The sequence below is a fragment of the Apium graveolens genome, chromosome 2 (assembly GCF_009905375.1).
Source record: "Apium graveolens cultivar Ventura chromosome 2, ASM990537v1, whole genome shotgun sequence".
In the NCBI taxonomy this organism is placed as follows: Eukaryota; Viridiplantae; Streptophyta; class Magnoliopsida; order Apiales; family Apiaceae; genus Apium; species Apium graveolens.
This window is the reverse complement of record NC_133648.1, coordinates 301,633,047-301,705,135: the sequence shown is the minus strand read 5'-3', so window position 1 is coordinate 301,705,135 and position 72,089 is coordinate 301,633,047.

The window sequence follows — 72,089 nt, the reverse complement described above, 5'->3', positions numbered from 1 at the left end:
ATCATAATCATATTCACCTGATGATCATTATTCTCAGTTTTGTCATTGTGACTTGCTGAGCTAGTTAGCTCATTTGTGCGATGTTGTTTATATTCTTTCCAGTTAAAAAGGAACCAGTTGGTAGCAAGGATCCCCAGTCCAGCGCGAGAGCTACGGGTTCAGGTTGAGAAAGCTGAGCTAGTAGGCTTCTTTTGGGATAATTTAAATTTGTAAAAGTTTGTACTAATGTTTAATACTCAGTTTGAGTTTGTAATAGTTGGGATTTGAACGGTTTGTAATATATTAGTGTGTTTGGCTTGTGTGCATACTTTAACCTGTTGCGGTCCGTGGTGGTTGGTAAGTAGGGTCACTGCATATATTATTATTATCTTTATTATTGTTATAAACAGGTTATAATTAAGGTGTGTGTGTGGACCCCAAACTTCTGACCCGGGTTTGGAGGGCGCCACAGGTTTGGTATCAGAGCTACAGGTTATAAGTCACTGACACAAGCCTAGGTTGACGGGAATGGGTAGAGGGATAGGATTAGAAGTAAGGTATAGGATGATAGAACGTCGAGAGGTTGAGTGTTATGGTATAACCGGTATTAGTATAGTTTACGTCGTGGTACGAGATTCTTATATTACGATATGATTTCAGATAGCAGAGATGGCCGACTCTTTTATTCCCGTATCAGCTGATCACTCAGAGCCTTCAGTTGGAGCACCAGCATCGGATCCACGTCCTGTTATTCCACCCACATTGGCTATTCTACTTCCACCGGTGTTGCAGCCTGTACCATTACAGGCTATTCCACCTTCAGGCATGAGGCCACCTGTTAGAGGACCCCCGCCTGCTGATTCAGGCTTTACTAGTCATTCAGTCACAGGAGTACCTTTCCAGTTCTCTTCCTATCCTGTCCCATATCATCAGTTTGAGGCTTGCCTTATGGAGCAGCGATTCCTACAGGGTCAGATCCAGGAGTTATTGTATATCATGCGTACCAAAGAGATGGGGAGTGGTGAGAGGCGACTTAGGGAGAGGCTCCAGGCGTTTCGTAGAGCAGCTGCTGTGAGGATTGCTGAGGCTACACATGAAGACATCACCCCTGATTTCCTAGTGGAGTGGGCTAAGTGGGTTCTAGAGGAGCTTGAGGAGATAGGAGGTCTAGATTTGCCATGAGCCAGAGATTCTGAGATGGAGATGCTGAGCAGTGTTGTTATGATTATGTAGTATGGACAGTAGTGTGTAGTGTGTATCAGTAGACTTTTGAGTTGTATTTATAGACTAGCGATGTTGACTAGTGAGTAGGTTATTGTACCCTTTTTGCTTTTACTTTCGAAGCGTCTTTACGCTTGTACTACCTAAAACTTTTGATCTATATATCAATACCTTTTCTTTTCCAACACTGTCATTTACTTTATCGCACCTATTTTACTTTACCTTATTTATTGCACCAGTATACCCTGTGATACCATGTACCCTATTTTCCATAACTGTTTATATTCTGTAAAGAAGCATGCAATTTACTTAGTTACAACTGTTTTCAAAAAGAGATATTCCTGTTTTACAAAACTTTTCTTTTATACAAAGATTTGATTCAAAAGCTAAATAAATTGATTGATTCTTTACAGAAAATGCCTCCCAGAAGAAATACCCGCACCAACACCCGGAATGAAGAAACCAACAACAACAACAATAACAACCAAGATGATACAAACCAGAATGTGAACCCAGGACCCATGCACCCAACAATAGCCCAGATTCTTCAAATCTTGGCCCAACAAACAGTTCACCTGGCACAACAATAGCAGAGACAGACCAATCCCCAGGTAACTTTCAAAACTTTTCAGGCAATAAACCCACCAGAATTCAAGGGTTCCTTAGAGCCAATTGAAGCAAATGTGTGGTTAAAGGAAATAGAGAAGGCATATGCCTTGGTAAAAGTGAAAGAGGAGCAGAAGGTTGAATTTGCAAGTTACTATCTGAAGAATGAGGCCACCTATTGGTGGGAGATGGTGAAGACATTGGAAAGCACAGATGTTATTACTTGGGAAAGTTTTAAGGAATTGTTTTTAGAAAAGTATTTTCCTCAGTTTGTTCAGGATCAAATGGAGCTGAAGTTTTTAGAATTAAAGCAAGGGAACATGTCGGTAACAGATTATGAGGGGAAGTTTGAGGAATTGTCAAGGTATGTGCCGTCATATGTTGATACTGATAGAAAGAAAGCTAAGAGATTCCAGCAAGGCTTGAAGCCATGGATCAGAGGGAAGGTAGCTATTTTTGAATTGGATACCTATGCCGGGGTTGTAGAGAAAGCTATGATCGCAGAGACAGAGAGTGAGATGTTCCAGAAAGAAAAAGAAAGCAAGAAAAGGAAAGTTGAGGGAAGTGAGGGTCAGTCACAAACAGGGAAGTTTCCAAATTTTAAGAAAGGCAAGTTTCAGCCAGGGAGAAATTTTAATTTCAGGAGACAAAATGCAGGAGACGGAGGCCAGGGCAATCGTCCAGCTAATGTGAATCAGCCGAATCAGTTAAGATTAATTTTTCTAGATTGTCAAGTATGAGGAAAGAAGCATGGAGGAGTTTGTAACAAGTTGAATGTGGTATGTTTTAAATGCAACCAGAAAGGGCACTACTCGAGGGAGTGCCAAAATCAGCCAGCAAGAGAGCCAGCAAATAAGGATCAGCCTATCCGGAATCCAGCAGTGAAGGTTCCAGTCATTGGATTTACATGCTTTAAATGTGGGAAGCCAGGACATATGGCTAGGGATTGCAAGACACCAGCCCCAGTCAGTAATGCATTAAGGATTATGGGATATACCCCAACAGTGAATGAGACTCCGAGGGCTAGAGTTTTTGACATGTCGGTGAAGGATGCGATCCAGGATGCGGATGTCGTGGCAGGTACGCTTAATATGAATTCTTTATGTGCCAAAGTGTTAATAGATTCGGGAGCAACTCGATCGTTTGTTTCACAAGATTTTGTTAGTAAGTTAAATTGTCCAGTTGGGTATTTAAATGAAATAATGACTGTGGAATTAGCAAATCAAGAACGTGTAAATGTTAACCAAGTTTGTGGGAATTGTGAGATTGAGATCTCTGGTAGTAAATTTTGTGTAGATTTGATACCATTTAAGTTAGGAGAATTTGATGTTATATTAGGGATGGATTGGTTATCTAAGCATGATGCTCAGATAGATTGTCGAAATAAGAAAGTAATGGTGAAAACGCCAGACGAAAGAATAGTAACGTTCAAGGGACAGAAGCAGGTAAAGAAGTTCTTAACGATGATTCAAGCCAAGAAGTTACTACGACAAGGATGTGAGCTTTTCGTAGCATATGTGATCGACAGAAGTCAGGAGCCAGTAAAACTTGAAGATATTCCAGTTGTGAAGGAATTTCCAGACGTATTTCCCGATGAGTTACCAGGACTTCCTCCAGATAGAGAAATTGAATTTGCAATCGACTTAGCACCTGGAACCGAACCAGTATCCAAGGCCCTGTATAGAATGGCGCCCGTTGAGATGAAAGAGTTAGCAAACCAATTACAAGAGCTGTTAGAGAAAGGAGTAATCAGACCCAGCGTATCCCCGTGGGGTGCACCGATATTATTTGTCAAGAAGAAAGATGGAAGCATGAGACTGTGCATTGACTATAGAGAGCTCAATAAGTTGACAATCAAGAATAAGTATCCGTTACCCAGAATTGATGATTTGTTTGACCAATTGAAGGGAGCCAAGTATTTCTCCAAAATCGATTTAAGATCAGGATATCATCAACTGAAAATCAAACCAGAAGATATACCAAAGACAGCTTTCAGGACAAGGTATGGACATTATGAATTTCTAGTAATGTCTTTTGGATTGACCAACGCCTCAACAACGTTTATGGACCTGATGAACAGAATTTTCAAGGAATATTTGGACAAGTTCATTATAGTATTTATAGATGATATTTTGATCTATTCAAAGACGGAGGAGGATCATGCGGAACATTTAAGGACAACTTTGGAGATTTTAAGGAAAAAGAAGTTATATGCTAAATTGTCGAAGTGTGAGTTTTGGCTACACGAAGTTCAGTTCTTAGGACACATAATCAGTAATGAAGGGATCAAAGTGGACCCGGCAAAGATCGAGGCAATTACGAATTGGGAAAGACCGAGAACACCCACTGAGGTAAGAAGTTTCTTGGGATTGGAAGGATATTATCGACGATTCGTTCAGAATTTCTCAAGAATTGCAACACCATTGACAAAGCTTACATGAAAGAATGAAAAGTTTATATGGAATGACAAGTGCGAAGAAAGTTTTCAGGAATTGAAGCGGAGATTAATCACAGCACCTGTTTTGTCACTTCCAGATGATCAAGGGAATTTCGTAATTTATAGCGATGCTTCTTACAAAGGATTAGGATGTGTTCTTATGCAGCACGACAAGGTGATTGTGTATGCGTCAAGGCAATTGAAACCACACGAACAGAAGTACCCTACTCATGATTTGGAGTTAGAAGCTATAGTTTTCGCTTTGAAGATTTGGAGACATTATTTGTATGGAGAAAAGTGTGAGATTTTCACGGATCACAAAAGTTTGAAATATATATTTACCCAGAAGGAACTTAATATGAGACAAAGGAGATGGTTAGAATTGATCAAGGATTATGATTGCTCAATTAATTATCATCCCGGTAAGGCGAACATTGTAGCAGATGCGTTAAGTCGGAAGGAAAGGTTAAATGTGTTATCCGTACCTGAAGAGATATATAAAGAATTTTAAAAATTGGAATTGGAGATTAGAATTTGCAAGCCTGAGGAAGCAAAAGTGTACGGTATGATTTTCCAACCGGAGTTATTGGAGAAAATAAAGATATGCCAGAAAGAGGTAATGGATCAAGATATAAATAGTTTGGTAGGTGAGGAATTATGCACGCAACAAGATGATCAAGGTATTCTTAGGTTTTCTTCAAGAATTTGGATTCCACCAGTGACGGAGCTGAAAAATGAAATTTTACAAGAGGCACATAGTTCAAGATATTCCATCCATCCAGGGAGTACCAAAATGTACAAAGATTTAAAGAAGAATTATTGGTGGCCAGATATAAAGAGGGAAATTACGGAATGGGTTAGTAAATGTTATACATGTCAGAGAGTTAAAGCAGAGCATCAAAGACCAAGCGGATTGCTACAGCCATTGGAGATTCCAGAGTGGAAGTGGGAACATATTACCATGGATTTCGTAGTTGGATTACCAAGGACAAGGGCTAATCATGATGCCATTTGGGTTATAGTAGATAGACTTACCAAGTCAGCTCATTTTCTGCCTATAAATGAACAATTTTCGCTCGACAAGTTAGTTCATATGTACTTGAAAGAGATCGTAGTTTGTCATGGAGTTCCAGTGTCTATTGTATCTGATCGAGATCCAAGATTTAATTCAAGATTTTGGAAGAGTTTTCAAGAATGTTTGGGAACAAGATTGAATATGAGTACGGCCTATCACCCCCAAACGGATGGCCAAAGTGAAAGAACGATCCAGACAATCGAGGACATGCTATGTGTTTGTGCTATTGATTTCAAAGGAAGTTGGGACGAGCATTTACCCCTGGTAGAGTTTGCCTATAACAACAGTTATCACGCCAGCATTGGGATGCCACCTTATGAAGCCCTTTATGGACGCAAATGTAGATCTCCAGTATATTGGGACGAAGTAGGAGAACGCAAAATACTCGGACCCGAATTGGTGCAGCAGACAAAGGAAGTTGTTGAAATTATCCAGAAAAGATTAATAGCCGCACAAGATCGTCAAAGGAAATATGCAGACCAGTCAAGAAAAGACATGGAATTTGAAGAAGGAAGCTTGGTATTATTGAAAGTATCACCGTGGAAAGGACTAACAAGGTTTGGGAAGAAAGGGAAGCTAAACCCAAGATATGTCGGACCTTTTGAAATCCTAAAGCGTATTGGCAAAGTAGCTTACGAGTTGGCGTTACCTCCGCACATGGAGCACATTCACAATATTTTTCACATATCAATGCTTAAGAAATATAATCCAGACTCCAGGCATGTAATAGAATATGAGCCAATAGAACTTCAAGCAGATTTATCATATGTAGAGAGTCCGATAGAGATTCTAGAGGAAAGAGAGAAAGTATTGAGAAATAAAGTGGTAAAGTTAGTAAGAGTATTGTGGAGAAACTCAAAGGTTGAAGAGTCAACCTGAGAGTTAGAAAGTGATATGAGAGAAAAGTACCCTCATTTGTTTTCTTAGAGATTCTGAGGACAGAATCCTTTTAAGGGGGAAGGATGTAATATCCGGGATATATCGTGTAATTATTTTTGCTATTATATAATTATTATGTGTGTTCAGTATCTATTCTGTGAGCTAATTGTTAAGTGTTATTTGTACTTGAATATTCAAAAATAATATTAATTGAGTATTTTAATTTTTATATGTCCAAAATAAAATATAGATAATTGTCATATCTTCCTAATTATTTTTATGTTGGTTTATGGATTTATAAGAATCATATGAAATTTCTAAAATCTTTTTCCGGGTAATTAAAATCTATTTTATAAAAACGGGAACCAACCGACGTCAACCGTTGTTACGTTTTTGGAACCCGAAACTCTTTCGAGAACTCCTTCCTAACCTAATTGTAATATTCCGAGCATATTCCATGTTTCGACTTTTTCGATCCGGCGTACGGTTTGTCCTGCGCGGGTCCCGGCGCAACATTTTCGATACAATATTCGTTTCGATAAATCAATAAAACCCGTATTTTCGATAAACGAGAGCTTTTTATTAAACTATCACAATTATCACTTCGTAATACGTGTAACCAGGCGCTGAGACCAAGACCGCAGTATAAATTGTACTGATTTGGATAATTATCCCGAAAACCGATACCGTTTGGATCAGTTTTTACAAATAAACGTACCGTTTTATATCCGGAATGATCCAACGGGATCCTAATTTTCCGTAATTATAAATAGCCTTTTACCATATTTTATTTCGTATCAAAATCATTTGCAGACAGATAATTATATAATTTTCAGAGAAAAACCCTAATTTCCTAAAACTGTTCTAAGAATCAAACAAGCATTTGGAGGTGTTATTGAATTCGGTTTGGAAAGCTCGAGTAACCAATCTGAAGGTCTTGAAGAGCTCTACCAGATTCTGTAATCCATACACCTGCAGAAATCAAGGTTATTTTTCTAAAAATTTATTTATTTTCGAATTTATTTTATTAAAAATATGAATTTTTGTTCGGATGATTGTTTGTTTGATTTGATGATTGCATGTTGTAGAGCTTGTTTTCCTGATGATTTTCATATGTCATACGTCTGATTTGGAGTTCAATAACATGTTCAAATTTGAGTTTGATTTTCAAATTTTAAAATTAGGGTTTATAACCCGTATGAATGTTCTTAATTGAAATTTGGGGGTTTCTTATTCTGTGATAGATTGATGTTGTGTTATAGTGGGTTGTGTTCTCTGTGAAATTTGCAATCTAGTCGTATAAGTTTCATGAACCAACGAGGTCTGTAGAGAAGGGAGTTGTGTTTTGAAGTTTTCCGATGTTCGCCGGAAACTGGAAAATTTCACGGCCAAATTCCGGCCAACTCAGGGATTGTTAGGATGAATTGATTGCATGGTTGTGTTCCTGGTAACCTGTAGATGTGATCTGGAGGTGTTGGTGGGGTGAGGACGCCGGGAACGTGTTCTCCGGCCATCCCCGACTTTTTCCGGCGACTGGACTGCAAAATTGCAGTTTGGTCCCTGCAGTTTTGAAAACGATGCAGTTTGGTCCCAGTAGTTTCCAGACTTTGCAAAAATTGGATTTCTGTTTTAAAAATATTTAAAAATCATATTTCCTATTTATTTTTATTTTAAAAATTCATTTTTAATTTCTGAAAATTCTAAAAATTATTATTTTAATTCTGAAAATTATTTTTAATTCAAAAATAAATCTAAATTAATTAGTTAATTAATTCCAGTTAATTCCTAATTGATTAATTGGTCAGTTAATTCAAAAATTAATTGATTAATTGATTTAATTAATTATTAATTGATTTTAATTAATTTTTTAATTAGATTTAATTATTTAAAAATAATTTAAAAAATTCTGAAAAATAGTTTCGAGCTTTAAAATATTATTCTAAATTATTTCCAAGGCTCGATAATTATTCTAAAATTATTTCGGAGCCAGAATTGGCCAACCGAACCCTGTTTATTAACCCGAAATTGATCCAACGACCCGTTTTAATTCCGAAAAATGTTTTAAAAATCATCTTAAATACCAGAAAGCCTATTTATGACCCGAGACTTCTTTATAAATAATATATCATTGATTACGTGATGTATTATGTGCTATATGTGACTTGTTAATTAACTATCGGTCTATATATTCGGTGTTTACTTGATTATCGCATAACTTTCAATCCGTTAATCGGATTTGGGTAAAACGAAGGGTAGATAGAAGTATGTGTTGAATAGAATTCCATGAGTAAATTATTGATAGATACTTATGATATATGAGCAGAAGAGGCAAGACGTAGGAAAGGGAAACAGATAGTTGAGGAGTAAGACGCTTGTGATTGGAAGCGAGTGCAGTGTAGTAAGCTAATATCAGGCAAGTGTTCTGAAATTTCTCGAGATATTGTAGTATTTGATAGTCAGATTGATATTGCAAGTGCTTTGAAGCACTGAAACCTAAACTCTGATTCCAGTTATTGTTCTTGAGCCATAAACCTTATTCTTTCTAGACCATTGATTGTTGTATACCTAAACACAAATCTCAAGTATACGGTATTATTCCACAAATACATGTAAACAAAATCCCAAACACTGAACTGGATTACTTGTACATTCAATCATTGTATCATATGCTTTGAAAGCCCAAATCTTTGAAACCCTGAAATGTTGATTCTTTTGTTATCCAATTCTTTCATTACCCAACATCCAAGCTTTTAAATTGCCTTATTGATCCTTACAAGGATTGAAACCCTTTCATTGTTAAACATTTATTGTTGTTAATGATTTCGGTTATTGTTTATTATTGCATATTCTATTATTATGTTAGAATTGGATTGTTTTTATAAAATTGTGGACCGGATTCGTGGTCAGACCATATAATGGTCAAGTTAGGCCAATGTGTGCCTTGGATCCAGTAGTTAGAGCAATGCTGTGTGCCTTGCTCGGGGTTAGTGCGTGACTGATCAGCAGCCTAACCTTAGTTTTTAAATTAAAAGTATAGTATCCAATTCTAAATCATAATCCATTGTTCACTTGATATCATAATCATATTCACCTGATGATCATTATTCTCAGTTTTGTCATTGTGACTTGCTGAGCTAGTTAGCTCATTTGTGCGATGTTGTTTATATTCTTTCTAGTTAAAAAGGAACCAGTTGGTAGCAAGGATCCCCAGTCCAGCGCGAGAGCTAGGGGTTCAGGTTGAGAAAGCTGAGCTAGTAGGCTTCTTTTGGGATAATTTAAATTTGTCAAAGTTTGTACTAATGTTTAATACTCAGTTTGAGTTTGTAATAGTTGGGATTTGAACGGTTTGTAATATATTAGTGTGTTTGACTTGTGTGCATACTTTAACCTGTTGCGGTCCGTGGTGGTTGGTAAGTAGGGTCACTACATATATTATTATTATCTTTATTATTGTTATAAATAGGTTATAATTAAGGTGTGTGTGTGGACCCCAAACTTCTGACCCGGGTTTGGAGGGCGCCACAACCGCAACAACTCCAGCTAGCTCAATCTAACTCAATCTGGAATCCTAGCTTGTACATTGAACTGGGAAACCTCGCTATCAACCGTATCCTTCTTAACTGTAGAATACATAAAAAGATTCGCAAGAGTGAGCTAACTAGCTCAGCAAGTCACAATGACAATAATTGGGGTTAATCAATGATTAAACAAGATGATTCAGAGGAATCAAGTTTATTGCTAGACAATCATTAGAATTGGATATTCATTTTAAGTTTTAAAACCAAGGTTAGGCTGCTGATCAGTCACGCACTAACCCCGAGCAAAGCACACAACACTGCTCTAACTACTTGATCTAGGCATACATTGGCCTAATTGACCATAGATATGGTCTGACCACGAATCTGGTCCTCATATAAAAAAAACTATCCAATTCTAAAGCAGTTCAATATGATAAACAATATAATTCGATAAACAAGATCATAATCAATGATGGTTAAACACTTGAATAAAAATGTTAAGAAACTCATGGACATATCAAGGGTATATCAAGGTATGTATAAGAAACGGTTTTCATTTTGTAAAATGATCAGGTATTGGACGAATACTGATTTTTCAAGGTATAGTTCTTTGATGTTATAAAGAATGGTTGGAGTATAAAAGTTTATGTGTTTTCAAACAATTTTTGCTTCAGTGTTTGGTGTTTGGTAGTTATACATTTGGGGAGTGGTATCATATTTGTGTGATTTGGTATCTGAGGATCAACAAAGGATGGTTTACAAAGAACAAGGCTTACGGCTCAAGATCAAGAAAAATCAGGGTTCAAGGGTAAATAGTTTAAAGCACTAGCAATATAAACAAGAGTTATTTTGAATAAGAGCGACATGGTATGGAACAGTTCGAAAATAATTGCGATTTATCTTGAAGAAAAGTTTGGAAGTACTTGCCTTATATGGCTTTATTACTATTACCGATCAACTCTGAGCCGACTCTGTCACTCAGGTTTTAACGTCCCACTACTAGATCCCATTGGATTCGACTTTGACACTCAGGTTTTTCTATTGAAACTCTACTGAGCTCGCCGACTAACCACTAGGTTATCTTTAGTCCATCGATACCAATTTTACCCAACGATATTCAAACCCGACTCGTAATTATGTATATTATAATAACACAGGCAACAAGTAGGGTTCACAATCTCGAAAATCGGTTCGGTGTTCATTTTCGGAAAATACATATACTCTTTATTTTACGAAATTAGGGTTATCGATTTGGCAGAATATTTCATCACATCGTACAACCAAGTTTCGTATAAAACACACATATATATATAGTCCCTCGACGTCCCGATATTCATCGGATATGCTCCCGTATTTCCGTAATTCAGTTTCCCGGAAATCGGGCAGCGTCTCCTTTGTTTATCGAACTACCCGTCGAAACACAGCCCCACCAGCACACACCAACATACACACAAGACGCCCGTACACAGACACGATATAGACATATATGAACACAATCGAGCAAGAAGAACATGGTAGTGGAAAAGCCGAAGGAATCACCGAAAACAACCGGCCGAAACTCACCGGAATTTGTTGTGGAAATAAAAAGAAAGGAAGAAAGTTTAGGGAATTAGTTAAATGGAGATATGCTAGAGATTAAAGGAAGAAACAAAGTGGTCGAGAGACAGGGAGAGATCGAGCGAGATGAAGGAGAGGAGAGAGATTGAGATGTTTTATAGAAAAAATGAAGTTATAATTCTTTGATTTGCACACATATCAACTGGACCAAATAAAAGGAATACATGTCCCATTTGGTTGATTAGTTGCACGACACGTGCAGTGCTTCTCTGTATATCCACATTTTCGTAACGATTTATTTGATATAACGAAATAAACTGTGAATTAATAGTACCCAAAACAATTTCAAATTAATTTTAAAATGATAGAAATATCCCGAAGTTAATAAAAATGTAAATTTCGTAATTTTTAAATAAATTTGGAAACGTAACTTTTACCCGCATTTACAGTTAACGAACCGAGATACACTTCAAATAAATTCAGAAAATCACGGAAACAGTCTTAAAATATTAGAAATATCCCGGAATTTATAAAAACGTAAATTTTGAAATTTTTAAACAATTTCTAAAACGCAACTTGTACCCGCTTTTATCAATTAAACGAATCGACGCGCGAGTGAAAATAACTTCAAAAATTCCCAAAATAATTTTAAAATTCTCAAAATAATACGAACTTAAGAAAATATAAGTTTCATGATTTTTGAAGATTTCCATAATTGAACATGGATTTTACCACTGAACATACTCAGAAAATCATTTATAAATAAAGAATTAATGAAATATATTCAATTTTTTATAAAATCCTAAAAATAATTAATGTAATTATAAAATCATAAAAAAAAATTTAAAGACACTTCAAATATTTATACAAATAAATTTGCGTTAAATCCACTTTTAAAAGTGCCAACAATTCAATATACTCAATAATTAACTACACGAACCACCCTGTACACCATAAATCACACATAAATAATAATAAGATAACATCGAGCTAACAAAACCTATACACATACTTTATTTATTTAACACTTCCACAATTACATATTTAAATAATTCAAAAATACACGAGTCGTTATACCTGTACTTTTGAGAACGATACAGTTTAGTCCCTGAAGTTTACAGACTTTGCAAATTTAGGATTCATGTTTTAAAAATATTTAAAAATCATATTTCCTATTTATTTTAATTACAGAAATTCGTTTTAATTACCAAAAATTCTAAAAATTATTATTTTAATTCCAAAAATTATTTTTAATTCAAAAATAAATCTAAATTAATTAGTTAATTAATTTTAGTTAATAATTAATTAGTTAATTGGTAAATTAATTCAAAAATTAATTGATTAATTGATTTAATTTATTATCAATTGATTTTAATTAATTATTTAATTAGATTTAATTATTTATTTTGATTTAAAAATTCCGATAAATAGTTTTGAGCTTTAAAAGTTTATTTTAAATTGTTTTCAAGGCTCGATAATTATTGTAAAATTATTTAAAAGCCAGATTCGGGTAATCGAACACTGTTAATTGTTTCAAAATTATTCAACGGCCCGTTTAAATTCTGAAAAATGTTTAAAAATTCATATTAAATATTCGACAAATCATTTTAACTTCAGATCTTCTTTGAAAAAGTATTTTCATCAAACATCTTACGTGTTATGTGTTATATGTGCACTGATTGATGTGTTAAATGCATATGTGTATATTATATGACTGTTTTGATCGTATCTTTCAATTCGTAAATCGGATTTGGGTAAAATGAAGGGTAGATAGAAGCTTATATCGAATAGAATCATGCGAGATGAGTATTGATAGATACTTGTGATATGTAAGCAGAAGAGGCAAGGCATAGGAAATGGAAGCAGATAGTCGGAGAATAGGAGATTGTGATTGAAAGCTAGTGAAACGTTAGCGAATTAAGATGAGGCAAGTGTTCTGAACCTTCTTAAGACATATTATGAATAATTGATAGTTTTGTTTTCATACTGCAAGTACTTTGAAGCACTAAGCCTAAACCTTGATTCCATTTATTGATCTTGGAGCCAAAAGCCTTATTCTTTCTGAACCATTGGTTGTTGAATACCCAGATATGAACCACAAACATACGATACTACTCCACAAATACATACAAGCTAAATACCAATTACTGAACTTAAATTGCTTAACACTCAAACCCTTATACCTTAAACATTGAAAGACAAATCCTCATAACCACAAGACTTTTATTTATTTGTTATCCAATTCTTGTACCGGTTGATAGGCTATCTTTGTAACTGCCATGTTGTTCCCCTATGAAGATTGTAAACCATCTTACATTTGAAACCCACTGTTGTTTATGATTCTGTTTATTGCTTTACATTGTTTATTCTGTTATTATTATAGAATTGGATTGTTTTATAAAATTATGGACCAGATTCGTGGTCAGACCATATTGGTGGTCAAGTCAGGCCAATGTGTGCCTTGGATCCAGTAATTTGAGCAGAGTTGTGTGCCTTGCTCGGGGTTAGTGCGTGACTGATTAGCAGCTTAACCTTGGTTTTTTTAAAATGAAAACTTAACATCCAATTCTAAATCACTGCTCATCCATAAACTTGATACCTTAAATCATTTCACTTGATCATTATTTAATCTCAGTATTGTCAATGTGACTTGCTGTGCTAGTTAGGTCATTTGTGCGGTTCTGTTTATGTTCTTTTCCAGTTAAGAAGGAACCCATTGGTAGCGAGGATCCCTAATCCAGTGCGCGAGCTAAGATTCCAGATTAAGAGGAATAAGCTAGCTGAAGACTTTTGTATTAGTTTAAGAGTTTGTAAGAATGTTTAATATTCAGTTGTAAATTTGAATAGTTGGGATTTGGACGCTAGTAATATAAGAGTGTGTGTATGGCTTGTGTGCATACTTTAACCTGTTGTGATCCGTGGAAATTAGTAAGTAGGGTCACTTCATATTGTTGTCTTTATTATTGTTATAAGCAGGTTTATAAATAAGGTGTGTGTGTTTGGACCCCCAAACTTCTGACCAAGGTTTGAAGGGCGCCACAGTTCGCGAAAATCGGACACCAAACCCAAATTTCAGAGAATCTGCAACATCTGATTCATATTCCATATCTAATATGATTCTGATAATAATAAAAAACATAAATCATGTATATATCAGTATACATACAGATTATATAATCATCATATGATTATACAACTCACATAAATATCATATATTCAAACCATATATATACACATATATTGTATCAACATCAAAACATGGCAAATCATGTCATGCTTGTATATCAAAATGGTTAAACACATAAATGAATTAAACACTTTCGCAAGTAGCCCTGATGCCATTGAAGGGTTTCGAACACATAAACGCAACAGAAATGATGTAAAATTTAATTAAAACTAGAATAAAGTCGAAACCCTATGTAGGATCCATGCGAAAATAGATATTTAATTCGTATTAAGAATCTTTACCTTAAAGAAGCTTTAAGAGTTCATTAATGGAGGATTAATGGAGTTCAAAACCTTGTTGAATCACCACATATCCCGCTCTCGCGATCTACGCTCTACGATATCCACACGAACACCTTTTCTTGAAGGATTGATGTGTGCTAGCACCCGAAAACTCCATCTCTACCTCTCTTCCTCTTTCTCCTTGAACGGCTAGGGTTTTGTAAACCATGCATCATTCTATATAATCATCCCTCAAAGAGTTTATATAGAGAGAAGAATGAGTTTTCTAATTATAATCTAATTATAATTAATGCTAATTCGAAATTCCAATTTATTATTTAATTTAGTCACACTTAATTAATTAATAATTTGTTTTGGAATTAGTTTAAGTAATTTCTCTATTTTATTTATTTAATTATTTAAGTCATACTTAATTAACATCATAAATAAAATAAATTACTTATTTAATTTAAATTCATAAGTTAAATTATTTATCCTTCAAGCGTTCTTTGTGTGTGACCTTTTAGCTTATTATCACGTTGGTAATAATTTTAATATCTCATATTAGAATTACAAACAATGAGCGGTATATAGTAATACATCATTGCTACCTGAGCATGTGTAGTGTAGTTTAATGATGCATGCGTAATTAGATTAAGGATGTATGTATTAGATACGACACCCATGCCATGCTTGCTAAATAAGATAAAATTTGTAACGATTCAAGATTCTAAAATGAACAAATAATTATGAGATTCTCATGTTTATGAAACATGAAATTAAATACTAATCTTCTTTTTTTCCGACATGGGCGATTTTTTCAAAAGCGAGTTCATTGAACTTGTAAGTTTGTGGGTTTTAAGCGAGTCCGTTGTGACTCCCTCACTACCTGGAAATCAAACAATTAACGAATATTGATTTGAAGTATTGTATTCAAGGAAAAATTGGGAATCTCTTTATAATGGGATCATGATCATTTTAAATTAACAAAACCCTAAAGTTAATATTAAGTTGATCAGATGCCTTCCGGTGAGTCCAATGCGTTAATCCCTAGATCAATGAGGAGTGAGTTTGCCAAAGTAAAGTACTCATATCTATCGTGGGAGATCTGTTGAAGTATGTTGATACTTTTTGACCATTGGGTTTAACTTAACTAAGTTACCATAATAGGATTGTGAAGTTAGAGGCAGAGAGTGTGGCGAAATTTATTATATAAATATGAACAAATATTGTTCCACCAAGCTATCCAAGAGTTATATAGTTGATATATTTGACAAATGTTGTCTACCTAAATAATCATATTTTAGGAGAAAATCCAAAGCTGACCTAACGCATGGTGAAATATGGGTCTTGGCTCACTAGAAAGGATATATAAAATATTATTTCCAAATTAATAGTTAGGGCTATTGATTTGATAATATGAATAGTTAGGGCTATTATTTCCAAATTAATAGTTGGAGATATATATTGTGAATATATATGAATAATCACTAAACATAATTTAATTATCATCTGTAGACTAATTCATTTTATGTATTTTAATATTATTGATATCAAATGATAAATAACATAAAAAACTTATCTATGTAATAGTCCTTGAAAAGGACAAGCTGACATGAAATAATTTCCTCGACTGACATAGGAACATGAGGATTGTCCTCAGGTTCAAGGATGTCACTCAAACCCCTCTCTTATTTCTTATAGCTGAGAATGAAACATATGATGAACGAAATATTTACCAGAAGCAAATTGATTATGCAACTGATGTTTGATGTCTCATGCTTGCAATTAGAAGTGCTGAGATTTAGAAGCAACATGAGTATATTTATGCTTATGATGTGATTGAGCACCTTAAAAAGATGTTTGAAGGATAGGCTCATCAAGAAAAAATTGACAATAATAAGGCACTATAAATTTGAATAAAAGGGAGAGTGAAATCCGGTTGGACCACTTGTTCAAAAGATGATAGGTATATACATACCTTGATATTTTGGGTTTTAAGATTGGTTTAAAGATTCATCTTGATTTGATCATGCAATCTTTAACCGAATTATATTCTCAGTTTGTTATAAAAAATGCATGAGATAAACAAAACACCCACTAAGTTGTTAGGCATGTTTAGAACTCTAAAACTAACATGGTAAAGGCATGAACTACGTTCATATTGATGGTGTACACATGAAATACAAATGGGAATGGAAAGTGGACAGGAAAAGTGAATATTTGATCTTTATCTTTGTCAAACTAGAGTCCAGTCCCAAAGGGGCTTTTTAAACTTATTAGTGGTGTTGCTAAAGAAGATGATTATCTCTTCTGTGGAAATAATCGGATGATTGGAAGTTACACTGTCGAGCTTAATTGGAAGATTTTAATAAGAAGACCAGCAAGGGTCAAGCTTCAAGTATCGGGTTAGAATTGGAGAAAAAGTTGTTGCTTTAGTTGGAGGAATTTGATACATAATTTTGCCTATAAGGTGAAGTTGCGAAGTTGCGAAGTTGAGAACTTGGTAAATTGTTAATATGTGCCCACTTTTAGCGAAGACATTATATCATTTTCTTGTCCGGATAAGAAAAGCTTTTCATTTTATTTAAATAAATAATAGTTGTTTATTTTTATTTCAATGACAAGGCTTATAATGTTGCACAGTTAGTTAACAATTTATATGTTCTATGATGACTCAAATCAAACATTACCTATAACCTTATCGTTAAGCCATATTATGAGAAAAGCATTTCTGAGTTACATATAGATGGATAGTTGGATAAATTTGATTTTGAATCATATAAAAGATGTGAAGCTTGTCTCATTGACAAAATGACTAAAATTTCTTTTACCCATTAAGGTGAAAGGGCCACCGAACTATTAGCACTTATACATTATGATGTATGTGGTCGAATGCGTACGATGGTAAGTGGCGATTTTTACTACTTCATAACATTTACAGATTACTTAAGCAGATATGGATATGTATATCCTACGAAGAACAAATCTGATTTTTTTGAAATGTTCAAAGAATATAAGGCTAAAGTAGAAAAGCAAATAGGGGAAAGTACAAAAATTCTACGATCAGATCATGGAGGAGAATACTTACGCCTCAAATTCAGGAGTTTTTTGAAGGAGTGTGATATTGTATCATAACTTACTCCTTCTAGAACACCTTAATGGAATAGAGTTTCTGAGAGGAGAAATGATACCTTGTTGGTTATGTTGCGATCGATGACGAGTCAAGCGGATCTTCCAATCAGTTTATCGGGTTATGCTCTAGAAACGGCTATATATACACTTAACCAAGTTCTGACAGAAGCGGTTCAAAAGACTTCATATTAGATATGGACTGAGAAACGTCACATCATGTCATTTATAAAAATTTAGGGATGTGAAGCGTTTGTGAAATGTTTAGCCTCTGACAAGCTTATACCAAAGTTAGATAGATGCTATTTTGTGGGATACCAAAGTGAGACAAAAGGGTATAGTTCTTATAATCATTCCGAGAACAAAGTATTTGTTGCTCGGACCGCTGTATTTCTTGAGGGAGAACTACTTTCTGAGAAAATCAGTAGGAGAATAATACGTCTCGATGAAGATCAAGAACCACATGATAATATTGAACTAGAGTTGGAACGAGATCAGGATGTACATTAAAATGTTGAATGTAATCAAATTCAAGAAACATAGGTTGTTCGTAGATCTAGTAGGATTCACCATGAACCTGAGAGATATTATGAATTTATTTTGACTCAAGATGGTGTTGTGATGTGTACGGATAATGGATCTAATAAAGGTATAAAACCTTCTTCACAACTTTGAATAAGTTAGAGTTTTAATAAATTTATGGAATCATGATGTAGGATAGATTTTAGTACCTTGTTAATTGTTTGGAAGTATTTAATTGGGTATGATGTTGAGGATGGATTTGGTGAACCAAGTAAAGGTTTCTTGAGTTAATAAGGATGTTAAATTGTTGATGACTGTGTCTTGGGAAATTAAGGATGATTTATTATAAACAAAATTTATGGATCGTAATCATGACTTCATTATAATGCTAAATTTTAGATATCATAGTTTTCTACAGAGGCACCAAACTTTTAAACTGTAATTTTCTGAATATAATGAATTGTAAGTTATAGAGTTTATCAGGAGGTCCATTTAGGCACTTGATTCGCTTGATTCCAACTTATGGTTTGAAAGTTAGGTATGTTTTAGTGAACACAACTTATACATTAAAAACTGTTATAGATTACCAACTTTGAGAGTATAAATGATCGTGTTAAAAACATTCAAAACTTATGAAAATTTAACAGAGGCTGGGTTATACATTCATTTAGCCCCTATAAAATGTTTAGCTCAAATTATGGTTTTCCAGTTTTAAAAAAATATTAGAGTCGTGGTCGCCTGGAGTGAAAACACCAAATGCAGCCCACTGCATAAAACCTAGTGCTGCAGGGTGGCTCTACCCAGAAAACTCTTTTAAAGTACATTGTTCTAAAATATTTTATAGATCTTGCACACAAAACTGGTACATCGATTGAGTTAACGGTTTGCGAGAAAACAATGTTTTAGTGAAAGCGGTATGAATAGTAAAACTCCGTAATTGACCGAACTTTTAAAATGATTTCCACCTATTTAAATTCATTTTTTGAAGCCAAAAATTTTATGATAAATACTACTGATACTTAGAAAGATCCTTGATATGGTTGTGTATTAAAATATTAATTTTTTAATTTATTAAAAATGTTAGAGTGTGAGTCACATAATATTAACATTCGGAAATGTCAACTCGTGGAGACCACTTTGACCGTCCATTACGGCCAAGGGTGATAGTTATTTTGAGTCGGTTGAATAACGAAAACTGCAAAGTATTACACTTATTGGTAATATAAGTTGTTGATTAGATTAGGAATACTGATTAAGGTTGTGATATATATTGGTTAAAAAACCCGGGAAGAGTGGAAGTCGGGGAACGTATCTTGGACACAGGGAAATTTTACGAACCCTACCTTTAATTTTTGTACATAGGTATGATGTAATATTGTGTTGATTTTCAAGTTACGAAGTATTATGACTTGAGATGGATAATTGATTTCAATATAGTAAAGTAATGGATTTATTCTTGTTAACGCTAGTAAGTAGCCTGGTATAATATATTTTATACCGAAAGTCGGTCGGTATAGTTATTTTAAAACCCGGAAGAGTCATTTGTAAATATTATTTATCAATTTTAAATGATAAAGCAAATATTCGTAAGGACTTGATGTCCCTCTACAGTTTATCAGATACCTCAAATCTTTTATCAAACGATTTCCAAAATCATTAATTACGTATTATTAAATATTATTTAGTCGATGAATATAATCTGAAATATTCATTTAAATAGGAAAATTTATTCCAAGATTTATTATTTAATTATTAATTATTTAATATATATTAAAGGTAAATGATTTCATCTTATTTTAAATTAGATAATGAATATTATTTAAATATTCATATTGGGAAATATTCAAGGTCTAATTATTATTTAATTATTAAATATTCCTTAATGGTTTTATATGAGTTAAAAATCATAAACCCTAAAAAATATTTCAGACTTTTGGAAAATTTTCCTAGTACCTTCAAATATTCTAAAGGTATTATTTCAATTTATTTTGAATAATTTGACGATAATTTCAAAGGAAACTCCCCCATAGATATATATTTGTTGAGAACTGTTAACTCACATTTATTATAGTACTTCCCCAAAAATTTCTGCAAGTACATTTATACATATATAAGATGAGATGTACCTCTCAACAAGTAAAACGCTTGGGAAACTCCTATATTGTTCGAGTTTCAAGTATAGAATAAGATTCTTTAAAAAGGACTGGGAGGGGTAGACTCTAGTACTACGGGTACTAGGGAAACTATGAAGGATACCGCATGTAAAGGTACTATATGTACTCAGGAACTTGTGAAGTGTGTGTATGTAATGACTGAGAAATTATGACTGATTTGTAAGATATTAAGTGAGTATTGTGTGTTTTAGTATATCATAAGAAAGCGTTGATCATAAAATATTAGTTGTTATGTGCTGTATGTGTTACGTGTGGGTTGAGATATTTTTCAAGTATTTTATTACGTGTTAAATACTATTATATTAAAAGTTATACTATCCAGGTTTCATTTTAATATTTGTTATTTCATATAGAGTAATTGACCGTATTTTGCCTCATATGGTGTATACCATATTGATTTTCCGAACATCCAATTAATTTAGAAAATATCTCATTTCGTGAAAAATGATTTTTCCGGGGCCTTACGGCTACTCAAAACCCCACAAAAATCATATTTTTATTTTTATAAAATTATGGGACTTTCACATACTTCATATATTTGCATTTATGGATTATTTATAATTTTTAGGAAATTTTGGCATATATTTTGTAATTATTTGGAATTAAAAATTTAAAAATTATTCCCAGTAAATTATTAATTAAGGGCCAATTAATTTTATTAGGAGATATAATTAAGGCCTAAATTATAATTAGGGATATTTTTCTGTAATTATAAATAGGCTTATTTTATTAATTAATAATATAAAAATTATTAAAAAATAAAAAAATTACTAAAATTCTCTGAAAATCGGGTTAGGGTTCTTAAATTCGGGTCGAAAATCAGTCAGTGATTTTGAGTGATTCTGAGCATCAAATCCTATCATGTAAGTACTCAAATTGAAATTTTTGATCTATTCTGTCAGTTTATGGTATCATTTTCATGCTTAGATTCATTGATTTTCAATTTCGATTTCTAGGGTTCTTGACTGAAATTAGGGCTTTTTTATTCTAGGGTTATTTAATTGATTTGATTGTTTCTATAGCTTTATATGATCGTGTACAGTTGATTTATGCTATCAATTACAACAAATGAATCCTAGATAGTCTAATTCGATTACTAGGGTTTATGTCCAATTTTTGATTTAATCTTTTTTTTATTTTGATTAATCATTGGTTATTTAGGTGTTAGGGGTTTCATTATACAGTTAACAAGCTTTGATTTGAGATATTAAACGTGAAGTTTCATGTATAAATCTGCAAGAACGATGCTTGGCCGAAGTTCAACCAGATTTGGTCGGAGATGATTATTCCCGGATGATTATGGTCAGATATTTATTGGGTTGCGTTGCTGATGTTGTCTAGAATCGAAACCCTGTGAAATACAGACCAAACGAAGTCGATTTTTGCCTGAAATAGAGTGGACGAACTCCGTGAAACTCACCGAAATCTGGGAATTTTCCGGTGTATTATTTCGGACCCGACCTGTTCATCTTGACCCGGTTACAACCCGGTTTTGATCCAGAAAAACCAAATACAATTCTGAAAACCTGCTTTTGGCTTTTATCTATATTTTTATATTTATAAATTCAAAAATTAGTTTTATTTATTTAAATTAATTGATTAATTAATTCAACTAATTAATTATTTAATTTTATAAATAAATCTAAATTATTTTCTAACATTTGAAATTATTAATTTATTCCTAATTATTTATTTATTTATTTATTTATTATTTAAATTGATCAATTATTTTAATAATTAATCTGTTTATATAAATAATTTGTATTATCTTCAGTTAATTTCCAAAAAATATGGGAAAATCATTTTTATTTCTGATTTTTTCTGAATAATTATTTAAAAATATTTTTAATGATTTATTAAACTGAATAATCAATTATTTTGAATAATAATTGGTTTATTCATTTTAATTAATTATTTATTGAATCGTTATCCATTTTAAATGGTACGAACGCTCCTAAATTTAGAAAAATGATATGTTTTCTATAAAAATAGTTTTAAATCCTAATTTCTTTCAGAAAAGAATTAGATTTCGATATTTATTTATTTATAGACCCAGTTAATTAGAAATATGTGTTAAATAAATTCTAAAAATTAGGAAATAAGTCAGATATTGTGCAATAATTCGTAGAATGACTCGATTTCAATTCTAAAAATATTTTAATGACCTCAGTGACTATCTGACTTACGTGCTATGTTATTTATGTGGTTAATTGAGTCCACAATGCTAGTTTAAATTAATACGAGTTAGTTACTAACGTACGGGTAGACAATAAGGGTTGCGTGGATTCAAATTGATGTACAATCAAGGAACAAATCAATTGAATTGGTATATTTCCTTTATAGATACGAATCGAGCAAAGCAGTACAAGCCATTGCTAGATATCAGTTATAGATTGGGAATAGATCGCGTACCAGACAAGTTTTCACCCGTATTCTAAATTCAGAATAGTGAACTGAAATACTTATTCCTATATCTGATTACAAGTTCTTGATAGACTGAACATATAATCTTCATTTAAGTTCATTGTAAATTAATTACTGTTCTTTTGATAATTCCTTTACAATAATTCTGATTATCCTGGAATATTGAATACCTCAATTTATATTCCAATAGATTATACACTATTTATATCTATATACAACTCGTGATGTTGGGATAACATCAAAGCATACCGATTGTTTCAGATGCTTATCTTATGGACTGGATGGTGACGAATAGGGCCAGGATGGACTTGACCCTTTTTTATTAGGCCAGAATGAGTCTGGGTACCCGATATTATAGTGGGTCTATGCGGATGGGCATAGATCCGCACTGTATTATAACGACCGAGAAATTACGCTTGTATTATATCTTAATAAAGATGATTTATGTATATTATTATGTTGTTAAGTGTGTTGAGTCATAAAACCCTAGCTGTTATGTGCTATGTGTTATCTGTTTCGACCAGAACGTGTTTTGGGTAATTATCGAGTATTTTATTGTAAGTTAAATGCTTTTACATCAAAAGTTATGTTAGATATATTTGATAATGTCATGTGTAATATGATTTGTGTTTAGTTTTCAGATCTTACCTAACAAGACAAATCAGTACTTAACTGGAAATCAGCACTAATACTGAAGACAGAACTTAAGATATCAGAAGATATTTATCAGGAGATAATATCAGGACTTAAGATGACTTTCAGATAAGGCAGGCGGATGATTGAAAGGAAAGAAGATCAAGACTAAGACAGAAAGAAATATGCATGAAGAAGGAATTCTATGAAGAATAGAATACTTGGAAGAAAAGATAACTAGTTGATATATTTTAGGAAGAAGAATTTTATTTCATATCAATTAGAACATTATCTTGTAACTGTGTAGTATATAAACACAGGCATAGGGTTTACACTATAAGTGTTATCATTATCGAAGTTATTATTCTTTGTAACCCTAGCGGCTTTCGTGATAATTTGTTCATCACTGATAGAGGACAGTTCCATATTGTAACAGAGTTTATTGTGTTGAATAAAATCCGTGTTCAGTTACTTGTGTTCTTAATTTAGATTTGATTGTGCTAAACACTGTATTCAATGCCCTTCTACAGTGTGTGTGACCTAACAAGTGGTATTAGAGCAATATGTTAACACACAAACAGTTTAAGATCCAAAAACAATCATGTCTGAAGAAAAAACTCCAACCAAGCCCACCAAAACTGAAGAACCACCAAAAACCATAACCCATAGTCAATATGAGACTATAAGAGTTCCCATGTTGAAACCTTCTGCGTATTCCATATGAAAAGTGAAGATGGCTATGTTTCTGGAAGTTACAGATCCAGAATATCTCGACAGGATTAATGAAGGACCACATATGCCAACCAAACTCTCTGTGGAAATTGCTGGTCAGCCAACAAAGTCTGTACCAAAGGAGAAAAGTGATTACACTGCTGAAGATATCTCATCGATTGCGAAGGATGTAAAGGTAAGATACTTGGTGCATAGTGCCATTGATAATGACATGTCAAACAAGGTAATTCAATGCAAGACCGCAAAAGATATATGAGATGCTTTGGAAACAAGGTGTCAGGGAACTGATTCAATAAAGAAGAACATGAAGACTATACTCACTCAAGAGTATGAGCACTTTGACTCAAAGCCTGATGAGTCATTAACTGATTTAAATGATAGATTTGTCAAACTCTTGAATGATTTGTCATTAGTTGACAAAGAGTATGATATTGAAGATTCAAATCTTAAATTCCTGTTAGCTCTTCCTGAAAGATGGGATTTGAAGGCCACAATAATAAGAGACAACTATAATCTTGATGAAACAACTCTTGATGAAATTTATGGGATGCTCAAGACTTATGAACTTGAGATGGAACAAAGAAGCAAGAGGAATGGAAGAAAGTCAAAGACAGTTGTTTTTGTGGCTGAGGAGGAAAGTCCCAAAGTTGCTGCCTCAAAGAAAGGCAAGGGAAAGGCTCTCATCATAAAGTCTGATACTGAGTCATCAAGTTCTGATAGTGATGATGACTCAGAAACTGAAAGTATACCTGAGATGGACCCTGATGAGGAGATGATGAAGCAGTGTGCTCTTATGGTGAAAGGAATCACAAAGATTGCATACAGGAAATTCAGGAGAGGAAAGAAGTTTTCCAGGAAATGTGCAAGTTCTGATAAGAAAGGTTTCAGAAAATCTGAAGGCAAAGGAGGAAATTCTGACAGAGGAGATTACTCAAATGTTAAATGCTACAACTGTGGTGAGAAAGGCCACATATCTCCAGATTGCAGAAAAGGAAAAAGTGACAAAGGCAAGGCTCTTATCACAAAGAAGAAAAGCTGGTCAGATGCTTCATATTCTGAGGATGAGGAAAACTATGCCTTGATGGCAAATGCTGATAGCAGTTCTGATACTGCTGACTTAAAGGTACCTCAAACTACTTATCCCTTTCATACTGAAGATATTACTGAGTTGAGATGATATCTTAAGACCATGTTCATTAGTTATAAAGATCAAACTTTAACATGTGAAAGATTAACTTATGAAAATCTTACTTATAAGAAGAGGAATGATTATTTAGAAAAAGAATTAGTCATGTTCCATCAAACTCAGAAAGATAGAGATGATGCCTTTTATGTTAGGGATGAAGTACTAAAAATGAATGAATCTCTAAAAACTGAGTTAGAAAAGGAAAGAGAGATTATCAGGACTTGGACTAACTCTGGTAAAGCAACTCAGGATATTCTTAATAGTGGAAACTGGAAAGAGGGCTTAGGTTATAGAGATGATAAGAACAGTAAGGGAACTGTAGAAACTGAGCCTATAGTTGTTAAACAAAAACCAAAGGTAAATCCTGTTAAGTTTGCAACTGCAAAGTCTGATATTGAGAAATCAGAAGTTAAGGAGAAAGTAACTTCTGACAAACCTAAACAGGATAAGCCAACTGAAGTTAACATAGGCTTAATGACTAAGAAGCAGTTTACGCATAAGCTGAAAGATGTTAAGAATGTAAACAAGGTAAAGCCACCTAGGAAAAATAGGAATGGAAAGGAAGGTGTGAACAAAAGTAACAATTATAAGCCTGTTCCTAATGCTCCTAGAAAAACATGTCATAACTGTAGAAATTCTAACCATCTGGCTTCTTTTTGCAGGAAGAATAAGAATATAAACTCCTTACCTTCAAAATCAGGAGTTAAGAGTCACTATGTTAGATATAAGCCATAAAATCCTTGTTTTCATTGTGGTAGTTTATAGAATTCCATTTATACTTGTAAGGAATATCATAGTTTGTACTATGATTATTATCAAATAAAACCTTCTTTAAAGAAAGTTGGCATTATTCCTTCTAGTGTAAGTTCTGATGCAAAGTCTGATATTGCAAATTCTGATAAGAAAACTGTTAACATAAACTCTGATGCTAAATCCGCTGCAAATGTTAACAAACTTAATAAGGCCAAGGGATCCAAGCAAGTCTGGGTCCTTAAAACTAATCATTAGTGGTCTTTGTGATTGCAGGGCAATATGAATAATATCCCAGTTCTGGACAGTGGATATTCAGGACATATGACTGGAAATAAAGCCCTGTTATCAGACTTTGTGGAGAAAGCTGACCCGTGTATTTCTTATGGAGATGGAAACATTGGAAAAACTCCGGGATATGGCAATATCAATCTTGGGAATGTCATCATTGAAAAAGTAGCTCTGGTCTCAGGACTTAAACATAATCTGCTAAGTGTGAGTCAAATTTGTGATAGATGTTATCATGTGGATTTCTTTGAAGAACACTGTGAAGTTGTAAGCAAATCTACATGCAAAGTTGTTCTGAAAGGATACAGGCATGGTAACATTTATGAAGCCAAGCTTTCAACAAGTACTGATGGCTCTGCAATCTGTCTGTTAAGTAGAGCATCAATAGAAGAAAACTGGGATTGGCACAAGAAACTCTCTCATTTAAATTTTAAAAATATAAATGAACTAGTCAAGAAAGATCTTGTGAGAGGACTGCCAAAATCAGTATTTGCTCCTGATGGCCTTTGTGATTCATGTCAGAAGGCAAAACAAAGAAAATCTTCATTCAAGAGCAAGACTGAATCATCAATTCTTGAGCCTTATCACCTACTACATGTTGATCTATTTGGTCCAGTTAATGTCATGTCTATTGCAAAGAAGAAATATGCTATGGTCATAGTGGATGAGTTCACCAGGTACACATGGGTGTATTTCTTGCACACAAAAAGTGAAACTGCATCTATCTTGATTGATCATGTCAAGCAACTGGATAAATTGGTCAAAGATTCTGTGAAGATCATAAGAAGTGATAATGGCACTGAGTTCAAGAATTTGATCATGGAAGAGTTCTGCAAAGACCATGGAATAAAGCAGGAATTTTCTGCTCCTGGAACTCCACAACAAAATGGAGTTGTTGAAAGAAAGAATAGAACTCGTATTGAAGCTACATGAACTATGCTTGATGAAGCAAAGTTGCCAACCTACTTTTGGACTGAAGCTGTGTAGACTGCTTGTTTTACTCAGAATGCAACACTTATCAACAAGCATGGAAAAACACCATATGAGATGGTGAAGAAAAAGAAGCCAAATCTGAAATATTTTCATGTATTGGATGCAAGTGTTTTATTCTTAAGACTCATCCCGAAAAACTATCCAAATTTGATCTAAAAGATGATGAAGGAATTTTTGTTGGATATCCACTTTCTACAAAAGCCTTCAGAGTCTACAATTTAAGAACAAGGGTTGTCATGGAATCTATCAATGTCTCTTTTGATGATAAGAAGATTACTGGACTTGAAGATTTCAATGATCATGGTCAGCTGAGATTCGAAAATGAAGTTTTAAATTCTAATTTTGTAAATCCTGACAGTCTAAATCCTTATACTGCAACCTCTGATGAATTAAACTCTGATGTTATTGAAACTGTGGTGACTACGCCTAAAGAAAATGCACCTGTGCAGGGGGGGCATACTGAAGATCCAACCACATCTCAAGAAGCATCAGAACCTACAACAAGCTCTTCAAGTTCTAATGGGCCAAGTTCTAATAATTCTGGAAACTCATGTTCTGATATTTCTGGAAACGCAAATTCTGAAGGATCCAACTAAAAGAGCATAATTTCAGGGGGGCATCAGAAAAAGTTGATGGAGACAGCATGGATCATGGGGGAGCATCCAGTTCTAGAGATAACCTTCCATCTGCAGGGAAGTGGACTAAAGCACATACACCTGACTTAATTATTGGAAATCCTGATACAGGTGTCAGACATAGAACAGCTACATCAAATGAATGTCTCTATCATTCTTTTCTTTCTCAGACTGAACCAAAGAAAGTGGAAGAAGCTCTTCAAGATGCTGATTGAGTGTAAACAATGCAAGAAGAGTTAAATGAATTTGAAAGAAATAAAGTCTGGACCCTAGTGCCAAGACCAAAGAACAGGTCTGTTGTTGGTACAAAGTGGGTGTTCAGAAACAAAACTGACAGTGATGGCATAATTACAAGTAACAAAGCAAGGTTGGTTGCAAAAGGATACTCTCAACAGGAGGGAATTGATTATGATGAAACATTTGCACCAGTTGCTAGATTGGAAGCCATAATGATATTTTTGTCTTATGCTGCTCACAAGAAGTTTAAAGTCTTTCAAATGGATGTGAAAAGTGCTTTTTTTAATGGATAATTGGAAGAGGAAGTATATGTTGAACAACCTCCAGGCTTTGTAGATCCCAAATTTCCCAATCATGTCTACAGGCTTGATAAAGCACTTTATGGCCTTAAGCAAGCTCCAAGAGCATGGTATGAGACTTTAGCTCAGTTTCTTCTGGAAAGTGGATTTAACAGAGGGACTATTGACAAAACACTGTTTTACCTCAACCATGGAAAGGACTTACTTTTGGTGCAAATATATGTTGATGATATCATTTTTGGTTCTACAAATGACAGACTTTGTAAGAAATTTGCCAAGCTGATGCAGTCAAGATATCAAATGAGTATGATGGGAGAACTTAACTATTTTCTGGGCCTTCAAGTCAAGCAGAATGAAGAAGGAACTTTTATTTGTCAATCTAAGTACACCAGAAATTTGTTGAAGAAATTTGGAATGCAAGATTGTTCAAGTACATCCATTCCTATGGCCACTGCAACAAAGTTGGATAAGGATACTGGTAAAACAGTAGATATTACTGATTACAGAGGTATGATTGGTTCACTACTCTATCTAAATGCAAGTAGACCTGATATCATGTATGATACTTGTCTTTGTGCAAGATTTCAAGCTGATCCAAGAGAACCTCACTTAAAAGCTGTGAAAAGAATTTTCAAGTACCTTAAGGGTACAGCTGATATGGGATTGTGGTATCCTAGAGAATCAGACTTTAAGCTAATAGGTTACTCAGATGCAGATTTTGCAGGATCCAAAATTGACAGGAAAAGCACAAGTGGAAGCTGCCAATTTCTTGGAGGCAGATTAGTTTCTTGGTCTAGCAAGAAATAGAAGTCAATTTCCACATTGCTGCAGGAAGCTAATACATTGCTGCAGGAAGCTGTTGTGCACAGATTTTTTGGATGAAGAATCAGTTACTGGATTATTGGTTAGAATTTTCTAAAATCCCTATTTGTTGTGATAATCAAAGTGCTATTGCTATGAAAGGTAATCTAGTTCAACACTCAATGACAAAGCACGTCAGCATTAGGTACCACTTCATACGAGAACATGTGGATGAAGGTACAATGGAATTGCATTTTGTTCCAACAGATGAACAACTAGCAGATATCTTCACAAAACCATTGTGTGAAGCTACTTTTACAAGATTGTTAAATGAACTTGGAATGGTTTCAGGTTCTTTCTCTAAATCTGCTTAGCTTATGTTCTGATACATCAGATTTTATGATCAGTATCTACAGATATTACAATCTTTGTGTATTATGTGCTTAAATTGAAAATTACTTAAGTGCTGATTGTTGTCTGATGTGAATTTCTAAACTCTGATAGTGATATGAATGTATCTGTGACTATTCAATCCAATGAGGATAACTGTGCTAGATGCTGACCTAGTAGTCTTTAATATACTAAAGATCCCATGTTTGAAGTAATTGTTTATGTGGAAATCTTTTAACACAAGCAAATTCTGATATTGAGCTTAGTTAAGTTTACTTTGTGTATCTTATTACTAAGTCAAAAACTAGAATAATGCTTCTTATCTGTTAAGTTCTGATGTTAGTAAATCTGGTAGATGTACTAAGTGCTGATAAGCCTCACTTATCAAAAGAAAAAGAAAAGAAAAGAAATAAAAATCAGGTACTCCTTTGAGATCTAGAGTAAAAATATGGAAGGGAAGACCCAAGTGCGTTGCTGGTATTAAGTAATATGCATTAGAAAAACAAAATAAAATTTTCTTGGTGACTTTTCACACTCTATGATTACTGGAGGAATACTCTGATAACAGCATAAATTCTGATAAGCAGTCGTGACTCACTTACACTGAGAAGCCACTGTAAAATAGAATTTCAAAAGATGCATAAAATGAGCATAAAACAGTTGAGGTGGACTCATGCACGAACTCATTCTAAAGTAGACTTCAGAATAATGACAGATTTTGAGTAAAGTTCTTAGTTATGCCTTATTTCTAAGATGTACTGAAGTGAATCAGACTTTACTCTTTGTCTAATATTTAGCTTAATGCACACACATACACTCCATATGAATGATGAAAATTACTGTGGTGATAAATGTTGTTTTAGATGAACAGTTTATGTGTCGATTGCATAAATTCTGAGGACAAGTTCTAATAGAAGTTCTGATGATTAAGTTCTGATGAAACCATATCAGTATTTGTGTGAAGAATTACAGGAATACACATTCACTTTTTGAGTTAAGGAACCATATTCTGAAGACTTTTAAATCCTGATAATAATCAAGTTTTGATGCTGATGTGGCAGTATTTATTTACTTGGTTTATTTTTGGTCATTACCTGAACGATAATATTTTTACAGAATATTGGTAAATGTGAGATAAAACAGTCATAATCAATATGGGTTAGTGGTTAGCGTGTATATCTTGAAAAACTGCATGTGCACAGTAATTATTATTATATCCCGTGCCCATTAACTCTGGCTTTAGATCTTTTACTGACTGTTATTATTACACATCAGTCTAGGAAGTAGAGGGGTCATTATTTTTACTTGTAATTTTTAATCAGTCCTCGCATCCCTTGGTATTCTATTAGCTATTTAAACCGACCATTCCTTCCAGCCAATACATCTTTCATTTTCTCACAAACTCACTCTCTTTTTATACTCCTCAACAAATATGGTTCGTTTCAACTTGTTCCTGAACTCTGAAACCTTTAACATCGAGTTGAGTTATGATGAATGGCAACAGGAGTGGCATGTCACCGCCATTTCTGACGAGCTTTGGAACTCAGTTCCATAAGAGGTTCACACAGAACTCTTGTTCTTATCAATGGAGTATCACCTCCATCTTGTTAGGTTGGAAGAGGAAAGGAGAGAAGTTCTCCGTCAGCAAGAACGAATCATTCGTCTTGCAGTACTCTTCGTTAGCAGTAGGAGAAGTAGTCGTTAGGTCTTTTTAGACTAGGACTAAGGCTGTTGATGTTAAGAATCGTAGAATAGGACTATCTTGTAATTTTTGCATGTAATTGCTAAATTTCACCAAATGTAATCATCTGATATACCAATGAAATTTTCTTTAATTGCAAGATTTGTTCTTTGTTTCTCAAATTATGTGACTGTGCATGTTTAATTGCAATTTATTAATCTTTACTTCATCAACTTTTAATTTTATTTTGTGATGAATGTTTTGATTAAATTCTGTTGATTTGATGAAACAACTGAGGAACAGGTTCAAATATTAGAACCTGTTGTTGTAGAAGCTGAGAAGGTTACTTCTCAGAAAGATACTGTAACTGGGATTTCTAGGCCCCTCAAAAGGCTTAGAATGTTAAATTCTGATGATGAAGCTCCTACAGTGTCTCCATCTTTGAAGAAGTTAAAGAAACAGAGAGCTCACAGGGACATAGTTGAGTCAGATTCAGAGGATGTAGTGGAAGCAGCTAAGGAAGGGGATCAGGAATCTGTGATCTTAAAAGAACCAATTATTATTGAATCACTTCCTTCTACACAACAAGAAACTGCTCAAGACAGAATTCATACACCTCCTATGTCACCTATAGTTGATCCAGTACATACTGAAGAACCAGGTATAAGTGCTGAAATTGATATTCATAACTTGATTGTGCCTGAGGTTTTGTACTTGGAAGCTCCACCAATTTAACTCACTCCACCAACAACATCAATTTTGGATGTTGATCAGAACCTGGCTGCAGATCAGAATTTAGAGGATGATGTTGAAGCATCTATAGCCTCTCATACTGCTGTTTTATCAGAGGATGCGGATACTGCAGGATCTACAAGTTCTGATGCTTCCAATGAAGAAACTACTGGTGAAGCTGCTGCTAATTTAGATACTGATGCAGCTGGTCCATCAGGACATGCACCTCAACAAACAGTTCATAAGCTGATCTAATCAAAAAGTTTGTTAAGGAAGCACCAGTACCTTGGAGTGAAACTCCTAGAGGAAAGGAGTGGACTAAGGAATGGAACACAGTTAGTTTTGTTCCTTCTGAAAAGTTTCTTGCTGAGCATCTGGCAAAAGCTGATGAAATGCTGATAAATGATGATTTCAAGGCATAGCTGAGAGTTACTGCATTGAGTACTAGGAACCTTCAAGGTCAACACTCGAGAACTCATGCCAAGGTGAATAAAATTCAAGAAACTTTAATCCAGCAAGATATGAATGTGAAACTTGAAAAGAACAGATTTTTCAAGACAGCCTTTGACAGAATTGCCTACATTGAGAAAACTCAGGAGAAGCAACAAACTCAAATTGAAGAAATTCTGAAGAATCAAGCTTCTCACCAAAATCAACTCAATGAGATCCAATCCTCAGTGGAATTGCTTGTCTCTCTTCTTTTACCTGCTGATGCCAAAAAGGGGGAGAAAGTGATTAAGTCTAAATGCAAATCTATTCAGACACTGAAGGGAAAGGATGATGGAAATGATGACCAGGGAAACTCTAACAAGGGTAGAGGTCAAGGTCAAGGCAAAGGATTTTCATCAAGTAAAGCTAGAATTACAAGTCAAGGAACAAGTTCTGATACTGGAAGAAGAATAAGTTCTGATACTAGTTAAAGGATAAGTTCTGGTGAACATCTAGAACTTGATGAAGAAATTTTAAAGGAGTTATTTCTTAAAGAAAATCCAGGAATGGACTTTGAGAGTCTAAAGGAAGAAGAATCTAGACTCAAAGCAAAAGGTGTCAAGACAAAATCTAAAGCTTCTGTTGTTGAAAAGAAATTTCCAAAACTTAAGGGTATTGTGATAAATGAAAGAACGAATTCTGAGGCAATCAAAGCCAAATCACAAATGGAAATTGATCCAAGGTCCAAGGGCAAAGAAAAAGTTGATGAACCTGTAAAGGTTTATATGCCGGTCATGTGGATGAAGAAATAACTAATGATGAAGAAGATGCTAATCTTACTCTGATGCATAAGAAGATTTTTCAAACAACCTCTGACATGGTTCATGTTGTTCAGAGTCAAGATGTAGTAAGTTTTTATATGACAGTGAAGCAAGCAACCTCTGACATAGCTCAAGTTGGCTTGATATCAGAAGATAAGGAAAAGGAAACCTCTGACATTGCTCATGTTAAACCTTCAAAGATACTCCTACCAGGATTCACCAAAGCTAAACAAGCTCAACCTTTGAAGACTGTAACAAGTGGTTTTGAAGTAAGAGTTGTTATAGGAAAGGAAGCAAGAGATAAATCTGGATTGGGTAGTTCTGATGAAAGAAGAGTACATAACACTACCAATGATCCAACTTCCTTAAGTGAACCAGGTGTTGGAGCAACTCCTGAAAGATTGAATCGACTTGAATCTGTACAAATGGTTTACCATACCTTTTTGAAAGAACATATCTTGTTATATATTATGACATATGGAAGGGTATACCATATTAGGCAGAATGATATACCACTGAAGTATTTTGAGGAACTGGAACATGTTCTATTCCTACTTCAAGTGAAAGACAGATTAACATATAGTGCTGCAGGTTATTTAAAGTCTTAAATTCAAAGATAGAAGAAGCTTTATTCTGTAAAGTCTGACAGCACATACTGTCCCAAGTACAGAGATCACAAAGGTGATATTGTCAAAATGAAGCCTAACTCTGCTAAGATTATAACTACTTTTCTGGGTTATAAGGCTGTGGAATTTAATCTAGAGTCTGACAAGGCATACCTGATTAGACTAGATCAGGAGATAAAAAAAGCTAAGATAAATGATCTCAGAGCAGTTATTTTTCAAACTGGTGAAGATACAGTTGAATTGATAAATGTTAAAAGGAGGATGGTCAATGAACTTGAATATGCTGAAAGATGTTTGTTGAAGAACTATCTCAGAACAACTCCTGATATCAAAGAGATTAGAAATTGAAGCCAAGTTAAAGATCTACAACCGCTTAAATTCTGAAGTGTATACAGACTGAAGCTGTTATCAGAAGTTAAAGATGGTAAAGCTGAAAGGACTGTAAACTGTAGTTATCTAGTCAAATTCTCATGAATTTGTACTTAATGTTTTTGACATCATCAAATATATGTTGAACTTGTATATTATGCTAATTTACAAGTTGGGGGAGATTGTTAGATATATTTCATAATGTCATGTATAATATGATTTGTGTTTAGTTTTCAGATCTTACCTAACAGGAAAAATCAGTACTTAACTGGAAATCAGCACTTATACTAAAGACAGAACTTAAGATATCAGAACTTAAGTTATCAGAAGATATTTATCAGGAGATAATATCAGGACTTAAGATGACTTTCAGATAAGGCAGGCGGCTGATTGAAAGGAAAGAAGATCAAGACTAAGACAAAAAGAGATATGCATGAAGAAGGAATTATATGAAGAATAGAATACTTGGAAGAAAAGATAACTAGTTGATATATTTTAGGAAGCAGAATTATATTTCATATCAATTAGAACATTATCTAGTAAATGTTTAGTATATAAACACAGGCATAGGGTTTACACTATAAGTGTTATCATTATCGAAGTTATTATTCTTTGTAACCCTAGTAGCTCTCGTGATAATTTGTTCATCACTGAGAGAGGACAGTTCCATATTGTAACAGAGTTTATTGTGTTGAATAAAATCTGTGTTCAGTTACTTGTGTTCTTAATTTCGATTTGATTGTGCTAAACACTGTATTCAACCCCCTTCTACAGTGTGTGTGACCTAACAAGTTATACGGATCAAATAGTGTTTTAAATGCCGATATTTCATATAAAATCATTAACCCTATTTTTCCAAGTATGGCCTATACCATATCGATATTCTGAACATCTAGACGTGTTACAAATTATCCTATTTCGCGAAAAATAACTTTTCCGGGCCCATTCGGGTGTCAAAAACCCCACAAAAATCACATTTTTATTTTTATAGGATCATGAAATTATCAAACATCACATTTCTTTGCATTTTTGTATTATTCACAAATTTGGGAATTTTTGGCATATATTTTGTTTTGTAATTATTGGATATTTAAAAATTCATAATTAATACACAAAAATTATAAAAATTGGGGCCAATTATTTTATTAGATGTATAATTAGGCCCTTAGTTTTAATTAGGAGTATTTTTAACCCTAGTATAAATAGCCGATTTATTATTAATTATTAATTAGTTAATTATTAAAAAATCAGAAAATCAAGAACATTTGTGTTGGTGAAGAATAGCTCAAGAATTAAAACCAAGATTTCATAGTGATTCTATTCTCCAAATCGCTCATGTGTGTAACCAAAATGAAGCTTATGACTACTTTATTTTCATATCATCAATTTAATGTTTTGTTGCTTGGATTTTTTATTCATATTTTTGGGTTTATGAATTGAAATTGGGGTTTTTGATTGTGGGGTTATGGGATGAAATTGATGCTTGGAATAGCTTTATATGCTTGTTTACAGTTGATTTGTGCTATTTATTTCACCAAACGATTGCTCTAATTAGTTGTTCTTATTCTAGGGTTTATGTATATTTTTAATTAGTTCGTTTTTCATTTTATATGAACGTGAGATTGATTTGATGATAGGGGTTAGATTATAGAAGTTATAAGCTTTATTTTAAGCTATCATGGGTAATTTTTCGTGTACGAAATCGATAGTTCGAGTTTTGGCCGGAATTTTGGTTGGTTTGATCGGAGAATCTGTTGTAGGGATTGTTATACTGTGATTTTAGTATATTCGTGTTCCTGGTGAAATTTGGAATGAAAACCCATCAGATATCGATCCAAACGATGTTGTTATGGCCCGTAATCGAGCTCGCCCGAGGGGTGGTCGGTGTTCGTCGGCGCCGTCGTGTTCTTCGAGGATTCCGGCTTTGCAGTCGACGAAGGAGAAGGAGGAGGAGTCATGGGTGGTCGTGGATAGAAAACACAGAAAAATCCGGCCAGAAATGACGTTGATTGATCATTTTTTGCTCGCCGGAATCACCACCGGCGCCAGATTCTAGGCTGGCAGGCGGTGTTCTTCGCGAACCAGGTTCGACCCGGTTCCAACCCGGAAGTCGACCCGGGTTTGATCCTAAAAATTCCTAATTTATTTCCTGAATTGTGATTCTGGATTTTCTAATTTAATTTATTTTTTTATAAAAACAGAAAATAAGTTTTTGATAGTTAGAAAATCAAATAAATAATTTGATTAAAACCTGAATTATTTTAAAAATAATTTCAAAATAATTTTATTAATTTAGAAATTTGAAAATATATTTATTTATTAATATATTTATTTATTTATTTATTTATTTATTATTTATTATTTAAATAATTATTCAGCAATTGAGGATTAATTAATTAGATCGATTAGTTGTTCGATAATTGATTGGTTTAAGCGAATAATTCATAATAATACGAGTTGCGTTCCGAATTTTAGGAAGTCGGAGTGTGAATAATTATTTATTTATTTACTTATTTCTAGATTACGTAATATTGATTCGAATCGATTAATTATTTATAATTAATCAATTTAACTAAATAATTTGTAAAAATTGTAACTAATTCAAAAAAAATTAGGAAATAATTATTTTAAAATATGATAACTCTTAAATAATTATTTAAAAATATAATTAAGGTTTAATTATTTGTGAATAAATAATTATAATTGTTTAATAATTTATTTAATCTTATTTATTGCGTAATAATTAAACCGTCTATCCGATTTATGCGAAACGAAGACCCTTAGACTCTGAAAAAATGACCCGATTCCATTAAAAATAGTTATAAATCATAATTTCTTTTGAGAACAAGTCGTCTTATGATAATTATTTGTTTATAGACCCTATCATTGATAAAAATGAGTCCAATAAATCCTGAAAAATTGGGAATTGAGTCAGAAACTGTTTGTTAGTACGAATATAGGTCTAGTATCGATTCTTAAAATATTTATAAGTCTAAATTAATTATGTGCCTTATGTGTTATGTGATTTACGTGATTATGTGAACTCTATTTGCTAGATAATAATATACGAGTCGGATGGAATCGTATGGGTAGACGATAAGGGCTACGTGTACCAAACTGAGATACGCGTACGATGTAAGTCAACTAAACAAGTATCTTTCCTTGATAGATTCAGGACCAGCATGGCGAATCAAGCCGGAGATAGAAAGCTGTGAATTATTCTAGGTGAAGCGCATACCAGGCAAGCTTTTTCCCTATTCTAAGTTCAGAATAGTGAATCACTTCCAACTTTCCATACAGCTACACCTTGATAATTCTTGTTCACAAACACTGATACACAATTGTTGTTCCTTTATTTCTATATCATTTCAATTCTTGATTTCTCCTAATTCATTAAATCCTTTATTCATATTTCAATTGTTACATATACACATATATATATACTCTGATATCTTCCGATGTTGGGATACATCGAAAGCATACCGATTGTTCCGGATGATAAGCTATGGACTAGATGGTTACGATACTGGCCGGGTATGAACCGGACCCTTGATTATTAGGCCATAGTGCCTAGGTACCCTATATGTTGTGGGTTCTATACAGTTGGGTATAGATCCGCGCTATATCCTGACCGATCAGCAGGTTATAGTGCATAGGTTGGTTCTTGTGTCCAGTTTAATTCATTTGGTACTCGCCAGTAGTGGCATTCATTGTTCATTACAGAAACATATGGTTGTTCAAACCAACAGGTTAGGGGATCATTTATCTTTCTCTCTTTACACTATATACATATTATTGCAGGCTTGTTGAGCAATTTTGGCTCACCCCTATTATTGTTGTTCACCTTGTTTTTCAGTTAAGGTTGAGAATGAAACCCATCCGAACCCAAGTAGTCAAGAAGCGGGTCAAGCTCTGGGACCCTCTGGTACCAAAAATGTTTATCCTAATTCCAGAAGAGAGTTTTGAGATGTTAGAGCAGGTGTAACAAGATAATTTGTAGTTCTAATTTGAATAAAAGATGTTTAGTTTAAAATTTGAATAGAAAATTGGTTTGTAATAAAGAGAGCTTGTAGGACAGTTTATTCGAGTCATTGTAATATATGTTGGTATGTCGTTCTTGTTTTCATACCTTAACCTAGAAAAGATCCTGAGTAGTAATAAGAAGGGGTAATTATTTGTTTATAATATAATTATACAGGTTCAGTAAGGTAATTAGTGTTTGTAATACCCCAGATCTATACCCCGGATTTGGAGGGTGTTATATGTATCATGACTGATCAGCACGTTATAGTGCATATGTTGGTTCTTGTGTCCAGTCTAGTTTATTGTTGATCGCCGATAGCGGCCTTCTTATACAGATTCACTTTATTTTACTTTATGATATTATATATACATATTGTGGACTTGTTGAGCAATTCTGGCTCACATTTGTTGTTACTCACGTTTATCTTTCAGTAAATCTTGAGAATGAAGCATATTCACACCAGGGTAGTAAAAAAGCGAGTGAAAAGGCGGGACCCTCTGGCCCCCAAGAGTGTTAGTTCCAATCCTGGAAGAGAGCTTTGAACTACCAGATCATGTTTAGCATGGATAGTTCTTGTGTGTGTGTGTGTTTGAATAAAATGACATTAGTTTTAAAACATGTTCCAAAAGTTGGGTTGTACTAAATAAAGATGTTTGTGAGATTTTGAATTTGAGAATGTAATAATAGTAGTGTTGTGTTCTTTTCTTCATACCTTAACCTTAAAGATCATGAGTAGTAGTAAGAATGGGTTAGATGTATGTTTATATAATTAAAATACAGGTTGATTTATGATTCGTAGTTGTAAAGTAACCCCCAAATCTTGACCCCGGGTTTGGAGGGAGTTACAGTTTGGCATCCGAGCTGTAGGTTTTGGTCCCTTAAACAAGAACACTATGATTAAGATAAGATAGGAAAATCGCATAAGATAGGAATAGAGTTGTAATGGTTTCTATTAGGTTATCTTAGGAATTAGGTTAGGATTTTGTGGATTTAAGGATAAAAAGTTGACTTTCTCTTATGTTATGATAATTTTATCAGATGGAGACTTCGTTAGAGCATAGGTGCAAAGAGCATGTACCAGCAGATCCACCAGCTCCAATACGGATACCGTATCAGATAGACTATCCACCAGGTTTCGAGTCGTATTTACCACCAGTATACCACTATCCATAGGATTTTGAGCCGCAGCCACAACTGGTAGTAGATTTATTTCCCTTAGCTGTTTATGCTCCAATTCTTGATATTTTCCAGATTCCCCAGATGGAGGGTATAGGTGAGCAGGAGGTTGTCCAGCCGATAGTGTCATTAGACCCAACACCTAAGATAGTACAACGAGATTTGGCTGAGGCAATGGATGTAGCATCGAAGGGATCAGTCGGACACATAAGAGAGCCTCATACTGTCCCATACAGAGAGTTTGCTAGTTTGAGGAAGGATCAAGACTTCTGGAGGGCCCAGTGTCGAGAGATTTTGGATATGATAGACCATCGAGAGATAAGACCATTGGCGGCACTACAGCCAGATCACTTCCTACGAGAGAGGGTGAGGAAGATTTATAGAAGAGCCACTTGAGAGTTGGAGGAGTTACAACATGAGGGAGTCCATATATATTCCAAGTACCGAAGTGCAGTAAGACTCATTCAGGTGATACTACGGTCACTTCGTGAGGAGGTTGATCAAGCACCGCCAGGCTACTGATACAGGGCTCGACTGGAAGATAGTAGATGTATGATATGTATTATATTTTCATTGAGGCAGACATAGATGATAGTAGTGGGACTAGGTGTGTATATCTCACGGTTTTGGCTTGTAGTCGGCAATAGTATTTGATAGTCTTTTGTATCAAGTACTCATACCTGATGCTGGTGTGCTGGATATAAATAAAATAAACTCTTTTTGTAGTCTCTTTTCTTTTATTTATTTAAACTTCAGTTTTGCATTATTTACATTTCCTTACTTATCCTGTAGTCCATTTCCATATTTTTAAATTGTGTTTGACTTGTGAAAGAACAAGAAAATTATTTGATAATGATGTTATGTGGAACATGACTGTTTAAAAAAAGATTAATTTATTTTAATTACGTGTTCCAGTAAAAGTTAAACTGTTTCTTTATTTATTGATTATCACTATTGAGTGGATTATTAAATAAATTGCTTATCTTATCACTCGAAAAATGGCATCTAAACGAAAGACCATGTCAGAAACTTCCAACAATGACCCTCAGGAACAGAATAACTAAACCATGAACTAGATGCTAAATTTAATGCAACAACAAATGGTCATGATGCAACAATAAATGCAACAAAAACACTTCCAACAACAACAGATGTTGCATCAACAACAACCTCAAAATCCACCACAAATACCACAACCGATTGTACCCACTGTTACCTACAAGAAGTTTCAGGCAGTAAAGCCACCCGAGTGTGAAGGTTCCGCAGATCCTACCAAAGCCTGGACATGGCTAATCGAAATTAAAAAAGCGTTTGCATTAGTGAAAGTTGAGGCAGATCAAAAGACTGAATTTGCAAGTTACTTTCTGAAAGGTGAAACTAATTATTGGTTGAAGTCAAAGTGGGTTCTAGAAGGTACTGAGATTGTGGCATGGGATAGGTTTACTGAGTTATTTTTTGAAAAGTATTTCCCTCGCTATATGAATATATAAATGGAATTAAAGTTTCTGGAGTTGTAGAAATGAAACCTGTCAGTGGCAGAGTATGAGCTGTTTCAATAACAAGCCGGGATTTCAGGCCCGGAAAAATATGAACTTCAGAAGGTTTTACCAGGGAAACCAATGATCAGGTAATCGTTTCCAAGTTACCAACCAGCAGAGGATAACAAGACCATCATTTCCGGACTGTAAAACATATGGCTAAAAGCATACTCGTGTTTGTAGTAAGGGAATTTTACATGTTTCAGATGCAAGCAGAAGGGGCATTATTCTAATGAATGCCCAAAAGGAAAGACATATGTTACATGTTTCTAATATGGGAAGAAAAGACATATTTCCATAGATTGTAACGGACCAGCTATAGCTGTAAATGTTCCAAGGATTATGGCACCACTGCCACCACCATAACAGAATCAGTCCAAGGCAAAAACTTTCAACATGACAATGAAGGAGGCAGTGAGAATCCATGCGTAGTTGCAGGTTCGCTTTCTGTGAACTCCGTAAATGCAAAAGTATTAATTGATTCTGGAGCTACAAGATCTTTTATTTATCATGAATTTGTTGATAAGTTATGTTGTCAAGTTCAATAGTTGGGTGAAACGTTAATTATAAATTTAGCTAATGTTGACCAAGTTCCCGTGGATTTTTCCCAAATTGTGTCATCAAAATAGCATGACATCACTTCTTTGCTGACTTGATACCTTTCAAGATAGGAGAATTTGATGTTATATTAGGAATGGATTAGTTAGCTGGTCATAATGCCCAAATAGACTGTGCGAATAAGAAGGTAAATCTACGAATTCTAGAACATTCTTTACTAAAAAATCAAAAACATAAGTTTACTTACCCCGGATTTATGAAAAAATCATAGGGTATAAATTGAGGTACAAAACCACGCCTAAGGGACATAATTCCTAGGCATTGTTGATAAGGTGTCTCCTAGGTGTGGGTTACCTACGCCTAGGAAGTATAGAGTCTTGAAAGCCAAACCACGTCTAGGAGACATGATTCCTAGGCGTGGTTCATAAGGTGTCTCCTAGGCGGGGGTGACCCACGCCTAGGATATATTGAGGGTATGAAGATATATACCACGCCTAGAATATATAATTCCTAGGCATGGTAGAATGCATGCTTTCTAGGCGGGGGTAACCCATGCCAAGAATTATGGAAGGGTTGAAACTCAACCACGCCTAGGAGACATGATTTCTAGGCGTGGTACAATGGATGCTTCCTAGGCGGGGGTCCCCTGCCTAGGATTTTGACAAGGATCAAACCCAACCACGCCTAGGAGACATAATTCCTAGGCCTGGTACAAAACTTGTCTCCTAGGCGGGGGTTATCCACGCCTAGGAAGTATGGAAGGAATTCAACCCAACCATGCCTAGGAGACATAATTCCTAGGCGTGGTACAGAACCTGTCTCTTAGGCGGGGGTTACCCACGCCTAGGAAGTATGGGGGGATCTAACAACGCCTAAGATACAATATTCCTGCGCGTTGTTGGTAACATATCTCCTAGGCAGGGGTGACCCACGCCTAGGATGCATGGGACCATGAGAGCCCATTTTATGATTATTTAATTAATCAGAAAATGGGCCAAAATCAGAGAAATTGCTAAAATTCCCAAAAAATAGAGAAAAATAAGCAAAAAAATCCCAGAAAATTAGTAAAAATTAGAAAATAATTTTCAAAAATTATTTTTGATAAAATATTCTTGAAAAATTTAAAAAAAGTACCTATAAGTATCTAATATTCCTGAAAAATAGGGAAATTCCGGAAATTAAGGAAAAATTCCTGTAAATTAGGGGAAAATCCCAGAAATTAAGGGAAAATTCCTTTAAATTAGGAAAAAATCCCAGAAATTAAGGGAAAATACCTGTAAATTAGAAAAAATTCCCAGAAATTAAGGGAAAATTCCTGTAAATTAGGGAAAAATCTCAGAAATTAAGGGAAAATTCCTGAAAAATACTAAAAAAATCCTAAAAAGAAGGAATAAGGTAAGGAAAGTAATAGGGAGGTTCTAAAACAACCTCAAAGCCATGTGCAAGGCGAATTGTTGTAAATGTGTAGGTCGCTCCACACTTTATGCAAAAATTATACCCTTCAATCGAACAAATGAACTTAACTTCTGCGAAATCTTTTACGGTTTCCCAGAAGTTGGGGGGAAAATGATATGGGCCTATAATTAGCCTAGAAATATAATTAATGTTAAATTAATTAGACCTGATATGGTCCAGTAATGAAGCCTAATTAACAAGGTTCGAAGCCCTGATTACTTATTAATTTTGTAATTAATAAATAGAGAAGATTAACAGCTCATTAAATGAGTCCAATCAGTGATATAAATCTATAAAAGATAGACTTGAGAGCACCCACACCCACAAGGAGACTGATTCCTTGATTCTAGGACTTCAAAGTCTATCTAAAGTCTTAGACTTGTCCAACAAGTCTCCTAACCCTAGTCCAATTCAAGGACTCCAAACATCTATATAAGGGGTCTCACCCCTCCTCTCAGAACTATATTTTTTGGCTTGATTCTCTAATTCACAGAGATACGTAGGCATCTCGTAAATGCAGAGTTAAGCTACGAAACACGAGTGCAACCATTAAAGGGCCTGAGCTCCCGAACCTTAGTAATAAATATAACAGTTAATATACCCTTAGTTTTTATCCATAACAACTATCATATTAAATCAACATTTGAGTGTGGCCACGCATTTCATAGTCTAGCTCACATAAGAGGCCAATAATATCACTCCTAAAATAGGAGGGTTAAATCTAATCTAGATCATTCATATTTCTCATACAATTTATAATATACCCAATGTCCACTTTTATCATTACTCGGTCAAGGATAACTTTTAATGGAATCGATGTATATTAATTCTCGTATAGAAATATAATGACTTCAAGTCTAAAGGACCATTACATCATTATCACTATGAGAATTACTTATGACACAACAGACATGTAGAATCTCACATCAGGTATGTCCAACACCATGCACATTTACATCTGCCTGTGTTTTTTACTTTAGTATCACTATACCAATAATCAATGAGATATGATCATCAATCAACAAACACACCAGTCTTAATGCATTATTATTGTCCCTTAATAATAATACTCGACTAGGGACCTTTAGGAATATTGATACTATTCTCTTAATCTCATTTCTAAGTCACGTACTAAGAGATATAGAATTCATGTCATATTCCAAGGACATTTATTAATCTTACATTTATATCACAGTTAATTAAGAATTAATAACTTATAAAGGGAATAATCGATTGAACATAAACATTAATAATCCAAATGTCTTAAACTAAAACATCACAGTGTTGTCTCTAGGGCAAAAACACTAATAATCTTCCACTTGCACTAGAGCCAATCACCCATGTATCTAATACTCATGGAACTAGTATGACCATCGTGCTTCTGCTACGACAAAGCCTTAGTCAGTGGGTCTGCAACATTATCATTACTATGCACTTTACATTTATATCTCCTTGATCATTAGTCTCATTAATAAGGTGATATCGCCTAAGGACATGCCTAAACAGTCTCCTTGGCGGTTTCAAAAATATCAATATATGTAATATCTGGGATATATCGTATAATTATTTTTGCTAATAAATAAATATTTTGTATGTTCTGTAATTATTCTGTGAATTATTTGTTAAATGGTGTATGTGTTTGGATGTTTAAATATAATATAATTTGAGTATATTAATTTTTATATGTCCAAAATAAATTATAGATAATTGTCATATTTTTCTATTAATTTTTATGTTGTTTTATGATTTTATAAAAGATTTATGGATTTAATAAATTATTTTTCCGAGTATTTATAAACTATTTTGTATAATCGGGAACCAACCGACCTCACTCATTTTTACGTTTTTATAACCCGAAACTCTTCCGAGAACTCCTTCCTAACCTAATTGCAATATTCCGAGCATTTTCCATGTTTTGACTTTTTCGATCCGGCGTACGGTTTTCCCCGTGCGGGTCCCGACACGATATTTTCAATATAAAATTTGTTTCGGTAAATTTATAAAACCCGTATTTTTTATAAAAGGGATCTTTTTATTAAAATATTATAATTATCATCTAGTAATACGTGTAACCAAAGCGTTGAGACCAAGACCGCAGTACAAAATGTACAGATTTGGATAATTATCCTAAAACCAGTACCATTTTGGATCTGTTTTCTCAAATTAACGTTATATTTTATATTCGGTTTGTTCCAACGGGGTACCAATATTCCGTAATTATAAATAGCCCTTAATGTATTTTATTTTGTACATAAAATCATTTGCAGTCAGTAATTATATAATTTTACTAGAGAAAAACAATATATTCATATAAACTTCTGAAAATCAAACTGTAATTTCAAGGAGTTACCGGATTCCGATTTTATAACGACTCGTATACCTTTATATTTAATTAAAGTGTAATTAGGAATTATTAAATGAATAATATATGTGTATAGCTTCTGTCAGCTATGTGTTGCTTTATTTTTATCTATGTGTGTGAATTATGGTGTCCAGGATGATTCGTGTAATTAATTATGGACTTGTATTGAATTGTTTTCCACTTTTAAAAGTGGATTTAATACAAGTTTATTTATGTAAATATGTGGATTATTTCTAAAACTGTTTCTATGATTTTATAATTTTAATATTTATTTTTGGGATTTTATAAAATTTAGAAATCAATATTTCATCAATTATTTAACCCTGTATGATTTTCTGATTTCATTTATTTGAAAAATCTGTATTTAATTCCCGAATTCTTCAAAAATTATGAAACTCATATTTAATTAAGTTGGGAGTATTCCGGGAATTTTAAAATTATTTTGGGAATTATTGAGATTAATTTCACCTGCACGTTGTTTCGTTTAACTGTTAAAAGCGGGTATATATTGCATTTCAAAAATTATTCTAAAATTACGGAATTTTTTTTATTAACTTCGGGATATTTATAATATTTTAAGACTGTTTTCGTGATTTTCTGAATTGGTTTTAAGTGCAGCTCGGTTTATTAATTGTGGATTGCGGGTATGAGTTGTGCTGCAAAAATAATTTAAAAATTATGAAAACTATATTTTATTAGTTCTTAAATATTCGAAGAATTTTAAAGTTTAATTAGTTATTTATAGAGTTTCATTTACCCGTAAAATTACTCGTTAAAACGTAAAGGTCGGGGCAAGCGGGTCTGTCAGAAAACGGGATAATACACGTGTCGACTATTTATACAATCCAGTACACGTGTTAACTGTTGGAATTTTCAGATAAAAAAAAATAGAGGAGATAAACACGGCTGTGTTCATCCCCTCCTTCCCTGATTCCTTCGGTCTCAATCTCTGTGTACTCTCCTCTCTAACCTTCTTTGCCAATATCTCTTCTTCTCCTTTCCCTTTTTTCGTCTCGCCTGTGCTTGCTCGGTATCCAGTGAGTGCTGCCGCTTTTCCCTGTTTTCCGGCCGCTCTTTTCCGGCCGTCCCTGTAGACTGTGGTGATCAATTGCTTTTTAATTCCATGTATTTATATATAAATACAAATGTGTGAATGTGCTTTAGCTTGGTAGTCGATGTTGTCGCCGCCTCCTCGGAATTTCCGGCGAGGCGTGGCGGCGCCATGGTGTTGCCGCGTATATTCCGTGTGTTCCTTCTCTGTGTTCTGTGGTCGAGTTCCCTGTTTCTATCCTTCAATTTCCTGAAGAAATTCGAAGTATTATTTCATTTTAATTTTAAATACTAAAAATCCACTGAAATGTTTTGATATTTCGGATTGTATTTTTCTCGATTCTAAAAATAATATCGGTGAAATTTTATTCGGAAACCTGAATATTATCGGGGACCAATAAAATTTTGCCGCCGTCGGCGATGAGCCTCGGTGAGCCGACGGTGGACAGTGATGATCTTGATCTGAGTCCTAATTTTATAAAATAAACAAATTTAGTTCATAAAGTTATGCTCAGAATGAAAATATTTAATTAAAATGTAAAGGTTGTATCGAGGATTTAGATATAATTGAATTGGTTGTTCGTTTGGATTGTGATTGTGAATTTTTGTAGTTGTTGTGTATTGACGTCGATTTTTGTTCGACGGGTAGTCCAATAAGCAAAGGAGACGCTGCCCAAATTTCGGGAACGTATCCTGTAAATTATCGGGATATCCGTCGAGTGTATATGGTTATATACCTATAAATAATGTTGTGTGGACCTACCTGCATATTATGGTAAATGGTTAATAATCTTATTTTTATGAAATGTATCTACGTGTTGTAAGAACATATTTTATAAATTATAACTGACAACCTTGTTTTCTAAAGCGACAAGTATATGTGAATTCTGAAAATAAATATCGAGCCGAGTTTTGAGTACATAAACACTGATTGCTATATGTATCGTAATAATATGTGCGATTACGAGTCGGATTTTGGTATCATTTTAGGTAGATTGGTTGTTGAGGATATGTCAAGCATACCTAGAAGTCTAACGTAGGGTATTTCAGCTCTGTAGGTTCTAGTCGAAGGACTCAAGAAATGAAGTCGAACTAAAGATAACCTAGTGATCAGTCGACAAGCGCAGCGATGTTCCTAAGCGAAGGACCTGAGCGTTGAGGTCGGATCCAGGATAGTCAAATAGTAAAGCGATAAAGCCTGAGCGTCCGAGTCGGCTCAGAGTCAATTAGTATCAGTTGTAGAGCTCTGCAAGGCAAGTACCTCTGACCATTCTTTTATGGTGTAGTGCATATGAATAGCTAAATGTTTTATTCTCGTAATGGAACATAAACGTTTTAAGTTACACATCCCCTGTAGTTATAAATCACTGTTTTCAAATTGTTTTGGGGAAAAGTAACTTCGAAAGGTACCTATCTCGAATGAAATGATTTGCAAAATGGATTTTATGTGTGTGCTGGTTAAATAAGTGATTTTGAAAATGAGATAGGTACAAGTGTTTTGAAAACTGGATAAAACGGTCAGATATGGGATACATTGGGGCCAGAGTAGGCCTATTGAGGTGGCGTAAGAAGCTAATTCGGTTGCGTGCACTATAAATCCGATTAGTCCAGCAGGTCAGAGACCTAGCTAGTCTTTGAGTTCCGGAACAGGTGAATGAGATGGCAGTTAGAGCCGTCTGGTGTTGATAGCCTGATCAGTTGTCTACACATATCCGCTACGTATCTGATTTGGATTTGTGATTCCCGTAAGGGCATGAGTAATTATATAGCGGATTTGGAAATGAGCATGCTAGAGTTATTTTTCGGTAATTATGCACAACACACTACTGATGTTATTATTTTACAGAGCATGCTAGTTTTGAATATCCAGTTTATGAAGGTTTACTTGTTTTCTAAGCAAGTTGTGAATGCTATTCCTATAACTGTTTTACTTTAAACTGTTTTGCTTGTTATTCATATAGTGGTGCTGCTAAGCAAGCAATTGCTCACCCTTGCAGAATATTTTTTATATATTGCAGATGCCAAGGAGATTCTTGTGCGGTAGTCAGGGCAAAGTTCCAGCTCCTTTCGTGTCAGGCTCCTCTAAGGTAGTTGTGCTCAGACCAGATGAGGTTTGTTGAGTTGTTGCGTTAAATTAGTGGTCAGGATTTTGTAAGGTAATTCGGGTTGTGTTAGTTGAGTAACCTAAGTCATACTTAAACATGGAAAAGGTCTTGGTAAAGGGGTCGTAGTTATGTATTATTAATGAGTTGGACTGATTTATGATTGTTATTATTGTTGTTGGTGACGTCAACTCCAGACCCCGGGGTTGAGGCCGTCACAGATTGGAAAGCTCGAGTACTCAAAACGAAGGTGTTGAGGTGTTCTATCACAATCAATAAGCCTTATAACTGCAGAAACTACTGGTATTTTTCTATATTTTTATTTATTTTTGAATAAATTTGATTTAAAATATGAATTTTTATTCGAGAGATTGTTTTATGATTTGATGATTGCATGTTGTAGAGCTTTTCTTCCTGATGATTTTGATATATTATATGACTGATTTGGAGTTCAATAACATGGTCAAAATTAGGTTTTAATTTCGAATTTCAAAATTAGGGTTTATAACCCGTATGAATGTTCTCAATTGAAATTTAGGGGTTTCTTCCCCAAGGGTTATAAGATGATTTTATTGATTGCATCGTGTTCCTGGTTAAATTTGCAATTGATTCATGTATAGTACATCAACAGACGATTCCTGGTTTCCTCAAATCGAAGCAAACATAACTCGTCGGAGACGGCAAAGTTTCTTGCTCCTTTTCCAGCCAAATCCTTGATTGTTTGGTAGTTTTTATTGCATGTATAAGTTGCTAGTAGTCAGGAGAGTGAATCTGGAGAGTTTGGTGGCCTGAGGTGGCCGGAATCGTGTTCTCTGGCTACTCTCCGGCCAAGTCGATGTGGCCCTGCAAAAATTGCAAATAGGCCCATGTACTTTTGAGAATGATCCAGTTTAGTCCCTGAAGTTTCCAGACTTTGCAAATTTAGGATTCCTGTTTTAAAAATATTTAAATATCATATTTTCTATTTATTTTAATTACAGAAATTCGTTTTAATTACTAAAAATTATTATTTTAATTCCAAAATTTCTTTTAATTCAAAAATAAATCTGAATTAATTAGTTAATTAATTTTAGTTAATAATTAATTAGTTAATTGGTCAATTAATTAAAAAGTTAATTGAATAATTTATTTAATTAATTATTAATTGATTTTAAATAATTATTTAATTAGATTTAATTATTTTTTTTGATTTAAAAATTTCGAAAAATAGTTTCGAGCTTCAAAATATTATTTTAAATTGTTTTCAAGGCTTCATAATTATTATAGAATTATTTTAAAGCCAAATTCGGGTAATCGAACCCTGTTTATTGGTTCAAAATGATTCAATGGCCCGTATAAATTCCGAAAAATGTTTAAAAATTCGTATAAAATATTCGAAAAATCATTTTAACATCAGATCTTCTTTAATAAAATATTTGCATCAAACATCTTACGTGTTATGTGTTATATGTGCACTGATTGATGTGTTAAATGCGTATGTGTATGTTATATGACTATTTTGATCGTATATTTCAATCCGTAAATCGGATTTGGGTAAAATGAAGAGTAGATCGAAGCTTATATCAAATAGAATTATGCGAGATGAGTATTGATAGATACTTGTGATATGTGAGCAGAAGAGGCAAGGCGTAGGAAAAGGAAGCAGATAGTCAGAGAATAGGAGATTGTGATTGAAAGTAGTGAAGCATTAGCGAATTAGGACGAGGCAAGTGTTTTGAACTTTCTCAATACATATTGTGAATAATTGATAGTTTTGTTTTCATACTACAAGTGCTTTGAAGCACTGATCCTAAACCTTGAGTTCAGCTATTGATCTTGGAGCCGAAAGCCTTATTATTTTTGAACCATTGGTTGTTGAATACCCAGATACGAACCACAAACATACGATACTACTCCATAAATAAATACAAACTAAATTACTGAACTGAAATTGCTTAACACTCAAACCCTTAGAACTTATACATTGAAAGACAAATCCTCTTAACCACAAGACTTTGATTCTTTTGTTCTCTAGTTCTTGTACCGGTTGATAGCCAATCTTTGTAACTACCATGTCGTTCCCCTATGAAGATTATAAACCATCTTACGTTTGAAACCCACTATTGTTTATGATTCAGTTTATTGCTTTACATTGTTTATTCTGTTATTATTATAGAATTGGATTGTTTTATAAAATTGTGGACCAGATTCGTGGTCAGGCCAGATTGGTGGTCAATTCAGGCCAATATGTGCCATAGATCCAGTAATTAGAGCAGAGTTGTGTGCCTTGCTCGAGGTTAGTGCGTGACTGATCAATAGCCTAACCTTGGTTTTTTATAAAATGAAAACTTAATATCCAATTCTAAATCATTTCTCATCCATAAACTTGATACCTTAAATCATTTCACTTGATCATTATTTAATCTCTGTATTGTCAATGTGACTTGTTGGGCTAGTTAGCTCATTTGTACAGTTTTGTTTATGTTCATTTACAGTTAAGAAGGAACCCGTTGGTAGTGAGGATCCCCAATCCAATGCGCGATCTAGAATTCCAGGTTAAGAGGTATAAGCTAGCTGAAGACTTTTGTTTTAGTTTAAGAGTTTGTAAGAATGTTTAACATTCAGTTGTAAGTTTAAATAGTTGGGATTTGGACGCTTGTAATATAAGAGTGTGTGTGTGGCTTGTGTGCATACTTTAACCTGTTGTGATCCCTGGAAATTAGTAAGTAGGGTCACTGCATATTGTTATCTTTATTATTATTATAAGCAGGTTTATAAATAAGGTGTGTATGTGGACCCCGAACTTCTGACCTGGGTTTGGAGGGCGCCACAGGTTTGGTATCAGAGCTACAGGTTATAAATCACTGACACAGGCCTAGATTGACGGGAATTGGTAGAGGGTTAGAATTAGAAGTAAGAAATAGAGAGATGGAATGTCGAGAGGTTGAGTGCGACTGTATACTCGGTGTTAGTATGATTTCCATTATAGTTCGAGATTCTTATTTTGTGATATGATTTCAGATATCAGCGATGGTAGATTCCTTTATTCCAGTACCAGTTGATCATTCTGAGCCTTCGGTTGGAGGACCATCTTCTGATCCACATCCTATTCTTCCACCGGTGTTGTCTATTCTACCTCCTGTTGTGACAGAGGTTGTACCACTGCGGGCTATTCCACCTCCTGGTATGAGGCCACCTATCAGAGGACCCCCACATGCTGGTTCGGATTCTACTGGGCATTCAGTTACGGGCGTACCTTTTCAGTTTTCTCCACACCCTGTTCTTTACCATCAGTTTGAGGCTTGCCTTATGGAGCAGCGGCATCTACAGGGTCAGATTCAGGAGTTATTGTACATCATGCGTACCAGAGATATCGGGAGTGGTGAGAGGCGACTCAGAGAGAGGATCCAGGTGTTTCGGAGAGCAGCTACTATGAGGATAGCTGAGGCCAGTCATGAGGATATCACCCCTGACTTTCTTGTGGAGTGGGCTAAGTGGGTTATAGAGGAGCTTGAGGAGATTGGAGGTCCATATTTGCCATGAGCTAGAGACAGAGCTGCATATACAGAGGTGCTGAGTCAGAGCTGTTGTGGTTGTTTTATTATGTATATTAGTGTGTAGCGTGTATCAGTAGACTTTTGGTTGTATTTATAGACTAGATCTGCTGACTAGTGTGTAGGCTTGTTGTACCCTTTTTCTTTTACTGTTGAAGCGTTTTCACGCTTGTACTACTCAAAACTTTGATCTATATATATTAGTACCTTTTCTTTTCCAGCATTGTCATTTATATTACTGCACCTGTTTTATCTTACTTTACTTATTGCACCAGTTATAACTCTTGTGATACCATGTACCCTATCCCCTTAACTGTTTACATTCTGTAAAGAAGCATGCAATTTACTTAGTTCAACTGTTACAACTATTTTTAAAAAGAGATATTTTTGTTTTATAAAAACTTTTTATAAAAAGAATTTGATTTAAAGGCTAAATAAGTTGTTTGATTCTTTACAGAAAATGCCTCCCAGAAGAAATACACATTCTACCAACCAGAATGAAGAAACCAACAACAACAACCAAGACAATAACAACCAGAATACAAACCCAAGTCCCATTGACCCAATAGTAGCCCAGATTCTACAGATCTTGGCTCAACAAACAGTTCACCTGACTCAATAGCAGCAAAGACAAATTAACCCCCAGGTAACTTTTAAGACTTTTCAGGCAATAAATCCACCGGAATTCAAGGGTTCTTTAGATCCAATTGAAGCGAGTGTTTGGTTAAAGGAAATAGAGAAGTCAATTTCTTTGGTTAAGGTAAAGGAGGAACAGAAGATTGAGTTTGTAAGTTATTATTTGAAGAATGAAGACACCTACTGGTGGGGTGAAGATATTGGAAGGTACAGATGTTATTACTTGGGTGAGATTTAGGGAGTTGTTTCTAGAGAAATATTTTCCCCAGTTTGTTCAGGATCAGATGGAATTGAAGTTCTTGGAGCTAAAGCAAGAAAATATGTCGGTAGCTGATTATGAAAGTAAGTTTGAAGAAATGTCAAGGTTTGTACCATCATATGTGGATACTGACAGGAAGAAAGCCAAGAGATTTCAGCAAGGTTTAAAACCATGGATCAAAGGGAAGGTAGCCATATTTGAATTGGATTCCTATACAGGATTTGTATAGAAGGCCATGAATGCAGAAACGGAGAGCGAGATGTCACGGAAAGAGAAGGAAAGTAAGAAAAGAAAGTTCGAAGGGAATGAAGGACAGTCACAACCAGGGAAGTTTCCAAATTTCAAGAAGGGAAAGTTTCAGCCAGGGAGAAATTTTAATTTCAAAAAGAAAAATGCAGGCGACGGAGGTCAAGGTAACCATCCAGCCAATGTGAACCAGCCAAATCAGTTGAGGCTAACTTTTCCAGATTATCAGGTATGTGGGAAGAAGCATGGAGGAGTTTGTAATAATTTGAATATGGTTTGTTTCAAGTGTAATCAGAAGGGGCACTATTCAAGGGAGTGCCGTAACCAGCCAGCTAGAGAGCAAGTGAACAAGGACCAGCCTACTCCGAATCCAGCAGTTAAGGTTCTAGACATTGGATTTACATGCTTCAAGTGCGGAAAGCCAGGACACATAGCCAGGGATTGCAAGATACCATCCCCAGTCAACAATGCATTGAGAATCATGGGATCTACTCCAGTAGTGAATGAGACTCCAAGGACCAGAGTTTTTGATATGTCTGTGAAGGATGCTATCCAGGACACTGATGTTGTGGCAAGTACGCTTAATGTAAACTCTTTATGTGCCAAAGTGTTAATAGATTCGGGAGCAACTTGATCATTTATTTCCCAATAATTTGTTAGTAAGTTAAATTTTCTGGTTGAGTGTTTAAATGAAATAATGACCGTGGAATTGGTAAATCAAGAACGTGTATCTATTAATCAAGTTTATGTGAACTGTGAGATTGAGATTTCTGGTAATAAGTTTTGTGTGGATTTGATACCATTTAAGTTAGGAGAGTTTGACGTTATTTTAAGAATGGATTGGTTATCTAAGCACGATGCTCAGATAGACTGTCGTAATAAGAAGGTAATTATAAAGAAGCCAGATGAGAGAATGGTAATGTTTAAAGGCCAGAAGCAAGCAAAGAAGTTCTTAATGATGATTCAAGCTAAAAAGTTGCTACGATAAGGTTGTGAGCATTTCATTGCATATGTGATTGATAGAAGTCAGGAGACAGCAAAACTTGAAGATATTCCGGTAGTCAATGAGTTTCCAGACGTGTTTCCCGATGAGTTACCAGGCCTCCCTCCAGATAGAGAAATTGAGTTTGCAATCGACTTAGCACCTGGAACGGAACCAGTATCCAAGGCCCCATATAGAATGGCGCCCGTTGAAATGAAGGAATTAGCAAAGCAATTACAAGAGTTGTTAGAAAAGGTAGTAATTAGACCCAGTGTATCCCCATGGGGTGCACCGGTACTATTTGTTAAGAAAAAAGATTGAAGCATGAGACTATGCATCGATATCAAGAGCTCAACAAGCTTACAATCAAGAATAAGTATCTGTTACCTCAAATTGATGATTTGTTTGACCAGTTAAAGGGAGCCAATTAATTTTCCAAGATTGATTTGAGATCGGGATATTACCAATTGAAGATTAAGTCGGAGGATATACCAATGACAGCTTTCAGAACAAGGTACGGACATTATGAATTCTTAGTGATGTCTTTTAGATTAACCAATTCCCCAGCTACATTTATGGATCTGATGAACAAAATTTTCAAGGAGTATTTGGACAAGTTTGTCATTGTGTTTATAGATGATATTTTGATTTACTCAAAGATAGAAGAAGACCATGCAGAGCATTTGAGGACATCTTTGGAATTATATGCTAAATTTTTGAAATGCAAGTTTTGGCTACAAGAAGTTAAGTTTTTAGGACACATAGTCAGTAATGAAAGGATCAATGTGGACCCGACAAAGATTGAAGCTATGACAAATTAGGAAAGGCCGAAAACACCAACATAAGTATGATATTTCTTGGGATTAGCATGATATTATCGACGATTTGTTCAAGATTTCTGGAAGATTGTGACGCCATTGACAAAGCTGACCCGGAAGAATGAAAAGTTTATATGGAACGACAAGTGTGAGGAAAGTTTCCAGGAATTGAAGCGGAGATTAATTACGGCACCTGTTTTGTCAATTCCAGATGACCAAGGAAATTTTGTAATCTATAATGATGTTTCTCATAAGGGACTAGCCTGTGTTCTGATGCAGCACGATAAGGTTATTGCATATGCGTCGAGGCAACTGAAACCTCATGAGCAGAAGTATCCTAGTCATGATTTGGAGCTAGCGGCCATAGTATTCGCTTTGAAGATTTGGAGACAATATCTATATGGAGAAAAATGCGAGATTTATACAGATCACAAAAGTTTGAAGTACATATTCACGCAAAAGGAGCTTAACATGAGATAGAGAAGATGGTTGGAATTGATTAAGAACTACGACTGCACAATTAACTATCACCCCGGCAAAGCAAATGTTGTGGCAGACGCGTTAAGTCGAAAAGAGAAGTTAAATGCGTTATCAGTACCCGAGGAGATATACAAGGAATTTTAGAAATTGGAATTAGAAATCAGAGTTTGCAAGCCTGACGAAGCAAAGATGTATAGTATAGCTTTGCAGCCAGAATTGTTAGAATAGATAAGGAAGTGCTAAAAGGAAAAAATGGATTAGGACATCAACCGTTTGGTACGTGAAGAGTTGTGCACACAAAAGGACGATCAAGGTATTCTTAGGTTTTCTTCTAGAATTTGGATTCCACCAGTAACGGAGTTGAAGAATGAAATTTTACAAGAAGCTCATAATTCAAGGTACTCAATCCATCCAGGAAGTACAAAGAGGTATAGAGATTTAAAGGAAAATTATTGGTGGCCAGATATGAAGAGAGAGACTGCAGAATGGGTTAGTAGATGTTACACATGTCAGAGGGTCAAGGAAGAGCACCAGAGACCCAGTGGATTATTACAACCATTAGAGATTCCAGAATGGAAGTGGGAGCATATTGCCATGGATTTCATAGTTGGATTACCAAGGACAAAAGCAAATCACGATGCCATTTGGGTTATAGTGGACAGACTTACCAAGTCAGCTCATTTTCTGCCTATTAATGAAAGATTTTTGTTAGACAAGTTGGTTCATATGTACTTGAAAGAGATAGTGGTTCGTCATGGAGTTCTTGTGTCTATCGTATCTCATCGAGACCCAAGATTTAATTCGAGATTTTGGAGACGTTTCAAAAATGTTTGGGAACTAGGTTGAATATGAGTACAACTTACCATCGACAAACAGACGGAAAAAGTGAACGAACAATTCAGATAATTGAAGACATGTTATGGATTTATTCCATTGATTTCAAAGGAAGTTGGGACGAGCATTTACCCTTGGTAGAATTTTCTTACAACAACAGTCACCATGCCAGTATTGGGATTCCACCCTATGAAGCTCTTTACGGACGTAAATGTCGATCTCCAGTATATTGGGATAAAGTAGGAGAACGCAAGATACTTGGGCCTGAATTGGTGCAACAAACAAAGGAAGTTGTTAAAGGTATCCAGAAAAGATTAATGGCATCACAAGACCGTCAGAGGAAGTACGCAGACCAATCAAGAAAAGATATGGAATTTGAAGAAGGGAATCTAGTATTACTGAAAGTGTCACCGTGAAAGGGATTCATATTTCTCATGCGATTCATAATATACCCAATGTCCACTTTTATCATTACTCGGTCAAGGATAACTTTTAATGGAATCAATGTATATTAATTCTCTTATAGAAATATAATGACTTCAAGTCTAAGGACCATTACATCATTATCACTGTGAGAATTACTTATGACACAACAGACATGTAGAATCTCACATCAGGTCTGTCCAACACCATATACATTTACATTTGCCTGTGTTTTTGACTTTAGTATCACTATACAAATAATCAATGAGATGTGATCATCAGTCAACAAACACACCAGTCTTAATGCATTATTATTGTCCCTTAATAATAATACTCGAATAGGGACCTTTAGGAATATTGATAATATTCTCTTAATCTCATTTCTAAGTCACGTACTTAGAGATATAGAATTCATGTCATATTCCAAGTATATTTATTAATCTTATATTTATATCGCAGTAAACTAAGAATTAATAAATTATAAAGGGAATAATCGATAGAACATAAATATTAATAACCCAAATGTCTTAAACTAAAACATCACAGTGTTGTCTCTAGGGCACAAACACTAATAATCTCCCAATTGCACTAGAGCCAATCACTCATGTATCTAGTACTCATGGAACTAGTATGACCATCGCGCTTCTGCTGCGACAAAGCCTTAGTCAGTGGGTCTGCAACATTATCATTACTATGCACTTTACATTTATATCTCCTTGATCATTAATCTCATTAATAAGGTGATATCGCCTAAGGACATGCCTAAACAGTCTCCTTGGCTGTTTCAAAAATATCAATATATGTAATATCTGGGATATATCATGTAATTAATTTTGCTAATAAATAAAATTTGTATGTTCTGTAATTATTCTATGAATTATTTGTTAAATGGTGTATGGGTTTGGATGGTTAAATATAATATAATTTGAGTATTTTAATTTTTATATATCCAAAATAAAGTGTAGATAATTGTCATATTTTTCTATTAATTTTTATGTTGTTTTATGATTTTATAAAAGATTTATGGATTCAATAAATTATTTTTCCGAGTGTTTATAAACTATTTTGTATAATCGGGAACCAACCGACCTCACCCGTTTTTATGTTTTTATGACCCGAAACTCTTCCGAAAACTCCATCCTAACCTAATTGCAATATTCTGAGCATTTCCCATGTTTTGACTTTTTCGATCCGGCGTACGGTTTTCCCCGTGCGGGTCCCGGCGCGATATTTTTGATACAAAATTTGTTTCGGTAAATCGATAAAACCCGTATTTTTGATAAACGGGATCTTTTTATTAAAATATTAAAATTATCATCTCATAATACGTGTAACCAAAGCGTTGAGACCAAGACCGCAGTACAAAATGTACAGATTTGGATAATTATCCCAGAACTGGTACTGTTTTGGATTTGTTTTCTCAAATAAACGTAATATTTTATATCCGGTATGATCCAATGGGGTACCAATATTCCGTAATTTTAAATAGCCCTTACCATTTTTTATTTTGTTCAGAAAATCATTTACAGTTAGTAATTATATAATTTTACAGAGAAAACAGTATATTCATATAAACTTCTGAGAATCAAACTGCAATTTCAAGGCGTTACCGGATTCCGATTGGAAAGCTGGAGTACTCAAAACGAAGGTCTTGAAGTGTTCTATCAGAATCAATAAGCCTTATAACTGCATAAACTACTGGTATTTTTCTATATTTTTATTTATTATCGAATTAATTTGATTTAAAATATGAATTTTTTTCGAGAGATTGTTTGTATGATTTGATGATTGCATATTGTAGAGATTTTCTTCCTGATGATTTTGATATATTATATGACTTATTTGGAGTTCAATAACATGTTTAAAATTAGGTTTTAATTTTAAATTTCAAAACTAGGGTTTATAACCCGTATGAATGTTCTTAATTGAAATTTAAGGGTTTCTTTCCCAGGGTTTATTAGAAAATTTTGTTGATTGCATCATGTTCTTGGTTAAATTTGTAATCGAATCATGTATAGTACATCAACAGACGATTCCTGGTTTGCTCAAATTGAAGAAAACAAAATTCGCCGAAGACGGCGAAGTTTCTTGCTCTTTTTCCGGCCAAATCCTTGATTATTTGGTTGTTTTGATTGCATGTATAAGTTTCTGGTAGTCAGGAGAGTGAATCTGGAGAGTTTGGTGGCCTGAGGTGGCCGGAATCGTGTTCTCCAGCCACTCTCCGGCGAAGTCGACGGTGGCCCTGCAAAAATTGCAAACAGGCCCCTATACTTTTGAAAACAATACAGTTTAGTCCCTGAAGTTTCCAGACTTTGCAAATTCAGATTCTTATTTTAAAAATATTTAAAAATCATATTTCCTATTTATTTTAATTACAGAAATTCATTTTAATTACTAAAAATTCTAAAAATTATTGTTTTAATTCCAAAAATTATTTTTAATTCAAAAATAAATCTGAATTATTTAGTTAATTAATTTTAGTTAATAATTAATTACTTAATTGGACAATAAATTCAAAAATTAATTGATTAATTGATTTAAATAATTATTAATTGATTTTAATTAATTATTTAATTAGATTTAATTATTTATTTTAATTTAAAAATTCTGAAAAATAGTTTCGAGCTTGAAAATATTATTTTAAATTGTTTTCAAGGCTCGATAATTATTATAAAATTATTTTAAATCCAGATTCGGGCAATCAAACCCTGTTTATTATTTCAAAATAATTCAACGGCCCGTTTAAATTCCAAAAAATGTTTAAAAATTCGTATTAAATATCCGAAAAATTATTTTAACATCAGACTTCTTTGAAAAAGTATTTTCATCAAACATCTTACGTGTTATGTATTATATGTGCACTGATTGATGTGTTAAATGCGTATGTGTATTATATGACTGTTTTGATCCTATCTTTCAATCCGTAAATCGGATTTGGGTAGATAGAAGCTTATATCGAATAAAATCATGGGAGATGAGTATGGATAGATATTTGTGTTATGTGAGCAGAAGAGGAAGCAGATAGTCGGAGAATAGGAGATTGTGATTGAAAGCCAGTGAAGCGTTAGCGAATTAAGACGAGGCAACTTTTCTGAACCTTCTCAGGACATATTATGAATAATTGATAGTTTTGTTTTCATACTGCAAGTGCTTTGAATCACTGAGCCTAAACCTTGATTCCAGCTATTGATCTTGGAGCCGAAAGCCTTATTCTTTCTGAACCATTGGTTCTTGAGTACCCAGATACGAACCACAAACATACGATACTACTCCATAAATACATACAAACTAAATACCAATTACTGAACTGAAATTACTTAACACTCAAACCCTTATACCTTATACATTGAAAGACAAATCTTCATAACCACAAGACTTTGATTCTTTTGTTATCCAATTCTTGTACTAGTTGATATCCAATCTTGGTAACTGCCATGTTGTTCCCCTGTGAAGATTGTAAACCATCTTATGTTTAAAACTCATGGTTGTTTATGATTCTCTTTATTGCTTTATATTGTTTATTTTGTTATTATTATAGAATTGGATTGTTTTATAAAATTGTGGACCAGATTCGTGGTCAGACCAGATTGGTGGTCAATTCATGCAATGTGTGCCTTGGATCCAGTAATTAGAGCAGAGTTATGTGCCTTGCTCGAGGTTAGTGCGTGACTGATCAGCAGCCTAACCTTGTTTTTTTTAATGAAAACTTAATATCCAATTCTAAATCATTTCTCATCCATAAACTTGATACCTTAAATCATTTCACTTGATCATTATCTAATCTCAGTATTGTCAATGTGACTTGCTGGGCTAGTTATCTCATTTGTGCGGTTCTTTTTATGTTCTTTTCCAGTTAAGAAGGAATCCGTTGGTAGCGAGGATCCCCAATCCAGTGCACGAGCTAGGATTCCAGGTTAAGAGGAATAAGCTAGCCGAAGACTTTTGTATTAGTTTAAGAGTTTGTAAGAATGTTTAATATTCAGTTGCAATTTTGAATAGTCGGGATTTGGACACTTGTAATATAAGAGTGTGTATGTGGCTTGTGTGCATATTTTAACCTTTTACGATTCGTGGAAATTAGTATGTAGGGTCACTGCATATTGTTATCTTTATTATTGTTATAAGAAGGTTTATAAATAAGGTGTGTGTGTGTGGACCCCAAACTTCTGACCCGGGTTTGGAGGGCGCCACAATATATTCGGCTTCCATTATAGAATAATCAATGTTCTTGCTATGAACTATTCTAGCTAATGTCACTTATATTTAGACAAAACACAAAATAGACATAAACACAAAATCATCCTTGTCTGTCCAAAAATTAGGTTCAGAAACTAGCATCAGTGTAACCCTTTACAACTAGTTCCCTATCTTCTCCATACACCAAAAATAAATCTTTAGTCCTATTTAAGTACTTAGGAATATTCTTGAAAATTATCCAGTGACCGTCACCTGGATTAGACCGGTATCTGCTCGTCATGCTCAAAGCATACGAAACATAAGGATAAATACATATCATTGTACATATTATAGATTCAATTACTAAAGCATATGGAACTTTCTCAAACGGCCCTAATCATCTAATAATTTAGGGGGAAATTATCTTTTGAGATCACTATCCCATGAGACATCGAAACATATTCTTTCTTTGTCTCTTGCATCATAAAATGATGTAATACTTTATCAATATATGTACTCTGACTAGGTCGATTAATCTCTTCAATCTATCTTTATAGATCTTGATCCCTAATATATAGGTAGCATCACCTAAGTCTTTTATCGAGAAATTATTTCTTAACCAAGTCTTAACAGCCAGTAGAGAAGGTATGCCATTCCTTATTTGTTATATGTCATCTACATATAATACTAGGAATGTCACATGGCTCCCACTAACCTTCTTGTAAACACATGGTTCATCTTCATTTTGAATAAAGCCAAACTCTTTGACCGTTTCATCAAAATGAATATTCATTCTCCTTGAGGCTTGCTTCAATCTAAAAATAGATAGAAGCAACTTACAAACCATCTTAGCAAACTTCAGATCGACTAAAACCTCAGGTTGTATCATATATACATCCTCTTCAAGGCTCCCATATAAGAAAGCGGTTTTGACATCCATTTGCCAAATCTCATAGTCAAAGTAAGCATCTATTGCTAATAAAATCCTGATGGACTTAACCATAGCAACTGGTGAAAAAGTCTCATCATAGTCTATACCATGAATTTGTTTGAAAGCTTTTGGTACTAGTCACACCTTATAGGTCTTTACTTTACCATCCATGTCAGTGTTCTTCTTGAAAACCCATTTGCACTCTATAGGTTTTACCCCTACGAGTGGATCAAATAAAGTCAATACTTTATTTTGATACATGGATTCCATCTCGGATTTTATGGCCTTCAGCCATCTCTCGGAGTCTGGACGGTTCATGGCATCTTGGTAAGTGAGAGGCTTTATTATTATCCGTAAGCATCACATCACCATTTTGAGTCAAAAGAAATTCATAATTTCTCCCAGACTCATGGTGAATCCTACTAGATCCACGAATAACATGTGTTTCTTGGACAAGTTTTTTCAACATTTTGATGTATATCCTAATCTTATTCCAACTCCGGTTCAATATCATCATGTGGTTCTCGATCTTCATCGAGATGAATTATCCTCCCACTGATTTTCTTAGAAATTAGTACTCCCTCAAGAAATACATCGGCCCGAGAAACAAACACTTTGTTCTCGGAAGGATAATAAAAACTATACCCTAGTCTCACTTGGGTATCCCACAAAATGGCATCTATCTATTTTTTGTCCAAGCTTGTCAGAGGTTGAATTTTTTTACAAACGCTTTACATTCCTAAATTTTCATAAATGACATGCTATGACATTCATCACTCTATATCTCATACGGAGTATTTTGAACCGCTTTAGTCGGAACTTGGTTAAGTGTATATGCAGCCGTTTCTAGAGCATAACCCCAGAAACTGAATGGAAGATCCGCTTGACTTATCATCGATCTTACTATGTCCAACACGGTACGATTTCTCCTCTCAGAATCTCTATTCCATTGAGGTGTTTCACAAGGAGTAAGTTGTGATACAATATCACACTCTTTCAAGAAACTCTTGAATTTAAGGCTTAATTATTCTCCTCTACGACCTGATCGTAAAACTTTTATACTCTCTCTTGTTTCCTTTTCTACTTCAGCCTTATATTCTTTAAACATTTCAAAAAAATCAGATTTGTTCTTCATAAGATATACATTTCCATACCTACTGAAGTCAACAGTAAATGTTATGAAGTAGTAAAAGCCACCCCATGCCATCAAACGCATCGACCACATACATCATTATGTATAAGTCCTAATCGTTTGGTGGCCCTTTCACCTGATCAGGTTAAACAAGCTTTAGTCATTTTTCTAATTAAACAAAGTTCGCATCTTCCGTATGATTCAAAATCAAATTTGTCCAAGTATCCATCTATATGTAACTCAGAAATATGTTTCTCATTCATATGGCTTAACGACAATGCTAGAGGTAATGTTTGATTTGAGTCATCTTAGAACATATAAATTGTTAACTAATTCTGCAACATTATAAGCCTTATCATTAAAATAGAATAAACAACTATTGTTTATTTATTTAAAATGAAATCCTTTTGTTTATTTATTTAAAATGAAAACCGTTCTTGTCCTGACAAGAAATTGATTTAATGTATCCGCTAAAGGCAGACACGTAATAACAATTTATCAAGTTCTCAATCTCGCCTTATTGGTAAAATTAGGTATCGAGTTCCTTCAACTAGAGAAACAACTTTTGCTCCAATTCTAACGCGATACCTGAGGCTTGACCATTGCTGGTCTTCTTCTTTAGATCTTCCAAACATGCTAGACAATTTAACTTCCATTCATCCAGTTATTTCCACATAAGTGATAATCATCTCCTTTAGCAACACCACTATTAGGCTTTAAAAGCCCTTTTGGATTGGACTTTACTTTGGCAATGAATAAGATCAAATATTCACCTTGCCTATCCAATTTATTTTCCCATTTGTATTCCATGTGTACACCATCAATATGGACGTAATTCATGCATTTACAATGTTATTTTCAGCAGTTCCAAACATGCCTAACAACTCAGTGAGTGTTCTATTTATCTCATTCCTTTTGTTCTTAACAAACTGAGAATAAAAGTTGTTCAAAGATTGTTTGATCAAATCAAGCTGAGTCTCTAGACCATTCTTGAAACCCAAAATATCAAGGTATATATACCTATCATCTTTAAAACATATGGTCTAACCAAATATCATTCTCCCTTTAATGCAAAAGTATGGTACCTTATTATTGTCAAATCTTTCTGACGAGCCTATCCTTCAAACATCTGTAATAACTCGAATTTTTGAGACTTTATAAAAACATTAATGAATAGTAACCCTGACAGATGGGAAAAACCTTTTATCCCACACTATGTTGTGCATGAGAAAATGAGTTGCGAAGTTAATATTATGATTATACGTACCAAATGAGTGTATGTAAATGCTATTAGTTTTCGAAGAAAACGAACTTTGAAAAATGACCATATTTACGAATCATCAAGGATTACGGGAATCACAATATAATTACGAATTTAAAACCCTATGGATTCATATCCAAGGACGATACTTCAAAACATAAAGAATAAATATGAAAGGATTTATGTCGCGAACTATTTACGAGAAATTATTACGAAAAGGTTTTAAACGACCAAATGAACGCGTAAACGATTAAATAAACATATCGCACTAAATAAACATGGTGGAAAATTAACCATGGTTACTTTATCAAATAGTAATCTAAGGAAGTAGGATGATCATCTAAGGGCTAGGGGAATAGTAAAGCTAATGGCTAAACTAATTAGCTTAGCTTTTAATCTAGAAAGGCTAGCTAGTATTGTCCAAAGATTTGCCAACATAAATCTATCCTAGGACTTATACTGGAGAATAAACAAGATATCACAAGCATTATTGCAAGAAGCAACCAAGAAGCCAATAAAATTTCTCTCCCTCTCTCCCTAAACTCTCCATTCAGCCCCTTCTAAAAAAACAAGGAAATCAAATTCAAATCACCAAGCTCTAGCCATGGAAAAATTCCCCCATTAATTCTCAAGCTTCATACCTCCTAAACTAAGGTAAGAGAAATCTTTAAGCTCTTTTTAACAAGGTTTGAAGGGTGAAATAAATTCAAGAAAGATGATAGTGAATAGTATAAATAGTAACTTTTATTTGGTTTCTTATTTTAATGGTTGTTTTAGGTTCCAAAACCCTACCAAGCACTCCCAATACTTCACCATCATCAAGAAAACATCTCAAGCTCTCAAGAAAGGTATAAATATTTGACTCATCCTTACTTAAGATTTAAGTTCAAGATTCTTTTAGAACATAGTTGTAAACCTAGTTTTGGTGAAAGTATTGTTGTAAAACGTAACTGTAATGTTTCTGCAGAAAATCCCGAAGATGTAAATTGTAGTTTCTTAAAAACTAACACTTTATTATGATAGAAAATGTTATAAGGATCGTTTAGACGATTGAATCGCGTGATTCCGATTTACGGATCAAAAGTTATGGCCGTTTTACTAAAAGTGATTTACGCGGAAAAAACTGCTACGAATTACGAATTTTGAAAATAGAAGGATCGACTTAAAAATGTTCATAAATCATGAAATTTTTACAGAGAGTATTAAATAGAGTTCCTTAACTGCCATAAAAATTTCAAGTGAAAGTAAGGACTTTTCAATTTTATAAAAATATTGGAGCCGAGACCGCGTGATTAGAAAACCGTAGAATTCATAAGTGGAGCCGACGATGAAAATGGAAAACAGACTTAAGATACTTTGAAAAAGGAAGTGACCATAATGTGAATAAGGACTTAAAAAAATGATAAGGGTAATATGAGTTTAGAGGGTGCATAATAAGTAGCATATGAGTGCGAGTCGCCGTAAATTAGAACGGGACCTAACAAAACGAATTATGTTTATGATTATAGATTTCCAAGCGGAACCTAGAGCATCATCCACCTCGAGATACCCAGGAAAGTTTACGAACCCAGCTCCATTTACTGTTATGTTGTGAAAGGATTGTTTTATTATCATTGCATAAATACCAGCTTGCCATAATACTTAGTAATTGAGTTTTCGCATAATGTAGCGATATTGCACGATAAGTATATGTTGTAAAATGTTTAACTCCGCTCTAAGCGTGATGTATAATTATAAGACCGAGAGTCGGTCGGGATTTAAAAATAAAAACCCTAGGATGATTAAAAGTCCATAGTAGTACATTAAATACCTCAAACTTTTATTAAAACGATTTCCAAAGATCGTATTCCCTCAACTATATTTTATTGTTCAAATAATAAATATTATACAACTATTCATTTATTATGGGAGAAGCATACTCCAACGATTATTTATTTCAACCCGATTAAATATTAAAGATTATTAAATTACTCAAATATGAACTAGTTGAAGAATATTATTTCAATATTCTTTTAAAAGTATAATTATTTGAGGTTTAATTATTTAACGATTAATATTTAATTATTAATATTTAATTATTAATTATTTATTAAATGATTTATTTATGATTAAAAAATCATAAAACCTAATTTAAAATACTTTCTGATTTTTGGAAAGTCATTCGAATAATTTCAGATCATTGGAGAATATTATCTCGACTTATTTTAAATATTTTGATTTTAGTTTCAAAAGAACCCCTCCTCTTTTTAATAAATATGTTGACAATGGTCAACTCACATCCTTAGTACTTCCTCCAGAAATTCTCGGAAGTGCATATATATACGTACATATCCAAGTGTACCTATCAACAAGAAATATGCTTGGGGAACAATATAAATTCCATATATATGATGGGACTCTTAAAGGACAAGGAGGGGTAGACTCCAGTACTTCGTGGACTGGGGAGACTACCAATTTACTATCACATGAGAAGGTATCTTATATACTGATGCACATGTGGAGTATGCGTACCTGAGAAGGATGGACGCAAAACCGTGTCTTGAGAGGGATGGACACGAAGTGTGTACCTGAGAGGGATGAACACAGAAAAGGCCCGAATGTGGCCAGGGTGATAACCAATAATAAAAAGGAAATCGTCCATCTATATATAGAAAAGGTTCCTATTTCCGTTGTACGATTGATCATCGTATGCGATGGCTCTAGTGAATGTCCTATTCTTCCAATTGGAATTGTGATGCAATACCGTAGCCCAAGACTAGGTGATGGGTTTACCATTAAGGTATTCGCAGGATAATAATCCATTAAAAAATTATTTTCATAAGAAGGTGAGTATCATCAAGGAAAACTATTTTTGAATAAAACATAATTATCGCATATGACGTTTTACTTGAGTTTATCATACAGTCATTTCATACTGTACATTATTATGCTGGGCATTATAGCTCACACTTATTTTCTTAAATTGACACAACATAACAGTGTATCAAGATTCCTATCATGAAACTCACAGCCGGGGAATGGGTAGGAAATGGCCAGCTGTTCAGTAGGATGTTTGGTGTTGTACCACAGGTAGACCGAATAAGCTGGATTGGTTTTCAGTTGTTTTTAGTCCGGCTTATTTACAAATATGACTTGTGTAAGGTAATGAATAAGAAACAAATATTTGGCCGACGGATTGACCTTACTTAAAGGTTATTTCCCCGGTAAGACTTAATTACTTTTGGGTTGTAATAATTATCACTTTGTGGATTGATTTACTCTAGTAATGAATGGTTCGTTTCCAAGACAATAACCTATAAGTGTGTGTGTGTGTGTGTGATAAGTGTGGGGTCGTAAAATGTGAGTAATTATATATTGTGATAGGAGGTATGTGGTATGTGGTATATAGTACTCAAGATGACGTGGCCTCCTAGATCCTTGACCCCGGATTTTGGGGCGCCACGGAAATGGTATCAGAGCCTTAGTTTATCAAATCTTGGAAATGATAGGATATAAAATACGTAGACATAAGAATAATAAATAATCAATTAGATCTCAAGTCGAGTTCGTCATTAGGCTACATGGGTAGTCTTGGCAGTTTTACCCTCAAGGGAATTCCAACTCTAAGTTAGTAACACCTTGCCTATTATGTCAGGTACCAGTGGAGCCTATGGGGGAGGTTGACCCGGTTGATGATGTTATGGCCCCTGAGCATGACCCTACTCCCGAGCCGGAGGACCCACCTAATGATGACTCAGATGATGACCCTACTGAGGATGCCTCGGAGGAGGAGACTGACCTTCTTGTCCCCATAGATGATGATGTTGAGATGCCCCAGGGAGATGGCTTAGGCTGGAGGGATATAGAGATGTACCCTCTCCCGACTGTTCGCTCTCCTACACCACACCCAGGGATATAGAGTCCTTTGCCCTATATCGACGAGAACGAGGAGGATGGGATGGATGCACAGACCTACGAGGCTTATGACATATCCTCTAGCAACCCAGACTCACCTCTACCACCCCTGGCGACCATACATGTAGCTGTACACGACTGGATAGTGGCTCAGCTTAACACTGAGCTCAACGCGACATCTTCCCGCATCGTAGAGCTACGACAGGCGCTGACAACTGTGAGAGCCGTCAGACTAGGATCTCCAGGGGACTTCAGAACTGCTTCCCCGGCCATAGCCCCACTACACCATATCTGGCCTGTAGCGACATTTTTTTTGGTGTTACAAGCAGAAATGTTGCCTTAAGTTACTAAAATTTAATCTAACATAACATTATTTTTTGTGTTACAGTAGAGAATATAAATTGTTACAATAAACATGATGAAATCTCTATTGTAACACAAAAATTATTGTTAGCATTGACTTAAAAATAAGTGTTACCATAGCGCTGAATATTTAGGCGGGATTATAAAAGCGGGCTTTATTTTAGTCAAAATTTGGGCGGTCCAAATGAAAAATTGACCCGCTCCTTTTCAACACTCAGACAGATAAAACTTTACCTCAGTCTCACACTCAAACAAATAACTCACTCTCACACTCTCTCACTGAAGGCGATGGAAAATTTCAGAGCTTGAATATTTGCTTGGAGTCGGGTTGTTTGGAATCGGGTTGCTTAAATAATTGGGTCAGAGCTTGGAGAAATTAGGGTTTAGATTATTGGGTCAGAGTTTGGATTTTGAAATTGGGGCTTTCCTCTTGTTCGGGTACTTCCCCTTCTTTTCTTCTTCTGTGTTTTGTTATTTTCGTCTCTGATTTGTTATTATTTTCTTCTCTGAAATTGGGGCTTTATTCTTGTTCAGTTTATGGTTAATTATTATTTGGGGTTTGGGGTTTTTCATATTTATTTTCTACTCTGATTTGTTATTATTTTCTTCTTAGTTCTTTTTTTGATATTTTTTTCTTTACATACCATATATCTGTTATTCGATTTATCCTTGTTATGCCATATGCTGAATTATTGTGGTTGGAGCTCATTTGGTTAATTGATTGGTGGGCTGCTATTAAGGTCATTTTTTAATCCCCCATTTTCCGAATTTGTCTGTTGTTTAAGGGTCAAATTTGTCTCTGCCATTATGGAGCTTACAAAATAGATGCTGGTCAATATATTTTTTAAAGGATTTAAGCTCTGAGTTGTTCAATTTTTAATACTGACTTAACTTTATACTTTTCTCTGTATTTGTTCTAGAATGCTGATTATCTTTAATAGTTGTGGCTTGTGTCATGGCTCAGAATAACGATGGTAAGAAATGACATTGTCAGGGCTTTAAAGACATGGTCATTTTGAATTTTTTATTCTAGTATATTAGATGTTTGATGGTGTTTGCAGTTACATCAGTTTAGGTTTTAAAATTTCTTAAAACTTGGCATTTTTGATTTTTTTTAATCTTGTTTATTAAATGTTTGATGGTGTTGGACCGATCCAGTTACAACATCAGTTACAATGTTAATAGCATACAATCCAAAAATTTATGTTTTGTGTAATCAAATTAATATAGATTGGATTAGCACACCAAGTTGTTCAAAACAACCATATTGACTTGCTTCAAGTAGTTGTAAATATATCACTAATGATATTATAGCAAAATATAGAATTGTCCATAGAACACGTTGTGCGCAATTGGTTTTCTTCATAAACCTTGCTACGGCTACAACAGAAAATGAACTCACATTTGTATAAATAACTAGATAGACACTATAGATTTCCATTACGGATAAATATGAAAGAAGAGTTGAATGCTATGAACTTTTGTCAAACCTAGAAAATAGGAAGGTTGCTCTGATAAATTATTGAAACACGGGATTACGGGATACTGCAAATACATCAGACGCTAAAAGGTGTTCATCTTTTGTTTTTGACCCCTGTTACTAGTTGATTGACCTCTTTGATTCTGTTCTCTTTTTATTTTTGTTAATAAACCTGCATCTCTTTAGTTGAATATGCAAAAATATATTGAATATACCATAGAGCATGTGTTGATTTTCATATTTCTTACTTGTGGCTCGAATGGATTTCTGACTTATGTGATGATTTAGTTTGTTAATGTCTGTTCTACTCATATATATTTATAATCTTAAAATTTGTTTGCAGACTTTATATCCCTGTGTACTTTAGATAATATTGAGATTAATAATTATCAATTAGTTTTGTTAACTTCATTATGTCCTTTCTGACCTTTTACTCTAATTTACTCTTATTCTATTTTTGGATTCCAGTTACTTTAATTTATTTGGGGCTTTTTCTTATAGTAATTTGGGGCTTTCTTCAAGTATGTTGTAATTTTCTTCTCTAATTTATCTTCTTGGTATCATTTACTTTTATAGATTTTTGAATCGATTTATATTTTAGGTTTTCGTAATTTGTGTAACAAATTCTTATAGTTTTTGTTTGGTTCTCAAATGTATATCTTCTAATATGTTCTCCTAATTTATCATATGAATTAGAGTATAATTTTGAATTAGGGTCTTCTTGTTTAATTTATCATATCAAGGTATCACCTGATAACTTGCTTTTTTCAGGCGCTTCTTCATTCTGGCCCAATAGGAAAGATAGTTGTCTAACTTGTTTGCCGAAGTGCTACCAATATGGACCACTTCAGAGCAGTTTTATGGAGTTCCTTACATATGGTCAGAGAAAGTTGCTAGCATTAGTTGTTCTAGTTTTAGAGATCTGTTGGTCAGACAACAGAGTAAGGGATCAATTAGGGGTCTTCATGGAGAGTTTTGTGCTATCTATTACTTCTGTTGTTCTTGCAAAGTAGCAAACAGACATTAAGTCGCTAAATAGATAAATCATCTTTATTATTCATTAGATCGAGGGGCCACTAGATCCTGAAAGAGAACTATCAAGATTGATTTTAGAACAGAGTTTGAAGAAGCTTTCACTATAGCTTTGCAGAGAAGTAATGTTTCCACTGTGTCTTGGTTATGCTCCCAGGTATGATTCTTCTTTTTAAGTGCCCTCCTTTAAGCCCGTTCAGAAATGAAAGTTGCATTTTTTGATGCCCATAGTTGGTGATGGTTTGGACGGCTGTGCTTATATCTACTTTATAAATAATATAGACACATACACACACACATATATTGTTTCATTTTAGTACAACAGAGGCAATTAAAAGCACAAAATTCATAACAGGATCATCAAAACATTCCGGGAAGCCTGTTGTGATAGCAAGTACAACTACTCCGGGCTACTGGCTGAATTGGAGAGTCCTGATTTGTGCAATTTGGGATCTATAGTCCTTGGTTTTAATGTGCTTCTGATAATGCTGGGTCTAAATGTTGCATTTGATGGAGGCAGCATATTTGACTATTATACCCAGTAAGTTGTCCCTTTAACTTGTAAAGTATAAGAAAGCATATTAAGCTTGTTGCTCTCTGTGCTTCCATTTTAGTGTAAGGTTAAAGATTTCCGGACTCATTTTAGTTCAGCACCTTGTGCAAATATCTCCTGAGTTCTACTAAATATATCATGAACTCGAAAGGTGGACTTTTACACTAATGACCTTATACTTTGGGGTATGTTCAACACTTCATTTGTTTAGCAATTAC